General features: G+C 41.5%; 2 protein-coding genes across 3 annotated transcripts; both read left to right on the forward strand.

Annotated features, from left to right (window-relative positions):
- Positions 1–4,329: 4,329 nt before the first annotated feature.
- Positions 4,330–11,812, forward strand: GPR61 (G protein-coupled receptor 61). 2 transcript variants are annotated; one of them, XR_006296695.1, is made up of 4 exons: positions 4,330–4,425; positions 7,113–7,302; positions 7,543–9,772; positions 10,447–11,812. XR_006296695.1 is itself a non-coding variant. In XM_043575782.1 (3 exons), exon 3 carries the CDS (start codon positions 8,162–8,164, stop codon positions 9,515–9,517), a length of 1,356 nt encoding a protein of 451 aa, XP_043431717.1. In that variant the 5' UTR covers positions 4,330–4,425; positions 7,113–7,302; positions 7,543–8,161; the 3' UTR covers positions 9,518–10,024. The 2 variants fall into 2 exon arrangements, 1 of the variants encoding a protein (XP_043431717.1); XM_043575782.1 differs by lacking the exon at positions 10,447–11,812 and having other exon boundaries at positions 7,543–10,024.
- A 1,889-nt stretch (positions 11,813–13,701) lies between these two features.
- On the forward strand, positions 13,702–52,292 carry GNAI3 (G protein subunit alpha i3). Its single transcript, XM_043575783.1, has 9 exons — positions 13,702–13,966; positions 35,076–35,118; positions 35,231–35,372; positions 40,211–40,368; positions 42,594–42,722; positions 45,809–45,938; positions 46,355–46,508; positions 50,817–51,030; positions 51,120–52,292. Exons 1-8 carry the CDS (start codon positions 13,849–13,851, stop codon positions 51,005–51,007), a joined length of 1,065 nt encoding a protein of 354 aa, XP_043431718.1. The 5' UTR covers positions 13,702–13,848; the 3' UTR covers positions 51,008–51,030; positions 51,120–52,292.
- Positions 52,293–53,598: the final 1,306 nt, after the last annotated feature.

Consider the following 53,598-nt stretch of genomic DNA (forward strand, 5'->3'; position numbering starts at 1 on the left):
CCACTCCCCCTGTAGACCTACTTATTGTATAGTTGTCAAGGACCCAGGAACTGTCTGTAGTTTTTCTTTGGGGGTCCAGCCTTGAGCCCCAACTGATGGAAGAAGGGTGGGCCGTATGGGGAAGGCTCCCCTGTCTCCTAGCAGGCCTGGCCTGCACATGCACTGTGGGTGTTCCTGCCACTCTTTTGAGCCTGGTTCATCCAAGGCCCCCAGTTTCTAATCTGGTTGGGAAGGATTTATTTTTGGGTCCCTGTAACCTAGCAATGGGCTCACATGACCAGTGGCAGCTGCAGGCTGAATATACCGTTGGATCCTGGCTCCTGGCAGGGGGTGTAGGCCAGACTGTGGGGGGAATAAAGGGAATGGAAAGGCTCTCACTCTGCTTTCCTCTTCAGCCCCTCAGCCTGGCCCCCAGATCGTGGGCACAGGGGTGGGTGCCCGGGGAGCAGGCATGGCTGATGCTGGTACAGGGGATCTGGACAGCCAGCCACGAGCCACGGCGGGGAGGTCCCAGCTGTGAGCCTGCTGTCTGTGTGGGGAGAGCTGGGTGTCCATGTGGATGTGGGGGGTGCAGAGAAGATCCAATGCTGGCATCCTGGGGGGGCAAGCCCAGGCTGGGGAGTGGGCGGCTGAACTGACAGTCCACGTTGTGGGATCTCAGGGACACCCCTGGTCGATGCTGGAATCCCAGCATTCAGCTTCTTCCCTTTGTTCCCTGTTAAATTGTTAATATCCCTGGGAGAGGGAACACATTAGCTGCTATCAGCGTGAGTGGATTTATCAGCCTCTTTCCTGAAAGCAGGTTTCAACAGAGGCAGAGAGAACGGAGGAGGGCCGTGGGTGCCACTAAGCAGGTGAGGAGTTACTGGGAGAGAGCTGTAGGCACATAAAAGGTATTTGATAGATATTTATTGACTAGGATGGACAGATGAAAGGTACACTTGGTTCGCTTCCAGGTCTCCTCCTGAGGGAGCAGGAAAGGGCTGGGGGAGGCCGGGGAGCATAGGGCAGATGTGACCCTGTCGAGGGGTGCCGGTGGGCAAGGGTGAGTGGGACAGGGCCGCCCCAAGGAGCAAGTCTGGGATGGAGAAATTAGACCTTAGGACCAGGGAGCCCATCACAATACTGAGGAGAGGGGTGCCGCTGCCCCCAGTGTAACAGGAGCCCATTTCTGTGCCTGCATGCGGCATGGTGGGCAGTGGATTTCTGACGTGGTCTGTGTGACCACCCCAGTTTCTCCACCTTGGTCTGCCCCATCCTCCATTGCGCTAAACTCTAAAAAGAAGGATTGGCAGGATGGGATGGTGGCAGGTAATGTCAATAGCTATTCCAAATGCTGATTTCGATCATTTAATGAGATACAGCATAAGAAGTGCCTCCGCAGGCCGGGCCCTCGAAAAGTGGTATCTCCACCACCATCATCATATCATCACTGTTATTATTATTGTCATCAGCTGCCCCAGGGCCAGGACAGGAAGTTTTCCCTCCCTCCGTACTCCCAAACCAAAATGGCTTTCAGCAGCTGAGAGGATGCTCCAAGGTCCACTGCCTCCGTGGAACCACCTGTCCTAACAGCTCTCTGGGAGGGGCCTCAGGGCCTGGAGACTGCCCGCTGGCTGCCACACCAGTTGTTTGGCTAGCTCCCCCAAGCCTGAAAAGAAGGCTGTGTTTGTATTTCAGACCTCCTATCCCTATTCGATAAACTAGGGGTTGGGGGGGGGGTGTTAAGAATTTGTGCCCATTTTAAACAATTTTTTTTAATGCTTATTTATTTTTGAGAGAGAGAGAGACAGAGCATGAGTGGGGGAGCAGCACAGAGAAGGAGACACAGAATCGGAAGCAGAATCCAGGCTCTGAGCTGTCAGCACAGAGCCTGATGTGGGGCTCGAACTCATGAACTGTGACATCGTGACCTGAGCCGAAGTCGGACGCTTAACCAACTGAGCCACCCAGTTGCCCCAATTTTTGCCCATTTTATAGATAGAAAAACTAAGGCACAGATGGTCAACTTACAGGTCAAGGTCTTACCACCAACCAATAGAGTAGAGCTCAGCTAGAACCAAGGTTTTCTTCCCAATCCAGTGCTCTTTCTATAATCCTGTTCTGATGAGCCTGAGTCTGCCCTGGTTCTTTCCCAATCCTTCGAAGGGGGCATTGGCTGGGACCCTGTAGGAAGCATGTGGGTGCTGATTAGGTTTTACCTGATTGATCCCAGAGGGTTTGACTGATCTCAAGATGATCCTGCCAACATGTCAGCACAGGGTTTGATAAAAATCATTTGGCTGTCTACAGGTTTACGTTTGATATTTTAATTTCATTTCCCTGTACTAAGGTATATGTAGTTTTGTTTTAGGCTGTTGCTTGAAAGGCAGTGGCCACTTCTATGGAATAGGCTTTAGGGCTTCAGCCCAGAGTCTCATGTTAGGTCTCCAGAGGGAGCACGGAGGAAAGAGTACATGTCTTGGCTCCAAACAGACCTGGGTTCAAATATTGGCTCTGGCACTTCCTATGTGTATGATCTGCGGAAAGTCACTTAACCTCTGGCGCCCTTTCCTCATCCATAAAGTAAGGGGAATAAAGGCTGCCTCATACAACTTGTGTGGGGAGTGGAGGTACTGTATGTAAAAGACCTGGCACTCGTAAGAGCTCGAGAAATGGTGGGGGGGGGATACTGGCGATCACTGCTCCAGCTCTGGGATGGTCGGGGGCCTCTTTGCAGGTGACCTGGGGCCTGGGGCAGCCACCTTGCTCTCTCTGGGTTTTCTGGGTAATTAATTCATTGTTCTTCTGGCTCTGTGGGTTAGGTCTGGTAAACAATTCCAGAACTCTCTTTTTTCCCTTTTGAGGACAAAAAGGAATTTCTGGATAGGCAACTCTCTGGGCAGAGGGCTCTGGAATAGGTTATCCTGTCTGAATTCCTGGTCCGATCTCATGTCTCTGCCATGTGTGGCTTTGGACAATCTCTTCACCTCTCTGGGCCTCAGAAACATGGATGCTTTGTCCTGTAGGATGTCTTAGAGCTCTGCAATATTAGGATCCTATCCTTGGGTGTCAGTCATATACCTAAGGGAAGTGATCGCTTCTTCATAGTGGGAAGCCATCCTTCTCCATCTCACCTCCAAAGGCTTAACAACATGGCCTTGGACCCTCCATGGATAATGTACCCCAGCTCAGTCCAGTCCTATAAATCCAGATTAACCTGAGCCTTCCCTAGTCCCTGGTGCCCACTTTATCTTCAGGGGGAAGCATTGTGGATCCCACCCCACCCCCCCATCCCCATAAGTTTTCACAGCCCACACCAAAGAAATTTACAATCTAAGAAAACAATGGTAATTTGCCTGTTTGAGGGACAAATGCAGGGTTAGGACAAGGTCTTTAGCTCCCCTTCAAAACTGAATGTCTGGGGCACCTGGGTGGCTCAGTTGTTTGAGCGTCCGACTTCAGCTTGGGTCATGATCTCATGGTCCATGAGTTCGAGCCCCCGCATTGGGCTCTGTGCTGAGGGCTCAGAGCCTGGAGCCTGCTTCTGATTCTGTGTCGCCCTCTCTCTCTGCCCCTCCCCTGCTCTTGCTCTGTCTCTCTCTCTCTTTCTCTCAAAAAAAAAAAAAATTTTGAAAACAAAACTGAATGTCACTCCTAAACTTATCCTTTGTACATATTTGGTATCTGCCAAAGAAGCCAGACCCTGAAGTCTTGGCCGCTGCCAGGCCTAACCCCGGCACCCTGTGTCTGCACTAACTGGCCTGCTATAAGGGCATCTTTGTTCTAATGTCACACGGAAACATGCAATGGCACGGCTGTCAGGAGCCTCAGGATCATCTCTCCTATATTCTCTTTGAACAGATAAGAAATCTATGGCCGGGAATGGCAAGTGACTTGCCCAAGGTCATACAACTAGTAAGTGTCAGAGCCAGGCCTTAAACCTGGATTTTCGATGAGCACTGGGTGTTGTATGCAAGCAATGAATCATGGGAATCAACTCCTGAAGCCAAGAATATACTGTAAACGCTGTCTGTTAGCTAACTTGACAATAAATTGTATTAAAAAAAATACAAAATGGATTTTTCTGATGCTAAATACCCTTTATACTTCATCAAGCTGGCCAGGAGTGTCTCCCCTGCCTACGGTCACCTAGTCCCACTAGAGTTTTGAGATGCCAGTCCAGCAGCCTGAGACAAGTGAGGGGGATTGGAACCACCCCTGGGTGTCTTCCCTGGGGGCACTGGTGCCTGGCTCCTTGCTTCAGAAGTGGCTCCAAGGGGCTGGGTGGGAAGCAGGAGGCCATTAGGACCCAGAAGCTCGTGGAGCATCTTGCTCTGCCGGCTGCCTCTCACTGCTCACTGCAGTGGTTCAGGCTTCAGCAGCCTTGGAGAAGCATCAGCTGAGAGGAGCTATCACATGGGAGCCGGGAGCTGCTCAGCAAAGGTAGGAGTTGCCGACTAGGCCAGGAATGGGGGCCAGTCCGATGGCCTGATGGTGAGTGCTGAGGTACTCTGCAGGAGGGTAGCTCTGTGTCCCAGGGACCAGCCCACCCAGCCCACCCTACCTTATGGTGGGCAGTTTTGTCAAGGGATGGGTTCCCAGGTATCTCAAAGGCAGTATTGGGGTGTGGGCATGTCTGAAGCCTAGAGATGGGGGTTGATCTCCTGCCAGCGGGAGTACCCACATCCCACGGGCAGACAGGGTTCCCCATCTGTCTTGCTCCATGTCATAGAGATGGGTACCCCACATCCTAGGAGTGGGTCCCTTGATATCTACGCTCATGGGCAACTCTGTGTCCTGGGCGTGGGCAACTCTGCTGGGGAGAGGTGTGGTAGCCCCCTGGAAATCTCCCCTGGCTTACGAGGGGGCATGCTCTTGTCTGAAGAAAGGCTGGGCTCGGGTTCTTGAGGTGGAAGCTCTGTATTTGGGAAACAGGTGCATGCGAATCCCAACGACACCTCTGTGGCCTTGGGCTCGGCACTTATGCACATCTTGCATCCTGAAACAAGGATATTTGTAACTTGACCATGCCCTTGCTGGGAGACCAGACTTTAGCCCCTGTGGTGGCAAAGCCTGCCAGGTACTGAGAGGTGCTGGAGGTGAGGGAGGGCTTGCTGGAAGGAAGCAGTGGGAAGATGAGAGCATGTGAGAAGGCATGATGATGTGAGCTAGGGGTGGAGTGAGGCTCTCTGGGCTTCCCCTCTGACACCGTCATGCACAACCCTCTCATCCCCAACGCCCCCCCGCCCGCATCAGTGAGAAGGGTGCTGGGGAGCAGGCATGTTGGTCCATCTGTTAGGAGGTAAATTGGAATCCTGGTATTTAGGAGTCAGTGTGGAGATACCGGCAAGGCCGAGGGGGCTATTGAAACGAGAAACGTCCAATACCTTCTTGCCTAGGGCTCCATCATGGCTGCACAGAACCCCCTCCATCTCCACGTGGATACCATGTCTGCTTCCCTCAGTCTGGGACCCTGGGTGCACCTTGCTGGCGGACTCTTGATGTCCATGCAGACACGGAGGCCTATCCTTCAGCTCCCAGGGCCTCAGGGCCACATCTTCTGGGCCCCACTCCCAGGTGGAAGGGACGAAGAAGTCACGGCCTGGAGAGTAAGGGGCAAGGACACCTCCCCTAGCGTTGCTCTCTGCATTTTTTTTCTGTCAGACTGTCTTGTGAGAAGCTGATGTCTCCACTTTTGAGCCCTCTCTTCACCTTCTCTTGTAGACCCTGAGCCTATGTGGCCATTTTAATTGTGAAACGAGCTTTCTGTTATCCCCGGGGAAAGGCATCTCTCTAGGCAATTGTCCAAAGTTAGGGCTGCCCCAAGTCCAGGAGCCCAGGTTACCCTTTCCAAAGCAGAGTCCCCTGGCTGGCACATAGTTGATCTACTGAGTGTATTTGGGAGTATGTACTCAGGGGCAGGGAATTAACAGATAAGTTTGAGTTTGATATAATTGACAAAGTTATATTGAGTACTTATTGCATGCATTAGTGCAAGGTTGGTGGTAATGCCAAAACCCAAGGGTGGTTGTAAGGCTGTAACTATGGAGAGGGAATGGGGCCTGTCTGCCTTACATGGTCCACTTCATTAGAGTCAGAGAAATGATGTGGTTTTTTTTTTTAAGTTTATTTATTTTGAGAGAGAGGGAGGGAGGGAGAGAATCCCAAGCAGACTCTGCACCATCAGTGCAGAGCCTGATGCAGGGCTCGAAATTACAAACCACGAGATCATGCCCTGAGCCGAAGTCACGACTGAGCCACCCAGATGCCCCACGATGGGTTTTTTAATTGAGCAACCACAAGTCCGTTTATAGCCCAGGAACTCACAGAGTCATTAAGTGTTGTCAGATATGGGAATCTTGGCGGTCGTCCAGTTCAACCTTCCCATTTTACAGATGAAGAAACTGTGATCCATGGAACTTGTGACTTGTCTACAGACAGCCCATCAGACTTGGCATGTCCATAGTTTGCCTCTAATTTGCATACCTTCACACATTATACTGAGAGACTGTAAGAATAGGATATGGAAATGAAAATAATTTATAATTGCATTATTATTGCAATTATATGCAAACTTAATATGGATAACGAGACACATAAAACATTTGATCTGCCCTTTGATCAGGAGAAATGAGGGACGCTGAAACCCCAGACTTCGTCCTCTCCCAATTTCCTTCAGTTGCCTTCTCTGCTTTATGCTCCCCTATTTCCATGATAACAGTGACCTACCCTCTCTCACCCCTGTGCCCCTCTTAGACACCTACTCCTCCCTCCTTACTCTGGATTCTGCTAACAGTCCAGGACCAGGAGGACTCTGGGCCAGGGATCTGCTCCAGTGATCAGAGACCTTGCACCTGGGGAGTGTGAGGTTGGGAACATTTCCTCTCCCATCTGCAGGGGCACAGTGGCCTTGAGAAGCTAATGAGTGGGTGAGGAAGGGCAGCTGTCAAGTGACTTACCCCTTCTGGCTTGGGGGGCAGTGGAGGCTGGATGAGCTGACATCCCAGCTTCCTTCCAGCTGGGACACTTTGTTTTCACTGTTCCTTTTCAACACTCCCCAAATGGCAACTCTGTGTCTTGGGGGGTGGTGATGTCACAGGAGACTAAAGCAAGGTCCTTCCCCCTTTCAGGTGATCTCTTCCAAATGGGAGCCCCAGAACACTGACAGACATTTTTAGAGATGGTTCAAGTTCAACGACTATTCATCGAATGCCTACTGCGTTCCAGCTGCCGTGAGGGGCACCGTCTGGTGGGTAGAGTACTGGCCCTGGAGCCCGAGCGCTTGGGCTGCGGGTACACACGCAGACCTTGCCACTTTTGGTAAGTTATTTCCCCTCTCTAGGTCTGTTTCATCAATTGCAAAATGGGGATAAGAATAACATCTACCTCATAAGTTGTGTGAGGATTAAAATGAGTTTATTTACGTACAGTGCTTAGAACAGGGTTTGGCATGTGGAAAGCACCATGTAAATGTTATGCTTATTGGTAGTATTGTTATGAAGTCTCACCGGACCCTCCAAACACAGTTGTGAAGTAGATATTATTCTCTTCATTTTACAGATGTCTTTGTGAGGAAACTGAAGTTCACAAGAGTCACAGAGTTAGCAATTCCCAGACCTGAAACTGGAAACCAGATCCTGTGTCCCTTCTACTCCCCAACAGCTCCTGCCATTTGGAGAGTCAAGAAATCGGGAAATTTACATAAGCAACTTTAAAACTGGGGCACCATCCTGGAGCTCAGCGGGACCCCGGGAGAGGGAGAAAGAGGATTTAGAATCTCTGGATAACAATCCCTGAGAGGGGAGAAGGGTATGGAGAACAGAGGAAAGGAAAAGAAACAAGGAGCCCGAGACCACTCAGAAGGTGGAGTGTTGAGTGAGTGAGGCTCCAGCATCTCTCACATCTCCTGCTTCTTCGATGTCACCAAGGTGGACCAGAGCCACCACCTTCCAGAAAGGAGAGATGAGCTTCTGAGCCCTCCGTTCCCTATGCACAGTCTGACCTGGGAGGCTGGCGGTAAGAGCCTGTCCAGGAGGCTCCAGCAGGAGGTGCCCTCCCCCCCCATCCCCACACACCAAATTGGGAAGCCTGGGCCTGGGCTGGCCATCCCAGGGTCACTGGACTAGGATGGGGGATGGGCCTGTGACGGGAGGTGCCCTGGGTGTCCTCTTCCGGCCCCATGGAGTCCTCTCCCATCCCCCAGTCATCAGGGAACTCTTCTACTCTGGGGAGGGTCCCTCAAACGCCAGGTCCCTCTACTGCCAGTGGGGTCCCAGAGGTGGGGCTGCGGGACGTGGCCTCAGAATCTGTGGCCCTCTTCTTCATGCTCCTGCTGGACTTGATCGCTGTGGCTGGCAACGCCGCTGTGATGGCTGTTATCGCCAAGACACCTGCCCTCCGAAAATTCGTCTTCGTCTTCCACCTGTGCCTGGTGGACCTGTTGGCCGCCCTGACCCTCATGCCCCTGGCCATGCTCTCCAGCTCTGCCCTCTTTGACCATGACCTCTTTGGGGAGGTCGCCTGCCGCCTCTACTTGTTCCTGAGCATATGCTTCGTAAGCCTGGCCATTCTCTCGGTGTCGGCCATCAACGTGGAGCGCTACTATTACGTTGTCCACCCCATGCGCTACGAGGTGCGCATGACGCTGGGGCTGGTGGCCTCTGTGCTGGTGGGTGTGTGGGTGAAAGCCTTGGCCATGGCTTCTGTGCCAGTGTTGGGAAGGGTCTCCCGGGAGGAGGGAGCGCCCAGCACCCCCCCAGGCTGCTCACTCCAATGGAGCCACAGTGCCTACTGCCAGCTTTTCGTGGTGGTGTTTGCTGCCCTTTACTTTTTGTTGCCTCTGCTCCTTATCCTTGTGGTTTACTGCAGCATGTTCCGAGTAGCTCGAGTGGCTGCCATGCAGCACGGACCACTGCCCACGTGGATGGAGACGCCCCGGCAACGCTCCGAGTCTCTCAGCAGCCGCTCCACCATGGTCACCAGCTCGGGGGCTCCCCAGACCACTCCGCACCGGACGTTCGGGGGAGGGAAGGCTGCGGTGGTCCTCCTAGCCGTGGGGGGACAGTTCCTGCTCTGTTGGTTGCCCTACTTTTCTTTCCACCTCTACGTGGCCCTGAGTGCTCAGCCCATTTCGACTGGTCAGGTGGAGAACGTGGTGACCTGGATCGGCTACTTCTGCTTCACTTCCAACCCTTTCTTCTATGGATGTCTCAACCGGCAGATCCGGGGCGAGCTCAGCAAGCAGTTTGTCTGCTTCTTCAAGCCGGCTCCGGAGGAGGAGCTGAGGCTACCTAGCCGGGAGGGCTCCATTGAGGAGAACTTCCTGCAGTTCCTTCAGGGTACTGGCTGCCCCTCCGAGTCCTGGGTTTCCCGACCCGTGCCCAGCCCCAAGCAGGAGCCACCTGCCGTTGACTTTCGAATTCCAGGCCAGATAGCTGAGGAGACCTCGGAGTTCCTGGAGCAACAACTCACCAGCGACATCATCATGTCGGACAGCTACCTCCGGCCCGCCCCCTCACCTCGACTGGAATCCTGATGGGCTTCTGGACACTTGGAGGGAGATGGGGCTGGGGCCATTGACGACTGAAGGAACATCTTGTGGGATCACCTTTTCCCAGCTAGCAGGGGCTGGGGCTGGGGTCTCTGCACACAGCTTTTGCTTAGCTTTTTCTGGGTCAGGAACAATGCCAACAGGATGAACGTGTGGCAAAAGCCTTGGACATGGCTCTGATCCTTGACTACTGGGGGAGGGAACCTGGTGAGATGGTAATGAGAATAAACGGTCACCAAGGTGAGATAATGCCTTTCAACCAGTGAACTTTCCATGCCTCAGGAAGCAGGGAAACTCTCTAAGGGTAGGAGTTGGAGGGTATAGAGCAGCAGGCCAGGTTTGGAGTTAAACTGGGGGTCCTTTAGGATATTTCATCTTTCAGTGCAATTGTCCAGGGCAGTAACTGCACTCAGGCAAGGTAAGAAAATGATCTTTGTCTTCTCCTTTCCTTGCTAGGTTTAAGAAGAACGAAATAAAGTACAGCCAAATGTTTCCATTTGAGTTAATGGCTCTTTTTCTAGTTTTAGACCTGAGGGCCAGCTGGATTTATTCCTTTCCTGAGTTTGGCCAGAAGCAAGGGGGAAATAGCAGCCAGGGTACAGAGAGTAGAAGGCAGGAAAGCTGACTGCAGCTCTCTCCCACCCTCGAGGAAGAGCCCTTCTGTTCTATTCTTCTGTCGCTCTACTTCACATGGGAGATCAAGCTTGGGGCTTGATCTCAGCAAAGGCAAGGATATGACAGGATGGCTCTTTCTCCTCATTTTTTCAGAATGAAGAAGTGGAAAGATTGGGAGTTGGATGGCTGAAGGTGGGGGTTAGCATTTGAATGGCTAAGATGGTTGGATACAGAGAGGCCAGATAATCACCTTGACCAATAAAACTGTAAATCTTTTTTTTTTTTTTTTCCCTTTCTAGGATTGGCCTCCCTGATCTCTCTCCTCATGGCAGTGACCCACCTCCAGCCCCCTGGACAATCGGGTACAAGAGACTAAGGTTGGGAATGGGAAGGGTGGGGTTTCCATGGTCCATTAAATGCCTCCCTTCTCCCATTCATCGCTCTCAAAATTAGCTTTAGTGACAAAAGACTTAAATCTCTCTCCTACCTGAAGCCCTGGGTTGGAGAGAGGGCACAAGAGTTGGGTTCAGCTGTTTACTGATTGAGACTATAGGAACTTGTTGGTTGGTATTGGTGGTGGTATTTTCAAGCAGGGGGAATAGTTGAACATTGGACAGGACACTCATCTGGGACTACCTGTCCATCCACTTCCCTCTGTTGAATCAAATAACACTAAAGGATTGAGGCAGGACCAGAGGGTGGTTTGATCTGTATTTGAACAAATTCCTGACTCATTGAACATTAAGGGGTAAGATGGGCTGGTGGGAGTGGGCCCTTTGAATGGCCAATAAATAATTTTTATTATAAAAAGTTATACTGATATCAACATTTCCTATTTTAGTCCAATTCAGTACATAATAGTTGAATACCCAGTATTCTCTGGGACCCACACAGAGTCACTGCCTTTGAGGAGTTCATAGTCTAATTTGATCAGGCACCTTGTATTTTTACAGAGCATTTATATCTGGTAAAACACTAAAGAATGTTGGAGAAATATATTAAAGAACACATTGCAGTTCAGTCCACTGCAGCAAGATACTTACATGGAAACTTCCTGTGGGCTGTGGAAAGTGTGAGGGTTGTAAATGAAACCCCAGTTGAGGAAAATAATTTACTTACTGAGACTGAGCAAATCTCCCTTTAGATCTAGGAAAATTTACAGGTTTCTGTCTTCCTACCACCAGACTTACTCTAGTCTAGGACCCATTACACTGAGGAAATCCCTTAGATAGTATATATACCAAGGAGAATCTTTTGTGACTGAAAAACAAGTTCTCCTCGCTTTCCTCCCTTTTAAGATAAACCCGTTAAGGGAGGAACCTCATTCCTAGATAACAGGAAAAAACCTCTTCAAACATCATTGATCAGCTAGTAGGCCCTAAGCATTGCCAGCAGGTGGCAGTGTGAGTCCAATGGAAACAGGAAAGGTGTGCGTTGGGGAGGGGGGCTGTGGGGAGAGGGAATGGGGAGAGGGGAGGACATTAAACATTGCCTGGCAGCCATTTTGTTAATTTATTTTTCCTTTTCCTTTGACTTTGCCCTCCAACCCTTCCTTCAAATATATCAAAAAGAATTTTAAGTGCAAGGATATCTCTAATTCAGGCTGAAATCTCCTGACACTGTGATCTCACTGGCATTTATTACAGAATTTGACACATGCTGGTTCATTTGCCATTTATTTTTCCCTGCTGGAGTGGATCATGAAGGAAACAAATATTTCTCTTCTATTATGCTGAGAATTCTCCCAACAATTTCTGCCATGACCACCTTCCAGTTGTTTTCTAGTCACCAGGATCGCTTGGTAAAGTTGGCTATGTAATCCTTGGCTGTGCAAGCTGTTCCTGGACCAAATTTGACTTCTCTAGTCAGCTCAAGAATCAACAGGTTGAGACAACTTTCCTGTCAGTTACTTTTCCTGCACCCCAGTGGTGTTGGGGTAACCCTCAAGCCTAGATGAAAACCTTGTGTCATCAGGTCTCCCCAAGTAACATCTTATAGTGGCATGGTAGAAAAGGGGTGAGTTTGGAGGCAGACATCTACTTACTCACTGTGTGACCTTGGGAAAGATGCTTAATTTCTCTGAGCCTATTTCTTCATCTGTAAAATGGGGGTAACATTACCTACCTCACAGGGTTGTTGTGAGGATTAAAAGAGATGACCATGTGGAAGCACCTAGCCATACCTGGCAAATAGGTACTCAATAAATATTGGTTTTTCTTCCCTTTCCTCTTGCCCTATTCCCCCATAAGTATTGATTATGAGAAAGCCATCCCTTTTATTCTAACAGTCATTTGGGAATGAGTAGGAGGCTTTTTAAACTTTGAAGAACCTGCATTACTAAATTATAGTGGATGAAGTTGTTTATTGTGGCTCTCAAGAAATCCCTCCAGTTAATGAATCATCACCACAGAGAGCTTTCTGTTGGGGCCTTATCTTCTAAGGTTTAAATTCTATTAAGGAAATAGTTTTTAATCCCAGGGGAAAGTTTGGGGGACTACGAGAGTTTTCCTCTCTAGAATATATGATGAGAGTATTTGTGCAGCTATTTGGTAGTAAGGGTGAGTTAGGACCACTTTCACGGTAGTACCCAGAATTAGGAGTGAAAGGGCTGAGTCTTCAGCTTTTGCAGTGGATTTATTTTCAGGTGATGAGAGAGCTGAGAAACAAATCTACTAGAACTTCCCTTTTTGTGTGATACTACAACGGGAAATTTTAGTAGGAGTTTCGCAGGATGCACTGGTTTGTTTCGGGATGTGGGACTGAGGCTAACTGATTTTGGTAGAAGTCCGAAGCCCCTTAACGCAGGATCATCTATCGGCACTAAAACTGGCTTTTATTGGAGAAAGGCGGCATGGAAATTTTTTGGAGGAACTACACGCTTACCTTTCAGGTAACAGAGTGTCTTGGCGATTTCAAGTGGCCTTTTGCCAACATAGTCGCTTGGCAACTCGTAGCTAACGGCACAAGGACCAAGGTACATTTTGAGAGCTGGAAGCGGTGGGCCAAAGGAGGGCAGAAAGGGATCGCTAAGGTCCCAGGCACGGTCAGTCTTACAGACCTCAGATTTGAAGCGTGGCCGGGCCCCAGGCTCTGCAGTTTGTTCTCATCCCGTAGATCGGGCTGAGACAACCCTGGCAGAGAAAGTTTCCTACACTTGGGAAGGGGCTCCGGGTCTCCATAGCCAGAGATCAAAGGGGCTTTCCGACCAGTGAGAAATCCCCAGCAGAAATTCCGGCGCGGGCTGTGGCCTCTTAATTTGGGACCCTCCCCCACCTCCAATGCAAAGCCTGCTGTGTGACCTCAGGAGGGTGCCACGAACGGGAGAAGCCAGTCCCTGGTTTTCCTCCATTTATCCAAATAAGGCAGCCGAAAAGGAGAAGAGGCACTAAGGTCGAGCGGCGTAACAGAAGCTCGATCAGACCTGGCTACTCCGCGGAAACGCCGCTCTGCCTCACCGGCCCTCTCCCCGTACTTCCGCTTTTCGTTGCTCCTCCTCTACCCCAGCTGGACAGGTTTGAGCAGTAACCGTCGCGGGGCGTTTCCGGAAGTGTCGTAAACGCCGGATATCCGGTTCCTTCGGGCGCTCAGGGAGCTGACGGAGAGGGCCGCCGCCCAGCAGTAGACGCTGTCTCAGCGAGCCGAGTCGCAGTTTCCGCGGTGTGTGAGTGAGCCCGGGCTCTGTCCCCTCTCCCGCCGCCGCCATGGGCTGCACGTTGAGCGCCGAGGACAAGGCGGCGGTGGAGCGGAGCAAGATGATCGACCGCAACTTGCGGGAGGACGGGGAGAAAGCGGCCAAAGAAGTGAAGCTGCTGCTACTCGGTGAGGGGCTGAGGGCGGAGCTGGCAGGGTGAACGGGAGGGCCTAGGCACTCGGGAGCCCTGAGGAGGGTCGGGCCCAGTCGGCGGAAAGGACCCCGAAGGGATCTGGAGGCGTGACGGCCGTGGGGCGGGGTGTTCGTTGGTGGCTGAAGCTCTGGAGGGCGTGATGAGGGGAGGGGGTGGGGTTTGGAGTTGTAGGAATTAGGCTGGAGGGAGGGTGTGACTCCGTGCTGGAATTGCGTTTACTGAAGAGAGCTTGGGAGTGTGGGGCAGTAGGACATTGAGACCCATGTTAGGAATATGGGAAAGGCTCATAAAGGAAGAGAGCTGGTATTAGGGAAGGTTTTGCAGACGGTTAGGGTGTGTTCATAGCAAAGAAGACGGGATAGAGTTTGTTGGGGTTGTAGAATGGCTTGTGAGTTTGGAGCGTGGTGATAACTTACTTTGACAGGATGTAGTTGGGATGCTTGAATGATTAATGTAAATAAAGGGGCAGGGACAGAGTGGTCACATAAGGGCCCTGTCATTTATTAGCGAGTGGACATTTTGAACTGTTGGTAGGGTGAAGGAACCCTGGATTATCCTGGAACCTGAAGATGTGTGGTTGAGATAAAATTGTAAGTTCTCAGATATAAAAGAAAAGAGCTTGGGTACAGAGGCTGTCTATACTTTTCCACCTTTTTCTATCATTTTTACTCCCTTAAGTTATTATAAAGGGGGGAGGTGGTGTGAGCTGAGGAAATTTAAGGACTGGCTTGTTTGAGGTTTGTGGCAAAAGATACAGCGGACAAAAGATTACATACTTGGGAGCTGCTGAATAGTTGCTAGGGGTGACTGCAGTGGGAATGGAGTTATTTTAGGATAAATTATGGAATTGGACACAGTATAAAAGCTGTGACAAACTTCTGGTGAACTTCTTAATCTTTTTTGGTTTCTTTAAACTAAAAATACTGGCTTCAGAAAATTACTGTTTATTTTACCCGACATTCATTTTGAGCAGTTTTTAGGTACAGTCAGATGCATTTTGCTCCACACGATTAGTTTAAACATTTTGGAGACTGGCTTTTAGAGACTCAGTAAGTCATAGACCCTGGTATTAGCTTACTGATGAGTTAAGCCACGATTCCTTTACTATTAGTATTTTCTACAATTCTTTTAGAGAAGAGTAAGTAGGAGTATTGGTTTCTGTAAGCAAAAGAACTTTTTAAAACGATTGGTTTTTGAGGAAAATGAGTCGCTTTAGGAGAATTGCCAGATTTTCAGGGTGTAAAGCTCCAGAGGGCAGAATGCACCACCATAACCCAAGGCATATTTTGTATTCCAGGATGTGCTGGGTGCCCATGCTAGTCTCTTGATGTTAATGTATCTAGTGGTTTGTAGATTGCAGACGACTGGGAACAGCTCTTTGGATCTAGGGGGAAAGTTATGCATTGGAGCTTGAGCTTTTGGTTTCAATATCTGACCTTTCATAACATGTGAATTCGAATTGTAGTTCTAGACTGCCACTCTATAGAACAGGTATCTTTTGTGGATGAGCATTGTCCATGGCATATAGTAGGTGCTCCTTAAATATTTGCTATTAACTAGCATGAACCAGCTAATGTTGGACATGGCTCTTTGGGCTTTTTTAGACACTTAATATAAACCATTATACCCAAGGCATTAATGTTGTCTGTATTGATTGATTGGTTATGAAATTAAAGGTGTCTTTATAAGTTTTGATTTACATTGGCCATCAGAGATCCCCTTAGGACATTAGCCTAGTGTAATACAGTTGTAAACTGTGAGGCTTTCTTCCAAATGGCAGGATTTGGCAGGCAGAATTTAGGCAAGCAAATGTCTGGAAAAATCTTTGTTCAGAACTTTATAAATAGTGCATTTAATTAAAAACAACATTAAATACATGATGACTTAGGGACTTCAAAAGCAGGAAGTAAAAAAATCAAAGTACTAAAACATTTGCTTTTAATTTTTATCAATTTCATTGTTTTAAGTAAGATTTTTTTTTATATTCTTGAGCAAGTTAAATCAACAAATTCAAATAGGTTGCAGACACAGATGCTCTTGCTTGAACCATATCATTATGAGCAGAAGTTAAAGTTTTCCCTTCTTTTCTGTAAGCAGAATGCACTCATCACAGTATGCAGATACCTTTTTGTTTTCTTGTTCTGTAGAATACCTCTTTTGATGTAGTCATTTTTACTTCATCACTGTGAAACTGTCAAACTTAATCTAAGTTGAGATATATTTACTTACTTTTGTCTCTCCTGACACGTAATATGTGTTCATTAAATATTACTGTATTTTCTATCTGGAGGAATGTAGTTTAGTATAGTGATTAACAACCAGGGCTATGAAGTCAAACTGTTTCAAATTCTAGTTCCCATTTACTAATTGTAAGGAAGTTACTTACTCAGTTTCTCTGCCTCTGTTTCCTCATCTGTAAGATGGAGAAAATAGAGCTACTTCATACTGCTATGAGCATTAAATATGATAATAATATGAAGTGAAACACAGCCTGGCACATAGGATTAGCTCAATGAATATTAGCTATTATTTATTTAAAATTTTTTTTTAGAGGAGTGTGAGTGCGGAAGAGGGGCAGTGGGAGAGAGAGAGAGTCTCAAGAGAGCTCCATGCTCAGCCTGGAGCCCAACGTGGGGCTGGATCCCTTAAACTGAGATCATGACCTGAGCCGAAATCAAGAGTTAGACACTTAACCAACTGAGCCACCCAGGCACCCCTAGCTATTATTGTTATTATTAAATCAAAAAGAGTGTTACAGATTATAGGTACTATAGAAATTCAAATTAAGAACCTGGTGTGGGCCAAATTAGTAATACTTCAATGGAAGAATTATACTTCAATGGAAGGAATACTTGAATGTTAAAATTTTTTTATTACCTTTGATTTGAATTTCCTTTAGGTGTGTTATTGGGAAGATCTTGATAATGCCAAATTAATCATAATATTCTGTGGAAAGACAAATTATATTATGCAAAGCTTCCCAACCAGAGTGCAGTGCATAGGATGGCATATAAGTGTGCTGTTTGTAAATTTTTTTATAGTTTTGAAACTTTAAGTCATTTTCATAACTTAAAAATTTCACAACAGTTGAAATGATATTTGAACATTTTTAGTATGATTCCTTCTGTAAACTTTGGAAACACGGCACATGAAAATATTTTATTATGCCAATTAGTGTTTAATATCATCTGTAATACTTGGCATTTTATTTTTCATGTCATAAGTGTTTGATCTAAGGAAAATCTATATTATTTTCACCAAGCTCCACTAGTTTACCTTAGTAAGCCTTACAAATACAATTTTTAGTGTGTGCCATCATGTGACAAAAGTTGGGAAGCATTAGTGTAAGAATGGGTAGGAGCACTGCTTACAGAGTCACAGAGAACTGAATTCAATTCCCACTTTCATTTCCTAGTTGTGAGACCCAGAACATATAAGTTAACTATATGAATCTTATTTTTCACATATATAAAGTGGGGATGATGATGCCTGTTTCATAATATGCACTAAGGTAATGTATGTAAAATCCTTAGCAAGCAAGTATTCGATATTGGTAACTTCTGTTTTTTATGGTAATGTCTGTGAAAGCTTATCATTTTAAAATGCTACTTTTTTCAGGGGTGTTTCAGACAGTTAATTTGATTTTTTCAAATACTATGTTTTCGGAGGTCTTCAAGGAATTTTAATAAATAACACTCTTGTGGTAAAAGAAATTAAATATTATCATTTAGCTTTGTAAGTTATTGTTTAGTTTTGTGTTATCTTTAGATTTATATTTCTTGATATAAAGAAAGATTTACATTTACATCAAGATCCCTTAGCGGATCTTGAGAAAATAGTTTTATACAAAACGAGATTAATGCTTTGTTCTTTAGGATTTTGCTGGGGGTGGTATGGCAAAAATTAAGTTGCATGCAGAGGATTGGAATCATCTGATTCACTTAAATCTTATACAATTTATTCACATTTAAATACCTGCATTTACTGGCTGAATATGCTTATTATTGAAAGTAGTGTTTTTTGATGATTAGAGAGTTATAATACTGAACTTTTCCTTTAATTTAGCTTACACTAGCTTCTTAATTTGAGTTTCCATAGTACCTATAATCTGTAGCCTTCATTTTGCTTTAATAATAACAGTAATACTTTCATAGTTTCATTAGATTCTCATAGGATGATATTCTTTATAATGTTTGCCATTTTTTTGGCATAAGATTCATAGACCGTTATTTCATTTCTTGTGAGGATGCAGCTTGTGTCAGTACAAAAAAAAAAAAAAAAAGAAGAAGAAGAAGAAGAAACTGGCATAAAAAATGAAAAGTCCCATTTTGAAAATAAGTCAGTTTTTTATAAGCACTTTTTTGTGTCTCTTGTGTCTTTTATTTAAATGCATTTATCACTTCTTCAGCCTGAAATTATGGTCCTTTTCAGGAGTTACAATATTGTAATCTTCCCTATATATGCTAATTATGAAGTAAGTACAGAGATAACCTTAGAGTAGGGTCTTAGTACTTAATAGATTTGACAAGGCATGTAACCTTTGAATCATTGCTGCAACTGTCCATGCTGTCTTCTTATGTTTAGTTTAGTTTTATTTTATTGGAGAATGGGGCTTGTCAGGGAAAGTAGAGAGGAAAAGATATTTTAAGTACTCAGGAACTAGAAGATTAGCAGTAAAGTCCAAAAAATAGAAATATGGGTCTCATAAGAAGTGTATAGAGCAGGGGACACTAAATTGGTTCAGATAACTGAAGTTTGTTTCAAAACTTGTTTTCTAGTCAGCAGAATGTAATAGGCTAGCACTAATAAAAGACAGTTCTTTGAACTGGTAACTGAGTTCATAAATAGATGATCCCATGTAGTGTAGGGTTAAAGAACAAAGATACTGAAAATTGGGGATTCATCCTAATCTTTGAGCTTCATTTTACTTTTTCTGTACAATGAGGTCCAATCTTAGGGGTTTCTTGTCTGTGATATTAATATTATCGGCCAGTGGGGCGCCTGGGTGGCGCAGTCGGTTAAGCGTCCGACTTCAGCCAGGTCACGATCTCGCGGTCCGGGAGTTCGAGCCCCGGGTCGGGCTCTGGGCTGATGGCTCAGAGCCTGGAGCCTGTTTCCGATTCTGTGTCTCCCTCTCTCTCTGCCCCTCCCCCGTTCATGCTCTGTCTCTCTCTGTCCCCCCAAAAATAAACGTTGAAAAAAAAATTAAAAAAAAATTATCGGCCAGATAAAATATTTTAGTAAGTTATAAGGAGGGCTGTTTTTGTTGTTATTTCTCTTATTCTTGAGTTTGACTGAAATTAGTTTAATGTAATAAAGCTGTTTAGGAAGACATAAATTCATAAAGTGCCCATAATGTAAATTTTCAAGAGAATATTAGGAAAAGCGTTGTAGTGATTGATTTCCCCTCCAGTTTTAATTGTCTTCATTTTGGTAAAATTCTTTTTCAGTGTTTAGCAAGTTAGAGTTATCTTTAAGCCTTTATCTACCTGGGCTATCCTGTTACCTGCTTAGCAGTCGTCTGTATCATATCTGTAATTCAAGCTGCTTGAACTGTATAACATTGTGTTAGGATCACTGTTTAATTGTCCCAGTTTTTATACAGTGCTCTATGTAAGGGAACTATCCTATTTTTCATGTCTTACTACTATTAAGTTGTAACAGAAATGAATATATCTGATATGAACCAAACAAGAAGGACCAAAAAGACCAAATTTGTTTTGACTTGTTGTACATGACTAATGGCCTGGTTGATCTTAGAAACAAGCTTCAGAAGGATATAGTCTTTACACATGGATTTCTTTTGATTTTCAAGTTAGACTTGGAAGATACTTAAAAGTTTAATAGATTTGTTCAGGGCTAGTAGAGAAGTTAGTGTGTTCATTGTTCTGTTACTGTTTTGCTGTTTTTGGGCCTCTTTTTGTCACCAAGTCTAATTCACAAATGGGTAAATATTTTTAATATTAATACAAAAAGACTGAGTTTTTTGGATGATGTTAGTGTTTTATATCTTGAAAAATTTTTGTTGCTTAACTTTGAAGTAGATATTATTCAAAAATTTTTTTAGTTGCTCATATAAATCTACAGCTATACAGTCAGGTGTCTCACCATGATTAAAATATACACTCTTACATTTAAATTGTGCTTGTATCTCCTACTTTTATTTATGTGGCCTGCTGTTAACACTTATTACTCTTGTGATATAGGTACCATTTAAATCAGACTTTTTTTTTTTTAATGTTTATTTTTGAGAGAGAGAGTGCAAGAGAGTGAGCAGGGGAGGGTCAGAGAGACAGAGAGGGAGACAGAGGATCTGAAGCAGGCTTTACGCTGATAGGGGGCTTGAAGTCATGAATGTGGGGCTCAAAGTCACAGACCGGGAGAATGTGATATGAACTGAAGACAGCCGCTTAAGCGACTGAGCCACCCAGGTACCGCTAAATCAGACTTCTTTAAAATTAATTAGCAAGGTAGTTTGATTCTTGTTATCTTATAATTTCCTGTATTGGTTGGATATAAAAAATTTTTTTTAATGTTTATTTATTTTTGAGAGAGAGAGAGAGCGAGCGAGCGAGCATGAGTGGGGTAGGGGCAGAGAGAGACAGAGACACAGAATCCGAAGCAGGTTCCAGGCTCTGAGCTATCAGCACAGAGCGAAACATGGGGCTCAAACCCACAAGCCATGAGATCATGACCTGAGCCAAAGTCAGATGCCTAACTAACTGAACCACCCAGGCGCCCCAGTGGTTGAATTTTAAAATTAAATAGTATTCCATTGAATTCTAAGAACTTACTATGTTACACTATGTTTGGTTTTCTGTTGTAGTCATATATTGATATCTCTAGTTTTTATATTTTTTTTATTAAATAGATAGTGTCATATGGAAATGAATTTTGCCCAGGCTCTTGGAAATTATGTTTTACAGATTACTGTAAATTACGGAAGGATTGTTTTAAAGTGACACACTTTTGATAGAACATTTCCCCCTCTATTTCCTGAAGTTAGAACATCAGAATCATTAACTTCAAAACAAGGTTCTGTTTGATGTAATGATATAATCATTATCATGATTTTCATAGATAATGTACTTCTGATGTATGTGTTAGGATAGTGCAGTCTTAAACTTTCCATGGAAGTTATTTCAATGTTGAGTTATGTACTTTTGAAATTAAACACTGAATTACTTCAGTTTAAAAATTCCAATCTCTTAGACCATTTTTCATCATTACTAAATCATCACGTATTTTGGTTCATATCAGGTTGTTAAAAACTAATGTCCTTCCTCCCTCTGCTTCTGAGAAGTATATTTCTCATCCTTTTATTTTTTTTTTTATTGTGGTTATAACTAAAATCCACATTCACATTCTCATTAATATTTGTCCTTTTTTGGATTTTTCTAGACTACTTAAAAGTTTAATAAACTTTTTATTTTGGAATAATGTCACATTTTATTTAAAAATTTTTTTTTGTTTATTTTTGAGAGAGAGAGAGGGAGAGGGAGGGACAGAGAGAGAACGAGATACAGAATCTGAAGCAGGCTCCAGGCTCTGAGCTGTCAGCACAGAGCCTGATGCAGGGCTTGAACTCACAGACTGCGAGATCATGACCTGAACTGAAGAAAAGTGCTTAACCGATTGAGCCACCCAGATGCCCCGGAATAATGTCGCATTTATAGGAAAGTTGCAGAGAAAATACCTAGAGTTCTTGTATACTCTTTACCTGGTTCCTGTTAATATTGACATCTTAGATAGCTGTGGTATGTTGGTCAACAATGTATAATATTGGTGCACAATAGTGCATAGGATTGGTGCATTAATGTTAACTAAACTACATAATTATTTAGATTACATCAGTTTTTCCACTCATGTTCTTTTTCTGCTCCAGGATCTAATCTAGGACACTGCATTGCATTTAGTCAAGGCTGCTTTTTATTGAACTTTTTGGTTTTTAGTGTTGCACTATCCAGAGGAGGCTCATTTATGAGCTTATTTATGATTAGGTATCTGAGATCATCTTTTTTTTTTTTTAATTTTTTTTCAACGTTTATATATTTTTGGGACAGAGAGAGACAGAGCATGAACGGGGGAGGGGCAGAGAGAGAGGGAGACACAGAATCGGAAACTGGCTCCAGGCTCTGAGCCATCAGCCCAGAGCCTGACGCGGGGCTCGAACTCCCGGACCGCGAGATCGTGACCTGGCTGAAGTCGGACGCTTAACCGACTGCGCCACCCAGGCGCCCCCTGAGATCATCTTTTATGTGCACAGGTACTTTTTTAGCCTGGAGATAAATGAGAAATAGAACTCTTGAGCAGCTAAAGTTGTAGAGATATACAAGTAAACCACGGTAATATACGTGGAATGTGGTTACAGAGGGAGTAACCAATTTTGGGAGGAGGAGAAAGAAACATGCCAGGGAAGTCTTCCTAGAGGAAGCGACATTTGAGGTGGACCTTGAAGGATAAATAGGAACTCTTAAGACAAAGACTAGAGGGAAGTGCATCCACACAGAGGGAGTAGTATATACAAAGGCTCAGAAACATGAGTGAGCAACTAGTTAGATTTGCCTGGGATAAAGGGTTTGTATAGGAGGAATGTGGGAGAAAAAGCTGGAAAGGTGTGCAAGGGCTTTGGAGAGGTTGATTCTAAATTTTAGTAGCTGTCTTTTAAGCCATATTTTTATTTTATAGAGGTGAATATAGATATAATTTGGAGGTAAATCATCTAGGGACTTTGCATTCTCCTCCCTCTTAGCTGCCTTTTTTGCCATTCCACTGCTATTCATGCTGTAGCAAAAGGTTAGTAAAAGTAAATATGTATGTGAACTCCACACTTTTGAGTTTTGTTTTTTTTTTAATTTTTTTTTCAACGTTTATTTATTTTTGGGACAGAGAGAGACAGAGCATGAACGGGAGAGGGGCAGAGAGAGAGGGAGACACAGAATCGGAAACAGGCTCCAGGCTCTGAGCCATCAGCCCAGAGCCCGACGCGGGGCTCGAACTCACGGACCGCGAGATCGTGACCTGGCTGAAGTCGGACGCTTAACCGACTGCGCCACCCAGGCGCCCCACACACTTTTGAGTTTTGACTTTGAGTATTGGTGAACGTATATGTGGTAGAGGAAATTGGAATTGTAGGCATCTTTGTGACCTGACAACTCAGTTTATAGTATCTTACTGTTTGTGAATTAAAAAAATTTTTTTAAAACATTTATTTTTGAGAGAGACAGAGCGTGAGCAGGGGAGGGGCAGAGAGAGAAGGAGACACAGAATCTGAAGCAGGCTTCAGGCTCTGAGCTGTCAGCACAGAGCCGATTGGGGCTCAAACCCATGAACCATGAGATCATGACCTGAGCCGAAGTCAGACACTTAACCAACTGAGCTACCCAGGCACCCCTCTATTTGTGAATTTTTTAGATGTGGCATTTATATTTGATTAAATAGACGTGTAGAAAAGTGCTGTATGTGCCATCAATGTTTAGGAGACTTAAGTAGGGATCTGATTCTAACGTTTTTAAATGTAAAATTTTTAAATGTAAAATGTGGGTTTTGATGAATGGATGTGATATTCCAGTTAACTTTGGAGGACATCACTATATATAAAAAATTTTTTGTATGGGTTAAAAATGAGTATTTTACATTTCTATCTCACAAGAAAAGTTTTGAGGCAGAGCTAGAAAGAAATACACCTTTGCAAAAATAGTTTTCAATCATGTCGGATATACATACCATATAATTTAGCATCAGCACTAAAATGACAATTTTTGCTCTGCTTTAAAATTTTTTTTAATGTTTTTATTTATTTTTTTGAAGGAGAGAGAGAGAGAGACAGAGCATGAGTGGGGGAGGAGCAGAGAGAGAGGGAGACATAGAATTTGAAGCAGGCTCCAGGCTCTAAATCGTCAGCACAGAGCCCGATGCGGGGCTTGAACTCACGAACTGTGAGATCATGACCTGAGCTGAAGTCAGACGCCCAACCAACTGAGACACCCAGGCACCCCTGTTGCTCTGCTTTTAAAGAAATAAAAGGAAATTTACTCACCAGGTCCAAAATCAGAACATTGAGGCAGTCATGATAATCCTCCCCTCCTTGCTTACAAATAACTGCTCCCTTTAGCATTCTTTTTATATTCCACAAAAGTGTAGAAGAAACCCCACTTCTCCCTCTTGATTGGCCAGCTGCCCAAAGGGGACACATGATCTTTAGCAACACTCAAGTTACCATTTTCATATTCTAAAGTGACTGAGCTGCCTCTTTTTTTTCCCCCCCTCATTAATCTAGGATTTTACACATTATGATCTTATAGTTTAGGATGACTTTTTCTGTATCCTCTAGTGCAGATTCCTCAGATAATCTCATTGGTCCTACTCATCTTTTGGAGCTAGGTCACACAGGGTGTAGGCCGTTTGTCAGCCTGTGACTGGGTGATTCCTGTGTCAGGTATTTACTCCTGATCCAATCACAGATTGGGGAGTGGCTTAGGTCTTGTAGGCAATTGCCCACTGAGGAAGCTAGGTGGGGATATCTCTACGGGATATGGGCAGGTATATATTCTGAAATTATGTCTACTATGTCAGTTTAGTTTTATCAGAAACTTCTTAAATGTGCTTTAAGCCTTTTTGGTTGTGGGTACGTGATTGCTTCCTAGAAAAATCTTTTTCACAGACAAGACCCATTGTCTCTGTCCCAGTCACAACTTACTGTCATCTCTTACCTTTAAGATATTCGTTCATCCATTCACTGAACAAATATTTGAGTACTCACTATGTTTCATGCGCTGTTTTAGATGTTGGGACACAGGATGTTCAGGACATATTCATAGCAGTTTATTTCACTGAAGCGGATGGTGGGTGCAAGGGTGCTGGGGTAGAATTTGAGAGTAAGGCTTAGAGGGGAATAAAAAGAATAGAAGCCTTGTGGGTGAGTCCAGATTTATTGCCAGGTATACTTGTGGGGTGAGAGTTGAAGGCCTAGCCAGGCATGGGTGTAGGGCTGAGTAAAGATAGCAAAGGAATGGAAATCTTCTGTTAACTGCCCACATTGAAAATTCCATCCATTGCAGCTGGCATTTACAAAATGTGATTAGGCAACTACTGAATCTCACAGAAACTCAAGCCATTCATCCCACAGCTATTATGTGCCTACTCTGTCCTAGATGGGGTGGGGGAGTAGAAACACAAAAAGAAGGAAGGCACTGTTTTGTGCTTTCTAGGAGTGTGCTTTTGAGTTTAGGACTAATGGAGTCCTAAACAGGTTCAAACCCAAGTCATTACAGTAGTTTGACCAAATATTAGTGTTATGGTGTTTGACACTAAGCTGTAGGGCCAGGTTGAGCGTCGTTGCGTGCCCTTAAGGGAGAAGTACACAGATGTGGAAGGGTTTTCAGATCCTACTAGAAAGAGTTTCATTACCATTTTAATCAAAACCAAGAAAACCAATTAGCAGTTTATGAAAAGCAAGGAGATTAGGAGTTGGAAAGACAAGCAAATAATTTTTTTTAGAGTAGACAGACTTGGCTAGAGATAATGAGGTGAAGTGGCTTAGAATGATAGTTTGGGACTTAGTTTTGGAAATTAACCTCTGGGACTCATGCCGAAAGGGTAGAATCTGTATCAGCCATCAGAGTGGGAGTAGTAACTCCGTGGAGAGGGAATGGAGACGGCTTCAGCAGAGAGCTGTAGTTTGAATTGAGTAGGTTTTCAAGGGTGTTCATATGTAGAGGCATGGCTTGCTTGGAGGGACAGGGGGCTGGGTGAAGTGATTATTCTGATATTTTAGGCTATGGAAACTTGCTAATTTCATAAGAAAAATAGATCTAACTTTTCCATGAGACCACACATTCCTTTTTTGTATTTGAAGTCTGTGTCCACCAGTTCCAGGCACATTTGAGAGAATGTTTGTTTAAAAAAAAAAAAAAAAAAGAATGAATAACAATCTTTATTTGCTACATAATGTTTTTCCCGTCTGTAATTCTGCTAACCTTTTCTTTTACTGATTTGGGAGCAACTGGTTTTTGTATTAAGTATGGTACTTTGAAAAGCATTTTGAACGAATGTCATTTTTAACTTTAATCTGAATTTTCATTTTGTTAGTTACTTATGCCTGTTAGTAAAAAGAAATCAATGGGAGCAGTAGATAAGTTTATTATTAGAAACAGCATGGACTGCTGCTGTGATCTTTAGTTAGAGGTACTCATATTTTTTTGTTTTTGTTTTTTGTTTGTTTTTTTTTTTTTAAGAAAAGCAATGTAACTTGAATTGCTAACTTGAATGTTCTGTTAGTTTGAGCCTATGTAATTATAAAATACCCTGAAACACAAATATAGAAGGTTGGCTGCCAGATAACTCTTACTTCTTTACATTGCTGCACTCTTTAATTCTTTGTACTTTTTGTCCAGTCTTGAGCAGGAGTGGGTGATTGGAGAGCATGCTGATCACTGTATTATGGCAGCTATTTTGAATGGTTGGGTTAAATAGGAAGATGTGGATCTGTGGTTTGATCTGAAGCCTCTGTGTGTCAGAAGTAGAGTTTTAATCTACTTTTAGCATTATAATAATTGTAGTCATAGAATGTTAGAGTGCAGTCTAGGCCAAAGCCCTTCACATTTTATGTATAAGGAGACAGACAGGCATTGTGAAGTTAGGTGACTTGCCCAAGGTCACACAGCTAGTCGTTGTAGAGCTAGCACTAAAATCTGCTTTTCCACTGAATTTATTACGACATGGTATCATTGACTAAAAAAATCTTTTTAAGTGAAGTTAGAAAAATCAAATATATTTGCTGATCAGGCTTTCAGCCTATTGTGGGTGGGAGGCTGTCTATGCATGATCTAGTCGTATGCTCCCATGTGTCTGGAAGGGGTGAAAGGGAGGGCATGGGTGGGCTGTAGAAAGACCAAGAAGAGTATCTTGGTTTAACACTGGCTAGAAGATTGTCTAAAAATAGTGCCATATTGGGACTTAGCTATGCAGACCTCTAGAAAGGGGGCTATGCCCTACTTAAAATGCTGAACTTTTAGGAGTTCAAGATTTCTCCACAAAGGAAAAAGGAAAAGGAGATGTTTGGGTTGCTATTGGAATAACTGCTAGTACCCATGATAGTGGTACAAAAACCTTTGAGGAACGTTCAAGGAAAAGCTGTAAGAAGTGCAGATGGGTGAGAAGTGTGGGAGGAGAGGTAGTTAGGAGTATCTAAGGGCTGAAAATATATTTAAAGAAGAGAGTGTTTTTGTTCCTCATGGTAGGGTGGAGAAAATGATTAATGCTTTGACACAGTTTGCTGTGGCATTTAGGCTCTAAGTTTCGGTTGTAGTGTGAGAATCCAGCCTCCATCTAGGGTTTTATTATTGTGAAATAGCTGCTAAGTAGTTATACCATTTCTGCTGGATTTTGAACCAACACACACTATCTAGGGAGTTTTTATTAAATTAAACTTTTGGGGACTTAATATTACTTGGTAGTATTCAAAACAGTGAAAACAGCATTCACGAATAATAGCTGGTTAACATTTATTGAATGCCTACTATGTACCAGGTACTGTTCTGAACATCTCCTATTGACCCTTGTTTTACAGATAAGGAAATTCATTGTGTCTGAAGGCACAGGAGTATAAAAAAGCATAATATACTCATGTACCTTGCTTGGACTGGCTGTAAGGTTTCTTTTAGTCAAAATGAAAGAAGAAAGAGAAGATATCGGGTGACTGTGTTTTTGAATATCAACCATCTTTTAGGGTTAATTTCTTTAAAAATTTTTTTAAGTTTATTTTGAGAGAGATTGAGAGTGGGGGAAGGACAGAGGGAGAGGGAGAGAGAGAGAGAGAGAGAGAGAGAGAGAGAGAGAGAGAAAGAGAAAGAATCCCAAGCAGGTCCTGTGCTGCCAGCGCAGAGCCTGATGTGGGGCCTGAACCCACAAACTTTGAGATCATGACCTGAGCCAAAGTCAGATACCCAACTGACTGAGCCACCCAGGTGCCCTAGGGTTAATTAATTTTTTAAAATCAGTGCGTATGTAAGTTGAATGTATTTGCTCATGATAATTATTTACTTATATTAGCACTTCACTGGCCTTTAAAAGTTTTGCAAAGACATTGTCACTGTCTCTCATTTTTCATGCCCATAATTTATGTTATGGGAAGAAATAGGGGGAACATGTGATGGTGTCTCCTCACCAGGAGCTCCTTAAGAATGAAATGTGGGATGTATTTAGGTAAATATAATGATTTTATGGTAGAGTATATACTGGTGAATTGTTTTTCATCTGACCTTGTTCTATTTGATTGTTTATAAGATTTTCTAAATTAATTCTACCCCTTTATCCTCTGCAGATTGTCTTCCTTTTATTGTAAGACCATCTAATTTGGCTCCTTTTCTCCTTTTTCTCTCAAAAATCTCCATACTTCCCTCCCCTCCCCAATCCTTTCTTCCTCTTTATAGGAGATGTTCTTTAGATACATACTGCTTTAAGGATGAGTCTTCTAAGTCGAAATGATTCCATTCCCTCCTGACTTTTCTCCCCTCTGTATCCTATACCCTGACCATTTCCATCCCTCCTGCCTACAGAGTCTTCTTTACTTCCTCCCTCTCCAAGCTATAAGTTGTATCTTTGCATTCCTTTGTATCTATTCCATTCTTTGTTTCCTTAATATTTTTACTGTGGTAGATTGAAGATGGGAAAATGAATATCTGCTTAAATTTGTGAATTCTTTTTAAGTTTATTTATTTCGAGGGACAGAGAGAGAGAGAACGAGAAGGGGACAGAGGATCCAAAGTGGGCTCTGTTCTGACAGTAGAGAGCCTGATGTGGGGCTTGAACTCATGAACCATGAGATTGTGACCAAGCCGAAGTGAACTGCTTAACCGTCTGAGCCACCCAGGCGCTCCAAATTTGTGATGAGTTTTAAAGGAAGATAGATTAAAAAAAAAAAAAAAAAAAGTGAATAAAATTAGGAAAGTTCCAAACATCATGTAATATGTATTGGGGGAGGGAGATGAGACATGGGAAGCAGTTTTGGGAAGGCCTAAGAGCAAGATGTTATTAGAGAGGAAACTTAACTACCAAAGCAATGGAACACAACAGGATTGAGGTAAAAATTAAGAGTTCAGACCTAATAAGAAAGGGTTATAGAAAATGTTAGAAGAATTTAGAGAGTTATTAGTGCCATTTGGAAATGATAAGAAAGAGGGGCTTTGAGCTAGAAGTTTGAGAAATTTCAGCAGTAACATAATAGTAACACTGTCAGGCTCAGCCCTGTGAGGAGTAGAAAGGATTCATTTGAGAAATGCATAAGAAGAGAGATTTTGTTACAGCTTGATGTAAGGAGAGAAGAGTGAGTGGGTTCCAGATGATTCTTAGATTTCGTACTTGGAAGACAGGTAAGATGGTGGCACTTTTCTTGCTGATCTAGAAGCTGAATGGTCAAAGACTTTTGGTATAAAGCAATTCATTCTTTGCACAAAATGCCCTGGAACACCCAATAAAATACATCCTCTGTTTAGTTCTGTGGTCAGTAAGAGGTGCCTTTAAGAGGTGGAACGGGATGCCTAGTAAAAGCTTGGGTGAATATATGTAGTGTGATAGTAAAGAGAAGGACAAACTGACATTTTATCAGGGAACCTTGGAAACATGAGAAGCAGGGCAACATACTTTTTTAAAATCGTCACCTTCAGGGGTGCGTGGATTCAGTCGGTTAAGCGTCTCTTTGTTTCGGCTCAGGTCATGGTCTCACGGTTTGTGAGTTCAAGCCCCCCATTGGGCTCTGTGCTAGCAGTGCAGAGTTGGCTTGGGATTCTCTCTCTCCTCTCTCTCTGCCTCTCCCCTACTTGTGCTGTCTCTGTCTCTCTCAAAAATAAAATAAAGCTTTAAAAAATAAATAAAATCACCACCTTCATAGGGTGGAACTTAATGAAATGGGTAGAAATTGGTTCTGAGAATAATAGACTCATTGATTATTTCATTCAGTCCAACATAAATGATAGAAATCCTGCTTTCAATATATTAAAAAATGTGCACGTTACTTCATTTATTTCTATTTTTCCTAGTTAATTTAGTAGCTGTTGCTAACATGGGGTCATCTAGGAATTCTGTGTTTTAAACTAGTATTTAAAATATACCTGGTATGCTTTTGTATTCTCTTCTCCAGAATTGAATCATTTAAAAATTTTTTAAAATTTTCTTAAGTTCATTTATTTATTTTGAGAGAGACAGAGTTCAGGCAGGGGAGGGGCAGGGAGAGGGACAATCCCAGGCTCTTACACAAGAGTTCGAAGTCCTGAAGCCATGAGATCATGACCTGAGCAGAAGTCAAGAGTTGGATGCTTAATTGACTGAGCCACCCAGGTGCCCCAGGTTTTTTTTAGATATCTATGGGAGAAAGCACTTTTTTCTAACAGTGTCATTAAAGATACAGAACAGGGGCGCTTGGGTGGCGCAGTCGGTTAAGCGTCTGACTTCAGCCAGGTCACGATCTCGAGGTCCGTGAGTTGGAGCCCCGCGTCGGGCTCTGGGCTGATGGCTCAGAGCCTGGAGCCTGTTTCCGATTCTGTGTCTCCCTCTCTCTGCCCCTCCCCCGTTCATGCTCTGTCTCTCTCTGTCCCAAAAAATAAATAAACGTTGAAAAAAAAAATTAAAAAATAAAGATACAGAACAGATGAACACAAGGGAAGGGAAGCAAAAATAATATAAAAACAAGGAGGGGGACAAAACATGAGAGACTCTTAAATATTGGAGAACAGAGGGTTACTGGAGAGGTTGTGGGAGGGGAGATGGGCTAAATGGGTAAGGGGCACTAAGGAATCTACTCCTGAAGTCATTGTTGGACTGTATGCTAACTAATTTGGATGTAAATTAAAAAAATAAAATAAAAAAAATTCTTTGTGTTGTATGAATATTTAGTGCTACCCCTAATTATTGGTTAGATGATAAGAGCAGAGATAAAGTCGGACAGAAATGTCCTTTTTGAGTATGTAAAAATGTAGATTCCTGGAATTTTCAAATTATTTGAATTTTGTTTTAACTAACAGTTTTGGTTGGTAGAGTTGAGAAATATTTAGTAAAGGATTGTGCTTATTAAGCATTAGTAATTTATCTGTTCCAGAATATTTATTTGCTAGCCAATTTATGTCATGGCCAGTTCTAGGCCCTGGGAATACAGAGATGACTAAACCTTCATGGGGTTTATAGTCTAGTGAGATAGGTAATGAACAAATCTGTGATGTGAAGAACTGATCAGTGCTTTGAAAAAATATAACCTAGAGTAAGAGAGAGAGTGATGGGGTGGGGACTGTTTAGATGGATTAATCAGGGAAGGCTGTTCTGAGGGAAGAAGAAACTCTTGCAAAGACTTTCCAGTCAGAGGGAATAGTAAATGCCAGGGAGCATGAGTCAGGATCTAGCTCACTGAGGACCAGTTTGGTATGTTGGAAGAAGAGCAAGAAAGCTGGTCTGACAAGAGCAGAGAGAACAAAGTGGAGAATGATAGGAATTGAGGGTAAAGTGGTAGGCAGGGACCAGAGCTTGTTTCACCTTCTTGCCCATGGATTTTTTTAAAATTAAAGTTATTTATTTATTTGTTTATTTATTTATTTATTTAGACAGAGACAGTACAAATTGGGGAGGGGCAGAGAGAGAGAGAAAGAGAGAGAGAGAGAGAGAGAGAGAGAGAATCCCAAGCAGGCTCTGTGATGCCACAGCGTGGAGCCTGATGTGGGGCTTGAACTCACGAAACCCTGAGATCATGACCTGAGCTGAAACCAAGAGTCACATGCTCAACCGATTGAGCCACCCAGGTGCCCCTGCCCATGGATTTTAATTTGAGTGTACAGTTGACCCTTGAATGACATGGCATAGGGGTACTAATACCCCCACCCCACCCTGCATACTGAAAAACCTGTGTATAACTTTTTGACTGCCCCAAAACTTAACTACTAAAAGCCTACTATTTTTTTAAATTTATTTACTTATTTATCTTGAGAGAGAGCAAGAGCAGGGAAGGGATATGGAGAGAGGGATACAGAGAATCCCAAGCAGGCTCTGCACTGTCAGCACATAGCCTGATGTGGGACTTGAACTCCCAAACTGTGAGATCATGACCTGAGCTGAAACCAAGAGTCCCATACTCAATTGACCAAGCCACCCAGGCACTCCCTAGTAGCCTGTGATTGACTGGAAGTCTTACCAGTAACAAATAATAAACACATTTTTTGTGTTATGTGTATTATTTTCTGTATTCTTACAATAAAGTAAACTAGAGAAAAGAAAATGTTATTAAAATATTACAGTACTGGGGCGCCTGGGTGGCTCAGTCGGTTAAGCGGCCGACTTCGGTTCAGGTCATGATCTCGCGGTCCATGAGTTTGAGCCCTACGTCGGGCTCTGTGCTGACAGCTCAGAGCCTGGAGCCTGTTTCAGATTCTGTGTCTCCCTCTCTCTGACCCTCTCCCATTCATGCTCTCTCTCTGTCTCAAAAATAAATAAACGTTAAAATTTTTTAAAAAATATTACAGTACTGTATTGCATTTATTGAAAAAAAAAATGTGTATAAATGGACCTATGTAGTCCAAACCTGTGTTATTCAAGGGTCAGCTGTAATTGGAGACCATAGGAGTTTTGGGACAGATTTGCGACATGATTTGATTTACCTTTTGAAAGTTCATTGCAGCTACTGAGTGGAAAACTGACCATAGGAAAGGCAAGGTCTCAGGCATTGGACCATTTAGGAAGCTTTTATAGTGATCCAGGCTTGTGGTTTCCAATGTGCTTATGATAATGTATGTGGTATAAGAAGAAACTGTTACAACTATATATTTATTTTTCAAAAATTAAGCTTTACTAATATTTGATATACATGTTGGTACTGGTACCTACATTCCATCTGTGTATTAGTTCCATGTGACCTACCATTTTTGGCCTGAGAAACTGGGCGAGTGCTAGTATTTACTAAGATGAGAACAGGGTGGAGCAGGGTTTGTTTGAGGGTAAGGGTAAGAAAGCAGGAACTCACTTTTGGGCATCTTAAGTTTGAGGTACCTATTCAAAATTTAATGAGATTTATCAGGTAGGTGGTTTAGATGTATGACTCTGGAACCAAGGTTAGAGATATAAATTTGGAAATCATTAGCATAGAAGCAGTATCCAACAACTGGAGCCTAATTGTGTGAATACAGATTTCAGCTTTGCCACTTACTGGCTTTAATTGTGGACAAGTTAACTTGGCATCTCTCTGCTTCATTTACCTCATCTATGAAATGGAGAAAATAAGTGTCTGCCTCACTGGGTTATTGTGAGGATTAAACGAGTTAATAAAAGCAAAGGGCTTAGAACAGCGTCTGGCACGCAGTGTACCCCAGATATTAACTATTGCTATCAATTTATAAATGGTGTTTAAGACCAGGGGATTTGATGAAATGACCTAAAGAATGAATGTAGGTAGAGAAAAGGGCCCAAGGAAGAAGTGCTGAAACACTATAACCTTTCGGATTCAGAGACCAGAGGGAGGAGACTGAGGAGTGGGGTAGGGGTCAAACGAGGAGAATATGGGGTCTGGAAGCCTGCCTAGTGAAGAAAATATTTCAAGGGGAGAAGTCATCATTGGACAAATTCTGTGCAAGAGGTTGGGTAAGATGAGGACCTAGAATTGACCATTGGGTTTGTTAAAATGGAAGCTGTTAGACACCATGAGAAGTGGTTTCAGTAGAGTGGTAGATACGAACATCTGGTTGGGGTGGCTTAAGGAGAGAATTGGAAGTACAGAACCGGAGAACATGGGTATAGACAACTCAGGAAAAGAGAATATGGAGTAGTAGTTAGAGGAATATGTGCAGAGTCCAGGAAAGGCTGGAATGGGGGTGTGTGTTGATTTAAAATGGAAGATACTACAGCAAGTTTGTATACTGATGAGAGTGTCCCAGTGGGAAGAGAGAACTTCACATATGAGTGACGTGGGATAATTGCAGTAGCCAAGACTGTCAATAGGTAAAATCAGGTGGTTTAGGGTACAATTGGAGGGATTAGTCTTAGACATTAGCAGAGACCGTTCATCCATTGATGAAGATAGAGAATATTAGTAGGGGTACAGGTAGATTGGTGGATTTGGTTATGGGATTTGGTTATGAACTAGTTTCTTGAGTGCTTTAATTTTTCCAAGAAGGGAAAGGAAAGATCATCACCAGAGAGTCAGAAGTGGGAAAGAGTTTGTAAGGTTTGAGAGAGAGAAGAGGTGGTATGATATAGGCATCTTGGAAGGTGGGAGAATTAATTAATTAATAAAAAATGTGGGAAATGCAGGTGAAATAACAAGTTCGGAGGACTCATCTGACATTGGTGATCATTAAAGTGATTCCAGCTTGCAGACGGGGGAAATGTGGTTTTGAGAGCATATATAGAGAAAAAAAGCAGTGGAGGCGACGGCTCCTGTGTTTCTATTTTGAACTCTAGTCACATGGCTGAGAGGATTGCTCTTGGAACATTCCTCAGATCCATGGATGTTGACAGAGGAATTAATAAAAGCGAATAGGCCAAAAACTAATCATTTCATTTTTACCTGTGTTTATTTTCTACATCATGATGTTTTGTGTAGAGGATGAGTTCCTAGAGGTGTTTACCTTGCCATATCTCCTTGAGCATGCCTACTTTACACAAATGATATCAAATAGGTCCTGGGATTACTTTCAGTGATTATATTTGGTTGCTAAGTTATGCTAAGAAAGTAAAAAACTCTAATAGGAAAGTTTAGTAGTTTTCTTTTTTTTTTTTTTTTTAATGTTTATTTTGAGAGAGAGAGACAGCATGAACAGGGGAGAGAGGGAGACACAGAATCTGAAACAGGCTCTAGGCTCCAAGCTGTCAGCTCTAATAGAGCCTGACGTGGGGTTTGAACCCTTGAGCCGGGAGATCATGACCTGAGTGGAAGTGGCTTAACTGACTGAGCCACCCAGGCACCCCAGTTTAGTAGTTTTTCTTGATAGAAAGCCTCACCTAAGTTTGCCCTAGGACCTGTGGTTTCCATTAGTCTAGAATTATCCCTCGTGTCGATTTCATACTTTGTTCAATTACAAGTGAATTCAAAGTCTGGTTTTTGTTTCTTTCAGGTGCTGGAGAATCTGGTAAAAGCACCATCGTGAAACAGATGAAGTAAGTTGGAACATGGCCTTTTGTAAAACTACACTTCCTCATAATGTGTGGAAGTCTGTAGTATCTTTTTATTTTATGTCCGTGGTAATGATCTATGGTTTTCTTTTTAAAGAATCATTCATGAGGATGGCTATTCGGAGGAAGAATGTAAACAATATAAAGTAGTTGTCTACAGCAATACCATACAGTCCATCATTGCAATCATAAGAGCCATGGGACGGCTAAAGATTGACTTTGGGGAAGCTGCCAGAGCAGTAAGTGTTTCTCATTTCCTCTTCACTTGCTCCCTTTGAGTAGATGCAGTTAGGCAAAATTTGCTTCATGTTTTAGGGAAATGAACGTAAGCAACAAGATAAGATGTAGCAAAATACGGTTGCTCATTTGAGAAGTATTAGCAACCAGCTTTAGAAGATATTAGATTACCACCACAAAGAAGAGTCAAGGAAATGGGATTCTGTGGGTATACTGTAGGTTTCTGTGATAATTCTTTTATTCACTTCTTTTATAGCACTGTTTACTTTTATTTTATAGTAGTAAATGCTAATAAGTTGAAATAATCTAAAAGAGGTGCCTCTGACTTCTGAGGTGTAAAGATAAAAGACAAAATCAGTCTCCCAAAGTAAACTTGATAAGGACATGGACACTAAGTCAAAATTTTAGGGGCGATTTTTAGGTATTCAATGGTACTATATCCCTATACTACATTGGACTACAGCCTATAGAATTGGATGATATGACGTCCTAGGATGATAATTACACATGTCAGATATTCAAAAGTTATGTTGATTAATTATAACACTTCGTGCACTATGTAATTCTTGTTTGTCAGTTAGAATGTTTGGTGCAGTGGGGAGAGGGCTAAAATGAAGGTAGGAGATCTTTTATATAGTCCAAGTCTATATTGTCTAAGAGAAGGCTTGGAACGTATAGAATGATTTCCTAGACCTAAGGCAGACATTCGCTGTGTTCAGAGTGTTATTCCTAGGCGCTATGGACAATAAAAGGAGGCTCTGCCTGGAAAAGCAAAGCCTCTGTGTCTGTGAACTAGCTTCGGAATTCTTATCTACTCTCAACTTATCAAATAATAAGTTATTAATGCAGATTAATATTCAGTAAATAAGTGGGGAAATTGTTGATGGGAGAAATTACAAAAGGATGGTCATAATTGGATGGTATTTGACTAGGAATCTTAGAAGTGGAGTAAGGGAAGAGGAGCCAGGGAAAAGGTTGTAAAATGATTGGAGACAAGAGTAGCAAAACAGGGGATGAGGAAATGTGTGAGGCACGACTTTTATGTTTTGTAAAAAGCTGCCATATCACAAAAATTGAAGACTTTGTTTCCCTAAGCGTCTGAGAGGGGAAAGTATGCTAGTGAATGCAAGAGTAAACACAGCATTTTTGTCTTACATCTTTCCATCCCTTCTCTACCTCCTGCTTTTCATTTCTTTTCCTTTCTTTCCTCCTCCCCCCAGCTCTCCCCGGTGTTCTTATTTTTTTCCTCCCTTTTCTCATCCCTTCCGGTCACCTAACTCTCCATCTCTGTCATGTTTGCCATATACGATAACTGGTCAGTACTACTGTATTTAGTCCCTTCCCTCTCTTTGTTGGCTTTTACTCCATCTCAGTTATTTACTCCTTCTCTTTGTTTCTTCCTTTATCTATCACCATCTGTCCTTTATATCTCTTAATCATCCTTCCTCCTTTCTTTTCTTTCCATTGTCAAATTAGCTGTTATTAATGTTTGTGTCCTCACACTGCTTTGTCACCAGATACAGTTGATGATTTCTGTCTTAGTTCAATTGCGCTGCTGTAACAAAATACAGACTGAGTAGCTTATAGACAACAGATATTTATCACACACACTTCTGGAGGCTGGAGGTGTGAGATCAGAGTGCCAGCGTGGTCAGGTGAGGGCCCTCTTCAGTTGCAGACTTTTCACTGTGTCCTCACATGGCAGAAGGAGAAGGAAACTCCTTGGCATCCCTTTAATAAGGACACTAATCCCATTCGTGGGGCCTTCACCCTCATGACCGAGGTACCTCCCAAAGGCCCCAACTCCTAATACTATGACATTGGGCGTTAAGTTTTCAACACATGAATTTTGGAGGGACACAGACATTCAGACCATAGTTTAAATGACCTCCTTTCATTTCTTTCCTTTGTCAGATCTGTGTCATTAATCTTTTGGTCCTAACACTCCTGTGTCACCAGACGTAGTCGACATCTTAATGCCTGTTAAGGCTTCCTGAATCACCTAGCTTTCCAGCATCCACCCATCCTAATCTACAACCCTACATAATTTTTTTGAAGTTTCTCTTTTTCTTCCATATGTAAAGGTTTATATTTATAATTCCTCACTTATCCTTGTCCAGTTTCTTTGGTTGGTTAGAGAGTGAATGGACAAGAATAGAGCTGGATGGTGGGTAGGTTGCTTTTTCATATCTGCTTAAGGGTAGAGATATGAAGTTCATTGTAAAGAGAGGCCTCTTTTAAAAAAAATTTTTTTTGATCTTTTTATTTATTTCTGAGATAGAAAGCCTGAGCTGGGGAGGAGCAGAGAGGGAGACAGGAACCAAAGTGGGCTGCATGCTGACAGCAGAGAACCTGATGTGGGGCTCGAACTCAGGAGCTGTGAGATCATGACCCGAGCTGAAGTTGGATGCCCAACCGACTGAGCCACCCAGGTGCCCCAAGAGAGGTCTCCTTAAAGGCCTGTAAAGAGGGTTTATTGTGGGAAGCAAGAGTAGGTCAGTGGAAGAGATTAAGTGGTAAGGAAAAAGTGTTGCTTCTTAAAGCAGCGTTTACAAAGTCAGGACAGCAAAAATATGTAGCTATAGTGCTCGCTCTCTCTCTGTTAATAAAGTTTCTAAAGCTAGAATTGTAGTATTTAAAAAAAAAGTAATGCTTATTGATGTTTTTGAATACCTGCATGAGTATAGTTCAAATTTCAGAATAGACTATAAAGTCTTCACATGTTAAATAAAGCACAATACTATATATACATAGAAGGACATGCTCAGTATTATGTTTGCCAATCAATGTACTTTTTCAGCTTCCCTCAGTCATTTGTTTCTTTATTTAAATTTTTTTCCTAAGTTTATTTATTTTGAGACAGAGAGAGCACAAGCAGGGGAGGGGTAGGGGGAGAGAGAGAGGGAGAGGGAGAGAGGGAGGGAGACAGAGAGAGAGAGAGAGAGAGAGAAAGAATCCTAAGCAGGCTAATGGGGCTTGAGCTCATGAACCATGAGATCCTGACCTGAGTGGAAATCAAGAGTTGGACGCTTAACTGACTGAGCCACCCAGGCTCCCCAAAAATAAAAATTTTAAATAAATGGGGTGCCTTTATTTATCTGATAGCACAGAGCCTGCTTGGGATTCTCTCTCTCCTCTCTCTGCCCCTCCCCTGCTCGCTCCCTCTCTCTCTCAAAAAGAAATCAATCAACCTAAAAAAAATAAAATTTTTATCTTTGAAAAGAGAGGAGGGTAATATACATGTTAGATGAAGTTCCTTAGGGATGGGCCTAAAGTATTACTTGAAAGAATGCAGAAAATCATCTTATAGAGGAGGGCTGTTACTTGGCAAAAGTTTTTAAGGCTGAAGACCCCAAATTTGGCATGGTTAGTTTTGTTTTGTTTTGCTTTGGTGGGTGCATGAGTTTTAGGAACACAGAGGTCTTAGGAGTTTGGGGTTGTGATTTCACCTGTGGTCTGAAATGCTTTTTTGCTTGCTAGTTTATTTTCATAATGACTACTTACTGATACGATTGATTGCTCCTCTTCCCCCTTTATTTTTTCTTTAACCAGTATATGTGTTCTTTAGTATCTGATTTTAATAGTTATTTGGAAATCTCTTGAGGAAGATAAATGTGAGATTTGAGGTGGAAAAGCATCCCATGAGACCTGGGTTTATTTATTTAAGATTTAATTTTATTTCTTAAGTACTCTACACTCAATATGGGGCTTGAACTCAACCCCGAGATCAAGAGTTGCATGGTCTACTGATGGAGCCAGGCACTCCACAAATTCTTCTTTTTAATCTTTTTTTTTTTTTTTTTTTAAAGATTGAGACCTTAGTTTAGTGTTAAACTTAGTTGAGTTTTAAACAAGTAAGGGTGGGTAGAATAAAGCAAAAACAATCAAGAGTTCTCATAGCCCTTTTCTGTCTTCTCTACAGCTCACATGTTTCAGGTTTAAAAACTATAACCACTTACAAAGCTCTGTCTTTGACTCATGAGTTTTGATCAGATCTCTTTGTAACTTTTTTTTTCCTCTTTATTTTTTTTTTTCCCTTTCTCTCAGAGGATTATTACTCCTTGGGGAATATAGAAACTGAATTTTTCTCTGAGGGATTTATTTCCCCCACTAGGCTTCCAGACTTCTTAACTATCTCAATTTCCTCTTCTTCCTGTTCTTCTATCTGAGCCGGAGGGGAAGAGAACACTTTTTCCTTAAATACAATTAATGTTTTACTTGCTCTGACGTGTTTAGACTTTACCTCTTACATGTTAGTTTATTCATTTCTGTTTTTATTGTAGGCTTCCTTTAACAGAATGGGAATATGTTCTATGTGCCCATCTCACAGACCAGTTTTTTCTGTTAAAAATCATGATTAACCAGGGTGATTTGTAGGGTAGTCAGAAGAGATCTTTTCAGGGGATGGTGGTATGTGGTAGAGGGACTGAAATAATTCCTCACCTTAGCTCTGCACCTCTAACTATAGTGGAGTGAATAGGGGGAATGACTTCATTGTAAATTCTCTCAGACTGCCCTGCCTGGAAAGGTCTCTTTAATACCTCTCTTGAAATAACGTAACATACAGTGTGTGTGTGTGTGTGTGTGTGTGTGTGTGTGTGTGTGTGTGTATTTTTGAGAGAGAGTGAGTAAGCAGGTAAGGGGCAGAGAGAGAGGGAGACAGAGGATCTGAAGAGGGCTTGAACTCACAGACCATGAGATCATGACCTGAGCTGAATCAGACGCTTAACCGCTGGGCCACCCAGGCAGCCCTGTGTATGTGTGTGTTTTACAGAGACTCTCGTCAGATCTTTAAGAAATGGAGAATCATTTGTCTCTCTTTCTTAATTGCTTTTTTCAGGATGATGCCCGGCAATTATTTGTTTTGGCTGGCAGTGCTGAAGAAGGAGTCATGACTCCAGAACTAGCAGGAGTGATTAAACGGTTATGGCGAGATGGTGGGGTGCAAGCTTGCTTCAGCAGATCCAGGGAGTATCAGCTTAATGATTCTGCTTCATAGTAAGTAATTTTTCCCTGTGAAACTATAACAGAAAATAATTTGGTGACCCTAACAAAGTTCATTGTCCATAAGGAAACATTTAAGTAACAGACACTCTTAGAAGTCTATAGTATCTCTTGTAAAGATGGTTTCAGTTTAGGGCTATATAGCCCGTGGTCATTTTGTATGACTTGGAGAAAAATGTTTCCTCTTGAAATGTAAATGGGAGAATTGGCATGATGAAAAGTAACTCCGTGTTAGTTTGTAATAAGTAAATGAAATAGAGAAATCTTTTGCAGCTGGATCTGGGATCTCTTCCAATGCAGTTTAAGTTCCCTCTGCATAAGGACTTTGCCAGCTAGTGAGGGAAATTAGAATAGTGATATCCCTTTTTATGCACCCAGCTCTGTGACTGGGCTGCACTATGGATTTCTCTGGTACTAGTCATCACTTATAAATCTTTTGCCAGATCACAATAGTAGACTTTGTACAGAAAGAGAATGTTGAGTCTTGGAAGGAAGTCAAAGCGTCTATTTGTCAAGGAAATTCTCTTAAATGTTACATATTTAGAGAATTTGTAATTGATACTTGTGCTAGGCTATTACATGCTATCCTATTTTGCTTCTTTTACAATACGTTTATTTATACGACCTGTATCCAGAATGTATTTTTTGAATGTGCCTTTTGGGGGCTTGGTAAGTTCTTGGTACCTGTATGCATTTCTGTATTAATTGAAGGCACTTCTGAGCATTAAGGTATTTTCTTCAATAATCTATTTTCATATTCTTCTAATTTGTTCTAGAAAGAAGTTAAATTAAAAATTTTTTAATGTTTATTTTTGAGAAAATGAGAGAGACACAGAGTGTGAGTTGGGGAGGGACAGAGAGAGAGGGAGACAGAATCCGAAGCAGGCTTCAGGCTGTGAGCTGTCAGCCCAGAGCCTGACACCGGGCTCGAACCCACAAACTGAGATCATGACCTGAGCTGAAGTTGGACCCTTAGCTGACTGAGTCACCCTGGCACCCTGAAAAAGTTAAATTATATTTGAAAAACTTAGTTATTATTTAAATGAAAACTTAACTTTAGAAACAAGGATCTTTTAATATGTTTTAGTTGCAAATGTTGGTAGTTTCAATAATTCTCGCAATAGTCATGAAAGGTAGATTGTAATTATTACCTTTTTTAAAAAAAAATCATACTTCATTGAGCTCTGAATCGTCTAACTACACCAGAGTACATGTGATTTATAGAGTTTTTCCCCCCTGAGTTTTGGTTGAGGCTTGACTAATTCCTTAACATTAATAGTAGTACTTAGTTTTATAGAAGCTCGTTAATGATTCACTTATAATGGTGCCACCTGTTCTTCAGTTTTCTAGCCAAAAAAATCTTAAAATGTTTTTTCAACGTTTATTTTTATTTGAGAGACAGACAGTGTGTGAGCTGGGGAGGGGCAGAGAGAGAGGGAGAGAGAATTCCAAGCAGGCTCCAGGCTCTGTGCTGACAGCAGCAAGCCTGATGTGGGGCTTGAACTCACGAGCCATGTGTGAGATCATGACCTGAGCTGAAGTCAGATGCTTAACCAACTGAGCCACCCAGGCACCCCTAGCCAAAAAATCTTTAGAAACCCTGAAATTACCAGAATTTTAATTTAGCTTTGAAGCAGTCTTTTAATTATTTCACTGAATACTTACAATTTGTTTTTGGACCTAGATTTTTAAGAAAACCACAAGTTTTCCATTTCATGAATGAAAACAGGAAATATGGAAAAATGGAAAATAGTTCTCATTTTAATTTTAGTAATGTAGACACCATTCTGTAATGTCCTATCAAACATCAGAGCCTACAAATGACCCATTAACTGTAAATGTCTGAGGGCTTTTGTTTTGGTTTTGTTTTCGTGCTGTGCAATGCGCAGTTGATTCAGTATTTAGCATTAAATTTCAGGAATCTTTCTTTAATAAGAATAACATCTCGATATTTGTTTTTAATTGGCCCTCATAGTTTAGTTTTGGTAGAATTAAAACCACTTTTGTGTGGTATGTATAGAACTTTAATTGTTCTGTGCTAGGTTCATGCTTTTTCTCATGATGATTTCTGTGATACTGCAGGTCTGATTTTGTTCTGCCACTTTAGTGACAAGTTCAGAATCTACTTTTGGTAAGGAACGAGTTTATAGTTTAGTCTGTTGACTTGCTGTGCACGTGGTTGGCTTCACCAGGTAAAAATAAATGTATCTTTTATTTAGTTACCTAAATGATTTGGATAGAATATCCCAAACCAACTACATTCCAACTCAGCAAGATGTCCTGCGGACAAGAGTGAAGACCACAGGCATCGTGGAAACGCACTTCACCTTCAAAGACCTATACTTCAAGTAAGTCCTCAATTCGCCTTTTTGCTAGATGTGCCAAAGACAGATGTCTTCCCTTTAGTTAATCTCTTAATCAGGGTAAAATTTCTCTAGGCAATATTCTTTGGTTTAAAAACCTACCGTCACGTTCGTCAGCCAGTATTTGAATGTTTTCCCTGAATGGGGGCCCAAACCTTTCGTCTTTGTCCATATAACATCAAATATTTTTGTCCATTTGGAGGAATTGAAATTCAAAATTAAATTGTAAATATCAATAAAAGTAATCATATGGTTATCGGTTTATTTTATTTTTATTCTTTTCAGCTGCTTTTTTGTTGGAATCATCAAAACAGGTATTGAACGTTTGTTGTTTAGAAAGGTAACAACAATACTAAGGCTAGAAAACTAGTTTTTTGGCTTAGTAGTGTGGCTTTGTTCTGCCATTTTGATATTAAAATAGAAATGCTTTACTCACCCATGTCAATCCTTCCTTACTGGAGTGCATTTCCCTTTTAAGTTTAATGGAATGGAGCTGATACTGTCATGGCTCTTGGACTGCATTGTGCACAGTATCATGCACAACTGAGTTTTTAATGTAGTATAGAATGGAAAATCAATCTGGAGATAGAGGTATTTTGGGGAAGTATGATGATATAGAAAAAGTGGTTGTTTTAGAGAGAGAGAATTCTAGGATATGAATACAAAGAACTTTCTCATTAGCATTAGTTATTCTAAAATAGGCTTCAGCTTATCTGTGTGTTAATGGTCTTTTGTAAATATTAGAACTGTCTTTTTGGTTCCCACTTTCTGCTTTTGTGACCTTTGAGATTAGGAGTAAGCTTTTCCCCTTCAATATATGATGTTCTTTCCAGTTGCTTCATTATGCTTGTATGTAGCCTGTGATACTCAGCAGTGTCAAACGCAAATGTAACTTCTAGCTAGGAGCTTCTCAGTTTTTTTCTCTCTGAAAATATTTGCTTCGCAGGATTTGTGAAATCCACACGGAGTTTAGGTATTACTAGATTCCAGTGGAGGTCTTGAAATCTTAATAAACCAAAACAGGTTTGAAACATGGTGCAAAAAAATAGTAGTTCAGCTGAATATTGGTAGAATAGGAGAGCTACTTCTCTTTAGCACTGATGAATTTATCTAACTAGAGTAGCAAAGACCATATGGATTTATCTATCACCCATGAAGCCATAAGAATGAGATGCCTTTTGTGTACGGTAAGATTAGTAATCCATTTATAATTAAATGCGGTGAACTTTTAGTGCGGGGAAACATTCTTGTTGATGTCATGGATTGATCTTTAGTTGGGTAAATCCTGTTGGTCTTCTTATGTCAGGATCAGTAGCCAGGCTTCGTTAAGGTGCTGTACCCACTTAATTGTTGGCATGTAGATATCTTGTTATGAAGTACTATCACTTCTTCCTTTTCCTCTTCTCTCTAGGCAAAACCACTATCCATTCATTCAAACATTTATTGAGCATCTGCTATATGCAAGGCATTGTGTAATTGCTTACTTGCCTCTCAGTTATGAGGTAATGTTTATAAAATGTTCATCTGTTAGTAAATTATATTGTAAATATTAATATGTGCTAAAAGCCCACCTTGGGGACATCTTAATATTCTTCCAGTTTCATGGACTTTGTAGAAGAAAATGAAGGGGTAAGCTGAAATTATTGGTGTACCAGTGTGTCTCCCCTTGAGAGACTTTTATGGTGATATATATGATGTCCGTTTTCCTCAAACCTATAATATGACCCTGTATCAAAGCCAGCTTGTGATTGTATCATTCCAGTTGTCATGACCAAAGGCTGGAAAAACAAACGAGCAAAAAAAGGTGCTAAATCAACCAAAAGAAAAGGCTGAGTCATGAAGAGATAATATGATTGTTCTTTTCAAACGTACATTGAGAAATTACTCAGTGATGTCTTATTTCTCTCAATTTCTCGGGGAAAATTCTTTGGAAATAGACCCCTCGTCACCACTGTCGATCTTGACATACTAAACCTACCTGCATGCCTCCTCAGACACTGGTACCAGCTAACAGACAAAGCACTGCAGGTGTTCCCCTTACTGTAGGAAGTAGATGAGGATGCTGTTGACAGAAGTACAGCAGTTGAGCCAGGATATTAAAAGGGAGTGATGGACTGAAACTCATCTGGAGTGGAACATAAAGTTTGTCAACAGCTTAGTTAGCTTTAGATGAGACCTAAGAGTTCGGAGACACTGGCTAAATAAGTTTGGTTTTTAGATATTGGGTTCTTAGAGTCCTACCCTGAAATACAATTTACCTTCTCCATTAATCTCTAAAATATTTTTTCCTTAAAATAAGGAACCTCAGCTTTAAAAAACCTCAGCTTTAAACCTCGGCTTTAAAAAAGGAAGAATTTTTTTTTTACAAAGTAAGGGAAATAAACATTTTGGAAGCAGAATGCAAGTTGGAGATTTCTAGTTTTTCAGTGTTCTCTTTAACTAAAGAGTAAACCATTTCGAGAGGTAGAGTGGTGGTGTGGGTAAGAGCCAGGGCGCCGGAGTTAGAGTGCCTGGGTTCAGAGCCCCAGTCCCCATTTGTTAGTAGTGTGCCCTTGGGCAAATTACTTAACATATCTGTGCACTGGAGATAACAATTGTACTTACAGGAGTGTTGTGAGGGTCAAATGAGTTAATGCACTTAAGATGTTTAGGATTGTATCTGGCACCATGGTAAATGGTAAATATTAGTTATTCTTGCTGTTATCTTAAGTTATATTATTCAGCTCTTCATTTTTCCTGTCTTTTTCTCCCCGTCTTCCTTTAATCCATTTCAGTGCTTATTCTGCTGATTTTTGAGATATAATTTCATCTGATAGAAGCTTTGATAGAGAAGGCTCAGCTAGTTATTTACAATGAGAATTTTGATTATCCCTAGATTTTATTTGCTCATGTTATTCTCTTTTGACCATGGATTATTAGTTTGACTCCATTTTATCTGCTGCTTGTTTGTCTTTTCTGTTATAAATTGGGTGTTCCACATGCAATAGTGGGAGGTTCCCTAACCATTTCAGTGTAGGGAGAGGTGTGTTTGTGACCTTGCTGAATTTGTGCTTTCTTTCCCTTTACTTCAGGATGTTTGATGTAGGTGGCCAGAGATCAGAACGCAAAAAGTGGATTCACTGTTTTGAGGGAGTGACAGCAATTATCTTCTGTGTGGCCCTCAGTGATTATGACCTTGTTCTGGCTGAGGATGAGGAGATGGTATGTTGGGTCTTCTGGTAAAAAGGCAGTCTAATGCAGCCAGGAAATGGAAAATAACTTAGGAAGATTCAGTGCATACATTTGCTCGTTGGACCAAAACTTGATTCCTTAATTTTTTTCCTGTCAGTGGGTTTAGAATTTTAAAATACTGATCCATGCTCTATTAATTCTTAAGAGATATGACAGCACACTGAGTATGTGGGCAGGATTAAGTGCTCTTGGTAGCCATTCTTCTTCCCATCTCCCAACCTCCAAGAACTACAAAAATGAGGACTGGATTAACTTTTGAGTTGTCAGTCTCTGGTTTATTTCCATGAATGCCATTCCGTGCTTTTAAAACTTGTTGGTCTGCTTTTTCATTAACAGTTAATCCACTTTTGCTTTCTGTTACTGACATCCTTTTTTTCCCCCCTCAGAACCGAATGCATGAAAGCATGAAACTGTTTGACAGCATTTGTAACAACAAATGGTTTACAGACACTTCAATCATTCTCTTCCTCAACAAAAAAGATCTTTTTGAGGAAAAAATAAAGAGGAGTCCATTAACTATCTGTTATCCAGAATACACGGGTAAGAGATCATGAACGATTTTGTTCACACTTCAGTGGCATTCCTATACCTGCCTTTTTATTTTAAACAATGCATGTATAACCTTATGGAGAGTGTTCACTGGTAGTGGTATTAACATTAAGCATGTGATTAAGACCAGTTAAGTCTAAAGTGCTGTTCCTGACATAATTGAGTTTACTGTGTTTATTTTATATTTCTGTCTTCCTCACTGTTTGAGGAAAATAGAGAAAAATAAAAATCAAAATTTGGTGTAAGTATGTTAAAAAAATACGAGAAGATGCAGTCATTGCACTCAAGACACAGTAGTTGTAGAGAGAGGGGCACACATAAAGAATTTCATTATAGTATGAAATGCTCATTAACAGAAGACGTGGTTACTGCTGTGGGTTCAGTGTCCTCTTTTTGCCAGAGGAAATGACACTTGGAGTGAGATAACGAGAGGATGAATTAGAAATGATGAGGTAGACTGAGGAATAAAAGCATTTTAGGAAGATGGAATAACCTGTAGGAAAATATGGAGGTTTAAAAAAAAAAAAAAAAAGACAGGATACATTTTGGAACCTAGAAGGAATTTGGTATTGTCAGAGCTTAAAGTGGTGGGAGGGAGTTGTTGAAGTGATGGGTGGGATGCTCACGGAGGGCTTTGTATTTCATACTGAGATAGGGGCAAGCTGTCCAAGGATTTTGATTCGGATACATGATGTAGGAGAAACTGCTTTAGAAAGATGATACAGGGGAGCTTGGATGGCTCAGTTGGTTAAGCATCTGACTTCAGCTCAGGTCATGATCTCACGATTCGTGGGTTTGAGCCCCACATCGGGCTCTGTGCTGACAGCTCGGAGCCTGGAGCCTGCTTTGTATTCTGTGTCTCCCTCTCTCTCTGCCCCTGCCCACTCTCACTCTGTCTCTCAAAAGTAAACATTAAAAAAATTTTTTTTAACTTAAAAAGAATAGAGCATAAAAAATATGAAAAAGAAAAGAAAGATGATATAATAAATGGCAATAAAGATGGATAGTAGGGGAGTTGAATTAGTAAGGAGTCACTTAGGATGCAAATAAAAACTTTAGGTGAAGATACAGGGATATATCATAGAAGCCAAGGGCAAGAACGCAGATGTATCTTAAGAATGCATTTAGAACTAGGAAATGGAAAAGTGTCAGGGATCCTGGAAGTACTTCTTTCCCCATCTTTTCTCTCCTTCTGTGTATCTTCTGCTTACCAACTTTCTGTGCTACTCAGTTTATGTGATATAAGATGGCCCTGCCATGGTCTTTCTCCTGCAGTTAGGTATGTATGTATGTATGTTTATTTTGAGAGAGAGAGACACACACAGAAAGAGAGAAGGAATACCAAGCAGGATCCATGCTCAGCGTGGAGCCGACATGGGGCTTGATCCCACCACCATCATAAGATCATGCCCTGAGCCAATTTCAGGAGTCGGGCACTTAACCATCTGAACTACTACCCAGGCACCCTTTTCTCCTGCATTTAAAAGGTAAGGCTCGGGCACACGGCTGGCTCATTTGGTAGAGCATGTGACTTTTGATCTCAGGGTTGTAAGTTTGACCCCATGTTGGGTGGAGAGATTACTTAGAAATAAAATCTTAAAAACAATTTTTTTTTTTTTTTTAAAAGACCAGGCTAAACTGATAATGGTTGGCCCCATGTTCAAATTCCTAGGGGACAGATTCTGGCCAAGGTTAAGCCAGGTAAAAATACTTAGCCCAGTTAATGTCAGGGATGCAAACACGAATGCCAGGGCTGTACCACTATAACCTTTAGATCAGAACTGGATATTTTCAGAGAAGGAGAACTTTTTTTTTTTTTAGCTGAGCGGACACTGTAAATGCTTTCTGTAATAAAGTGAAGAGGGTAGCTAAGGTAAAGAAGCCAGAAGAGTCAAAGGTACTCCCAGAGTTCTGTCTTGATTGGCTGCTGGTGCTGTGGTCTCTAATTGATATTTAGGAATATTGATTTTGAAGTATCTGAAGAACATCCAGATGGGGGTATCTTATAGGCAGGTGTATATGTGGCCTTGGAGTTTTGGGAGAGATTGGGGGTTAGATATATTGATTTGAGATCATGTATAAATACAGCATGGAAATGGATCAGATGACATGGGGTGATGATATAGAATGAAAACAGAAAAGGACCATGGATAGAATGAGAGAGAATTTCAGACTTTTTTGGCAGGAGAGAAAGAAAGGTTTGTATTCGGTATAAAGACGAGAACCAGGAGAGCCAAGGTATCAAAAGCTAGGAGTTTAAGAAGTGAGTGAGGGGTGGTCAACAATGTTATGTACAAAGTAAGATACACATTGAAAAATGGCCTCTGGAGTTAGCGGTCCAGGAGATCGTGAATGTTACTGAGAGCAGTGTCAGTAGAGCCAGGACAGTGAGTTACTGAGTGGGAAGTGGAGAAATGAAGATAGGTATAGCCTACTGTAACTTGGATTACAGGGGAAGGAAAGATTTAAGAATGTTCATAAGCTTGGAGGTAAGATTTTATAGCAGAAGAGAAGTTGTAAAAATTGGATGTAATTGATGGAGCAAGATTTGTAAGCAGGTGGGAAAGGAAGGAATCAAGGAATTCCATACAATGGAATTATTATTATTATTATTATTATTCAGCCATGAAAAGGAATGAAGTACTGATACATGCTACAACTTATACGAACCTCATAAACATTATGCCAAGTGAAAGGAACCAAACACAACAGGTCACATTGTTGTGTGATTGTTTTGTGTGATATTCCCCAAATAGACAAATCCATAGAGACAGCAGATTGGTTGGTGGTTACCAGGAGATGGGGGGAGGTACTGTGGGGAGAATTAGGAATGATTACTTATTGGGAATGGGTTGTTTTTCTGGGTTGGTGAAGACGTTTTGAAACTAGAGAGAGAAGGTGGTTGCATAACATTGTGAATACATTATGCCACTGTATTGTGCACTTGTATGTTATGTAAATTTCACCTCAACTTAAAAGTCTTGGTAGAGCAGTTAAATTTTGAACCAGAAGGGAGACCTCTCTAAGACCAAAGGTATAAATAAGTGGAGATACAGGTAACTTTTTAAGTGAGGTGGTGGGCTAAAAAGTTGAGATGTAGTGTAAGCCCCCTGGCCTTTCTTTTCTCTGGGAATTTGCAAATGTAGTCAGAATCAGGAGAGAGGTGAGTAGAAAAGTAGCCAGGTTTTAAGGTGGAGAGAAATCTTAAGTCGAAGGATTGACAGTGTTCTAGCTGAAAATCTTCCACATAGCAAAGAGCCCTCAATATCATAGCTTTTTTTTTTTTTTGGTGAACTTGTAAGCCTGTCTTGCACTGGCTTCATTCTTCTTAAGAAGTCTCATGGTCCTCATTTCCCAAGTGTCAGTATCTGTTCTACCAGCCAGAATTCGCTTTTCAGTCCCCCTCTCTCCTTTAATATACAGAAGTTCTGCAGATCTCATGAAACCTATTTCAAGCACCTACCAAGCTGTCTTCCTTTATTTCTTTAAATATTCTGTTTAAATAACATTCCTTTCTTGTTGGTACTTGTTGTTGTGTCTAATGTCACTTAATTTCACAAATGTTATTTGTGGAAAACAGCCTCTGGTTTACAAGAATAAAGTATTGTGTTTTTGTTGTTGAGTTTTTCCGGTTCTGTAGTCAGTTTCTAGGGCAATTCTAAAGGCTCACGGGCAGTTAAGATGGTGTAGAAGCGTGTGGGTAAGTGATAAGAGTTGAAAATAAGGTTTTCTTTTGAGCCCCCTCCCCTTTAAAAAATGACAGCTTAATTGAGATAAGTTAATAATTTATATGCCACAGAAACACATTTTAAAGGGCATAATTCAGGCCCCTTTCCCTTTCACATGTACTAGTTTACCTTTCATTAAATTATTGCCATAAGGCTCTGAAGCTAAGCTTCCTTAAAACTGGTATGATTTTGAAAAGAAGCATGACTATTTTGAATTGTTTATGTCAAGATCACTCCAAGGAGCACAGGCTCTCTGACCTTTTCAACAGTTGTGTCCTAGCAACGCATCTTCCTACTTCCCTAGTTTCCTTTTGTACATTTTTGGTTTTTTAGCTGAAAAGTCTAAATGAAAGGGGAAAAAGGAAAAGGCTCGTTTCCCTAGATCTTGTCGTGTGATGATTTTGTTTTACTTAGAGTCTGCTCTCAAGAAAGCCTAATGATTATAGAATTAAAGAAATCTGTCTATATTCATTTGGGTTATTCCCTCCATCAGTCAGTGGGGATGGCCTGACTTAGTTGAGTTCAGGCGGCTATTATAATTTAAACTGAGAATATTGAGTGTCTGCTTCAGGTTCCAATACATATGAAGAAGCAGCTGCTTATATTCAGTGCCAGTTTGAAGATCTGAACAGAAGAAAAGACACCAAGGAGATCTATACTCACTTCACCTGTGCCACAGACACCAAGAATGTGCAGTTTGTTTTTGATGCTGTTACAGATGTCATCATTAAAAACAACTTAAAGGAATGTGGACTTTACTGAAGAGGGTTGGAGATTAATGAAAGGTAAAACTTCAGACAATTTAGTTATAGTGCTCTAGTGATGTCTCTGGACTTTGTAAACTATTCTAATTAAGAATGTTCTTCTTTTCTAGTTATTACAGTGTGGAGTGTTGAGACCAGACTTCTTTTGCTGTCTCATTGGACAGCTGCAAGCATGAACGGGACCAGGGAATGGCAGCAGCATGCAGAATCTTAGCACTCTTTAGCACAATCTTCTGTATTAGGGAACTCTTAATTGACATGAGATGCTAAAGTCAGACATTGGAATTGGAACGACTGTATAAAGTATGATTCGATCATCAAGACATCACTTGGATTTCATAATCTCAAATGTTTAGGGCCGATGTGAAGTTGAGGTGCTGCATTCCAGAACTTTAATATGTAGCTTACTCTTTTTTTTCCTTAACAAACCACCACTAGTTCATTTTTAAAGTTTTTTTTTCATCAAGAGAATAATGTTACTAGATTTTATTTCTTTGTTTGCAAGAGAATCTTTATTAAAACATAATCTTAACTATGCACATGATGTGACCAGATCATCTTGAAAATACTCCTCTTAGTAGGAGCTCTTTGTTTTTAACTTTTGGTATGGTCAGAACATCGTATTTCCATAATTACTTAATTCTTTATGGTTATTGGGGCTATGACTATAGCTTTTTTGGATGAAATTTATGTTACTCTCCTGCTCAAAGTACCATCATGGTTTTTAAGTGGTAATTACATTGGAGAGTTCTGTAATAAGATTCTCACTCTCTAACTTTTGTTTAAGTTTATGGTTTAAGGTTAACCTGGTTTATGCTGATTACCAAATTACTAGGTAAATGCTGATGTAGGATGTAAAGTTAGTTTCTTGGATACGGACACACCCAGGGCAGCTGTCAATTAGAAATGCAAATTGCAAAATTCCAAACAGAAACCGTGACTTTGCTGCTACATATTTACTAAATTGACCACTTTGGTTCTTGCTTGTTTGTCTCAGTCATAGGGAGTTCTGTAAAAGATGCCCCTTGTTTTCCATCTTCCATGGCCTTTTCTGTTGGGAAACATCTAAAGTGTATTAACAGTGCATGCTTTTACTTTGTAAATGTGGTGCCAAATCCCTGTTTGCCATTGTTTTTATTGTAGCAATGTTAATTGTAGTAATCCTTAGTCAGTACCTTCTTTTGCCGAAACTCCTGCATTTTGGGACTTTTTCCACTATGTTGTATGTACAGATTTTAATCTGTTATAGTTGGCAGCAGTATTAAAATGGTGAGTAAAGAGTCCAGGTTTGTTCCTGTTTGTAATTAGTCCTTTCTGGAAATATTTTCTTCTGTTTCTTTTTGTTCCTGCTGAATGTGCTTTGGCCTTTGTCTGAGAGTGGGTTTAGGTAGAGGGTTCCCTGAAGGTCTAGTCTTTTGGTGTGGTAGTATTGTTTTATTTTGGCCTGACTGAGGGTCTTATGTCATATCTGTGTCAGTGACATGCAGTCATAATCCATTTTCCGGGTTTACATTTTGGTTTTGTGGAGAGCTTTATTCACCTCGGCCTGTAGGTCCTTTTGTATAATGTACAGCAAATGTCTTTAAATATTGAATGGGCCTTTGGGGGAAGGCAGATGAAGAGAATGTATTGTGAGCATTCCAAATCAGCAGTTTGAGCAGTGCCTTTGGGGTCCAGTCTTTTCAGATTGGATTCTATGTCATCTTTTCATGTGACCTTTTACTAGTTTAAAAAAAAAAGAAAAAGGAATGATGGTCAGCAAAGCTAATTCAGAAAGCAAGCCACAGCACTTCAGTGCCTTTATTGGAATTTTTTTTCTTACTCTTTTTGGAAAAGTATAACTATGCAGATGCTATAACGGTACTATATAAACAATTTCTTTAGGGCTGGGAAAACTGCATCTAAAAGAAAGAAAATGATCAGCTTCGATTGGTGATTAGTTTATACCCACAATGTAGATAGGACCGATAGTTCCTGTTCATTTTGAATAATCTTTTCCTTATTGTATTTTGTGATCTAGAATCATCTGGAAATGAGAACTCGTGGAATATTGTTTTAACTGTAGTCTTTCTATAGTCAGGGCTAATGGGATGGTGTTGATGATAATCCAAAATAACAAATAATCTGAATGCGTTAATTTTACTTTGAAATGCACCTTGTATTTTCATTTGAATATGTCTATCTGATATGTTCATTTTTTAGCTTTTCTGTTAATGAAAAAATAGTAATTCTCTGATTTTTTTTGCCCCCATACCATTTACATTTTTCTTTATTTACATGAAGATCACCCCCTACCCTACCATCCCAAGTAATTTGTCTAAATGCACATTCCTGGAGGACACAGGGACACAATTCAAGTCATTGGTTTTCAGATATGCCTTAAGTCAAAATCACCTGGATCCATTTCAGAGATTGACTCTTGGCTGGTGGGCCTAGTGATCTATCATTTTAAAAAGGTGATTCTTATCAGCTTTGCAAATCACTGTTGTGTTTTGAAATAAAAGATCTTTTCTAATAGCAGAGCCAGAGTGTGGGGGTGAAACATCATGTGTACTAGCCTGGAGAAAAAAGCATTGGTATTTGTAATCA

Source organism: Prionailurus bengalensis, chromosome C1 (assembly GCF_016509475.1).
Source record: "Prionailurus bengalensis isolate Pbe53 chromosome C1, Fcat_Pben_1.1_paternal_pri, whole genome shotgun sequence".
In the NCBI taxonomy this organism is placed as follows: Eukaryota; Metazoa; Chordata; class Mammalia; order Carnivora; family Felidae; genus Prionailurus; species Prionailurus bengalensis.

Bases quoted from the DNA above. Each gene is read 5' to 3' on its own strand.
- GPR61 (XM_043575782.1), top strand. From the start codon at position 8,162: ATGGAGTCCTCTCCCATCCCCCAGTCATCAGGGAACTCTTCTACTCTG.
- GNAI3 (XM_043575783.1), top strand. From the start codon at position 13,849: ATGGGCTGCACGTTGAGCGCCGAGGACAAGGCGGCGGTGGAGCGGAGC. The intron at 13,967-35,075 runs GTGAGGGGCTGA...TGTTTCTTTCAG, and splicing joins AGTGAAGCTGCTGCTACTCG to GTGCTGGAGAATCTGGTAAA. The intron at 45,939-46,354 runs GTATGTTGGGTC...TTCCCCCCTCAG, and splicing joins TGGCTGAGGATGAGGAGATG to AACCGAATGCATGAAAGCAT.